A 72089-nucleotide genomic window follows, 5' to 3' on the forward strand; every position below is an offset into this window, starting at 1 on the left:
GATCTGGGGCTTTTTGTAGAAAACAAGTTGTCCAGGCAGTGTCATTCGGTGGCTACTAAAGCAAATAAAGTGCTGTCTTGTATAAAAAAGAACATTGACTCAAGGGATGAAAACATCATTTGCCTCTTTATAGGTCCCTGGTAAGGCCTCACTTTGAGTATGCAGTGCAATTTTGGGTTCTAGTCCTTAAGAAGGATATTAATGAGCTGGAGAGAGTGCAGAGACGTGCAACTAAACTGGTAAAAGGATGGAAGATTTAAACTATGAGGTTAGACTGTCAAGGTTGGGGTTGTTTTCGCTGGAAAAAAGGCACTTACAAGAGGACATGATTACTCTGTACAAGTACATTAGAAGTGATTTTAGGCAGATGGGGTTGTTCTTTTTTCCCATAAAAATAATCAGCGCACCAAAGGCCACCCCTATAGATTAGTTGAACAGAACTTTCATTTGAAGCAGTATAGGTGGTTTTTCATGGTGAGGGAAGTGAGGTTGTGGAATGCCCTTCCCAGTGATGGCAGATTCTGTTAATGCCTTTAAGGGGGCTTGGATGAGTTCTTGAATAAGCATAGTATCCAGGTTATTGCCAAGTAGTTATTTTTGAATTCCTGACTTGGTGGCAAGTTTTGGTTAGATAAAAACAAGATTTGCTTCCAAATAAAGCCTCCTGTAAGCTGATAGTGTGCATAGAGACTACAAATATCTTAACCCTTATTTGTCACCTATATGAACTTTTATAATGCTTGTGTTACTCTCCAAGTCTTTTTACATTTGTAGGAAAGAAAGTTTGGGGACCCCTGGCCTATAGTGTAAACCAGGGATCCCCAACCTTTTATAACCGTGAGTCACATTTAAAGGGAAAAAGTGTTGGGTAGCAACACAAGTATGAAAAAGGTTCCTGGGGTGCCAATAAGAGCTATAATTGGCTACTTAATAGCCCCTATGTGGACTGGCAGCCTACAGAAGGCTCAGTTTGGCATTATACTTGGTTTTTATACAACCAAAACTTGCCTCCTTACCAGAAATTCAAAAATGAGCACCTGCTTTAAGGCCATGGAGAGCAACATCCAAGGGGTTGGTGAGCAACATGTTGCTCACGAGCCACTGGTTGGGGACCACTGGTGTAAACCCATGTAAATAGGATTTTCTTGGAGCTCTTTGGGACTAATTCCTTATTTTTTTTTAGTCTCCTCTGAGACAAACAGGAAAGACAAAGATGAAGATGTTTTTTTTTTTACTTTTCTCTGAAACAGCTAGAAAACAAAGGATGAACTTGATGGAAGTTAGTCTTTTTTCAACCTTATCTACAATGTTTATGTTACTATGTAAATGTTTTTATTTTGGGGATTATGTTATTCTTGATTGGACAAGCCAAGCCAACAGTATCCACATATTCATTTCTTCAATCTCCTACAAAATGTGGAATTCATTTCCAGACATAAAACTTGCAAACTGTGTCTATGTAATCAATAATGTTGTCTTATATAAAACTTCAGCACTGTCAGCCTGTCCTGATAATCCCTAGTAAGAAGGTTAGGTAGAGCTCCAGCAAGGAATAAACCTGTCATGATGTCACACACATAATCTAGAAATGATCTCCTCCTGAACCTGTTAATGGTTTCTCAGTTTACAGCCTCTAATTGCTCATCTATGTCCTTGACTTTCATTTTCACCTGCAATATGTTGGACTATTTTGTAATTATCTCTTTAAAACTTCAATAGCACTGATGTTCTTCATTTTCAGTCATAAACAGCCCTGTCTCTGTATAAGAGTGTCTAACACAGCCTATAATAATTACCATCACCATAGAGAATATTAAACACACCATTTTAAAATATCTTGTTTAGAGCATCTGGAAAAAGCAAATTCTACTAGCTAAAGGTGGCCATACATACAGGGGCAGAGTTAAGCTACTGATTTTTCCCCTACAGACCAATTATCTGTCCATGTATAGGGCCCTCTGATGGGCCTATCCAACCAATATCTGGCCGAGATTGACCAGATGTCGATCGATCAGTATATTCCCCACCAATCCGCTCGTTTGAACCTCACCATAAAAGTGGATCTTATAATGTATGTATAATGGGCAGCTTTTTAGTGAATTGTTCTTGTGACATGACAAACCAGTGCTCAAGAGGGGAAATGGTTAGAAAGTTGTTACTGTTGAGGGCAATAGATTCAAGAAATGCAAAGTGAGCTATTATTCTCTGCTGTGAGATTAACTGCAATATGTGTAGCATTATGCAGAGTTCAAAGGCCAATGAGAAAGTGTGCTGTGAGGCAGATAACATTCTTCCTTACTCTTTTTTGCTCCTGTTTCTCTGTTTTATTGGCAGATAAAGGTGAGAAGCCTAAAGATTAAAGAAGATGATAATGTAAGTAGAAAGGTGACTATCTTATCTACAGAAAAAAAAATCATGCTGAATATTCTTTTCAGGTACACATTTTATGCTGTTGTCAGGAGTTCTTGTGGGAAAAATACAGCACGGAAAAGGGGAGTGAGCGTGCAGATTCTGAACTTTGTCCTTACTGCCCACTAGCCACTGAGAGTCACATAGGACGGCAGAACAGAACTGTGACAGAAACCGTCAGAATAGTGGAGGAAGAAAATAAAGCAAGAAAAAGAAAAGGAGGAAAAAATAATTTGCTTTTCCATGGAAAGTTCACTGATACCAACAGACAAACCTGTACCAGCTGAGTAAGTGATTTAATATTCATAACCGAGCAACCAAATGTGGAGGGTCCCATTGGAATCTGTATGGGGTCAATGCCTAGTAAGCATGGCTTCATAGGAGAAGTAGGATAAAAATTACATCTTTACATATTCCATGGATTATGCTTTGCGGGGTACTGAGCACATGCCAAGATAATAAAAAAAAAAGCAGAGAAAGTATTAGGAGACTTTTTATTGAAAACAATCTATGCTGGTTGCCATAAGGAGAGAATCCATAAAAAGGAATTGGTGTGGGATTTCAATTGTTAAGGTCTGTTTGGACCGTTCTACTTATAATTTATATGGAATGGTCCACAACATTTGGGTGCTCTACATTAGCTGTCACAATAAAAAGCTACCATGGCATTCTAAAAGTTGCAGTTCGGTAAGTGAGCTCATCACAATTGGAAAGTAACTACTGACTACTGGGGGAATCCTACTTTGCCCTGTAAAGATACTCATTATTTATAAAACTATTATTTCCACATTGTGTAAATATACAAGGGGTTATGCATACACAGACTATACAAACAGAGGTCTTGTGCTCGACAGTATTTGTAAATGATTTCTGCATCTAGTCAGTATTTGTAAATGATTTCTGCATAACAGTATTTTTTTAATCCAAAGTATTTTCCTTTTAGATGAAAAACCTTATACAAAATCATACAATGTGTATTTTCTGTAGTGTGTGGAATGAATAGAAAAAACTTCTCATATATTTAGTCATTTAACAAGAATGCTGCCGGGAGACTGTGATAGTGGGAGGGACAGGTAAACAGCAGACAATGTAGCAATGTGGCAAAGTTCAGCACCCAGAGAATAGTTTTTTAAAGGGCTAGTCTTAGAAACAAGCTTAGGTATTCAAAAGCAACAAATAGCATGTATTTTCCTCCATGAAAGTATGGCAGAACACTGCTGAATTTTTGTCATTTTAGCAGCTCATGGTAAGAATCCCTCTGCCAAATCAATTAGTACTTGGTTAATGCAGCCTCTGAGATACTGCATGTGGTGGTTCTGCTACATTTACAAAAAAGAATCATAAATGGAACACTAGCAGTGTATACAAAGGTCACTAAGCCTGTTTTTTTTTTTGTTACCTGAGTTGTTACCTCCCATGTCTCCCTGAGGGAAGGACAGACCCAGAGAGTTGAATCTAGTTTACTGTAGTCTAGAAACATTATTTTGGTCTTATACAATAGTTTAAGTAGTTTAAGCAAGTTAATGTGTCATTGTGATGAAGGAAAATATATAGATTGTCATATAAAATGGATATAGGCTTATGTCTTATTACAGGTATAGTATGCCTTATCTCAGAATGTTTTGAACATGGGTATTTTCTGAATGTGGAGCATCATGGCTTTAGGTTACTACAAATATTTTACCATTGCAAAAACTAAATTATTCTGTAAACAGCATGGATTATTGCTAACTTAGTTAAAATCAAGTACAAGGTACTAGGGGTCATTTAACACTAGTCCAGACACAATTGTATGAGCATTAATGGGCACAAAACTGGGCCCATTCATTTACCTTCTCCACTTGGGGCAACAGCTTCTCCAGTCTATGCAGAAGTCATAATGAAAATCTATTACAAGTCAGTCCCTGTACTTGCAATAAGCAGGCAGTAGGTATAGGGGTTTGTAGCTCCTTGATTCCTTTAATTTGATCTTGAATAGATCTTGTACCTGCTAAGGACCCCCCTGCATGAAATTGTGGATCAACTGCGATGCACACAAAATGCACACATGGATAAACACAGGCTGAGAATCCACCCCTACGTTTCAAAAAGCTGATTTACTGCATGTTAGCCTCAGTTTTAACACTTAAAAAAAAGTTTTTGTCCCCCCACATGAAATCTCCTTGAGCGAAGGCCACAAAAAGACTGAAAATACCTTCCCATGCAAAAGAATTGAAATTGCCATATTCCTTCCAGCATACATGCTTTATCACTCAAAAATAAGCGTGCAAGTGTGGGGTCTAGCAAAAATACATCTATCTAAATCTGACACTGCTCTTGCATTTCTTCATAAGGGAATACATTGAGAATAGTAATGATTTAATATTTGAAATGAAAATAAGGTAACAATGACATTTTTTTTCAAGGCTATTCAAAGTAGAAACAAATGTGAAAATTACACAAATACAATTTTGTTATAAATATGTCTCCATGTGCTGCACAGAGGCCCAGAAGTCCCAATTTGGCAGCTTATCTGCACATGTATTGGGACCCTCCATGGCCATACTCAAAAAAAAATCAGCCAGGTGTCGATTGGGCAGGTTTGATTTTTTTAATCAGGTGGGGGACCACATTGCTTTGACCACGCCCATTTCCACAAAAGATCCAATTAGCCCAATATGCCCACTTAGGTGGGCATAATGGTGAAAGATCTGCCCGTTTGGTGACATCGCCAAACAATTATAATGTATGGCCACCCTGTGTTTTTGCTGTAAAAGCATGAGTATGCTTGTGTAATCATGTCTGTGGATGTTGTAATAATGAATGAACACTAATCAATAAGTTTGTGTTGCAAATATGGATCTGCTTATCTAGGCACATGTCTCAAAATATTTGTCCAGTCATGATGTAAAAGTTTGTGTATTAATCCTAGGAATGGGAAAATACCTTACTATACCTTACTAATACCTTACTGTGACTGGCTTATTTATGGCCCAACAAAATGAAAGCTACCACTAAATGTGGATGAGATATATATACTGTATATATATATATATATATATATATATATATATATATATATTGCACATTTGTATATGTATTTGTTTGGTAAGCTAGTCTGATGTTTCTAGGGGCCAGAAGGTGTTTGATTTCCATTGGGACTAATTCATCAAAACACGCTCAGACAGGCCCATTTTTCACACACAGTAACCTGCTATCAGTCTTAACAATTCACACTGCAGAGCAACCAACGTGCACACACGAGATGTGAGATTACAATCCTGATAACACCACTCAGTCAAGTGCAATTTTTTATTCATATGTATATTTGTAAAAGATTTAAGCATCTTATAGGATAAGGGAGAGAGAAAACTTATTTAGATATTTTAACATTTATACATTTACCCTCAGCTTTTAGAAAGATTAATTCTTCAGTTACCTTGACTAGAAGGCAATGCAATGCATAATACTATGACCTTAAAGTGACAAAATAATAGGCATTAACCCTTTAAGTGCCAGCGGACTTTCACATTTCGGTTCCCCTCAGTGCCAGACCTTTTGTAAACATTCTATGTTTGCCCAGTTGTGGTGGCCCAGTCTGACCCTGTGAATGTGTGATCTGAGTTATAATGGCTAGAGCTGTAGCAGAAAGCTACTTAAAATGGCAGCTGCTGTCTTAACCCTTCTAGGGCTCTAGAAGCTACTGCGGGCATCTTTTGAGGCACAGATCTTCCCTGCTAAAGGGCTGCAATTGCCTTGGGTTGGTACAGAAACCCAAAATGCACAACATTTCCAGCCTACTTCCTTAAGTTAGGCTTTAGTTCTTCTTTAATAGCCATTAGGAGTTGTCATATGCCAGTGATTGCAGCGCTCAACAACCATGGGCACCTATTGGCAGGAAATAAGCTAATTGGTGCCTACAAACCAGGGGAAGTCTATTAAAGATTGCAAAACATTTCCAACTTGCAATTTTCACTGTCTATAAAATGTCATAAAAAAATGGCAGTCAAGGGGAACTATGGAAGTCAAGGCAAGAGAGAACTGCTTGTATACTACTAAAAAGTTAAAGTCAACCCCTCATATGATGTACAGGAAGGTTTGGCTGATACAGGAGTGATGTTGCCTGAATATCTTTCAAGTTCATAACCTTACATTTGTTGACTCTAAATTTCACCTGCAACTTAGCTATCCACATTGCCAGTTTCCAGATCCCACTGCAAGAATGACACATGCTTTATGGAGTCAATTGTTTTTTATAGTTTTGTGGCATTGGTAAACACATTTATATTGCTTTCAGTGCTCCCCTTAAAGTTCTTAATAAGCAGGTTAAATACAATTGGAATTAAAAGGAGTGGAGGGCACTCTGGGCTAAGGTAACCTTGCCCATACACAAAGATTTAAAGTTTGGCGCTATAACCACGTTTCGTGTATTCATGCACTTAATCATAGGCATATGACCAAGCAGTCCTCCTTAAATAAAGGAACTGATCACAGAATCAGAAAGCAGATACTCCAGGCACAAGAATCACCCTAACATTTTCGAGAAAAGGCCTTTGTCAAAATGCAAATGTGCTCTTTGCATTAGTAAAGCTGTAATCCCAATTTTAAAAAAACATGGATTATCAGATCTTAAAACTGTCAGGAGCAGTTTTTGCTGGCCAAGGTAACCTGCAGGGTGCTACTGCATGAGGGCAAGTTTATCAACTTGTCTCATAGTTGGAGCTCCCCTGTATTTACTAAATGCTTATATTGTATATTTATTGTCAAATTACATTGTTTGGACCATTAAGGGCTCTGGCACACGGGGAGATTAGTCGCCCGCGGCAAAACTCCCTGTTCACGGGCGACTAATCTCCCCGAGTTGCCTACCCCTGCCATCCCACCGGCGAACATGTAAGTCGCCGGTGGGATGGCAGACGCGGCGGGGCGATTTCAGGAAATCGGCGAAAAAGACTCGCGAGTCTTTTTCGGCGATTTGCGCGGGCAACTCGGGGAGATTAGTTGCCCGCAAACAGGGAGTTTTGCCGCGGGCGACTAATCTCCCCATGTGCCAGAGCCCTTAGGGCTCAAAATATGTAGTGTGGCCATAAATACACTTCAAGCAGCTAGTTCTGCTCAGTCTTTTTGGTTTTATATTTATTACTGTAGTTACTGGTATATCTTATGTGAATTCTTTTGCAAAAAAGGCTGACATTTTTGCTTCCATTGTGTTGGTCAACAGAAACCTTTGACTACTATATAGAGATGGTTATCCCTTTTTAAATGTCAGAATTTCATCAGTTGAGGTTGTTTTCTCTGGAAAAAAGGTGCTTGCGTGGGGACATGACTACTCTTTACAAGTACACTAGAGAAAGATAGGGGACATTCTTTTTTCCCCACAAAAAGGATCAGTGCACTATGCAGTGTCAGACTGGCCCACCAGGATACCAGGAAAACTCCCAGTGGGTCCAGGTGTCGGTGGGCCCTCCTGCTCCTGACCATTTGGACTGTTTCATGGTCATTCCCTAATCCTAAATGAGAACAAAGAGGAGAAATAGATGGGAAAATAGATGCTATCATGTAAATAAATGAGACTAGGAGAATAAAGAGGTTGGGCAAGAAAAGGAAAAAAAATAGTTTGGAGAGTGGGCCTATGGTCTAAAAGTTTTCTAGTGGGCCCCTGAGGTCCCAGTTCGACACTGGCACCATGTTATGTTATATCTAGTATAAATAAATCTAAAGCAACTGGACTTGTTAAGTAATCATTGAAGACGTTTCAGTACTCATCCGAGCAGCTTGTTCAGTTCAACATGTTATGTTATGTAACCACCATCTTCTACACTAGGTTAGTTGCCTTTATCTCTGCCTTACCAGCTTGACTTCTTAAAATGAGCAATTTATACTGAATACATGTCAAAAGTATTTGCAGAAGCTTATACAAACAACATACAATTAAACAAAAAGGTAATATAAAAAGAAACACTTTAAGAGGAGTTTCTAAAAGGTCATTAAATCATTAAACATTAAGGGAAAAGGTGAGCGCAGTTCATGGCAGCACTGGTTGCATAACTGAGATTTTCTAAGCGCGCCTTATTATGTATATCTGTTCTTAAAAGAAGGCAGCTCTTGAGATTGCTGCGAGGGTGTTCCACAAGCAAGAAGCAGATGGTGGTTGAATCATTTATTTTATTCCAATACAATTTACATGCAATGGAAAACAGAGAAGGCAGAATTTAAATAGGACATTTTTAAAACAACTTGAATTAAGTTAAATATATATGCAGCAACAAGTGTAAATTAGGTATGTCGTTGTCCTTAATGCCTGAATGTACAGATTATTGCGGATAAGCTCTTTAGACATCGCCTGCTGCTCCTGTCACCACAAAATCAACAAAAGCAGTCACTCCAGCCATTAAGAAGCAGGACTAGTTTACTGACGGAAGTTGCAAGGGTTGGTACGAAGCAGTTAACCCAGAATTGCCAGAATGACCTTTTGCTGTAGAGATTTCGTAGTGGAATCATTAGAAACGGCCTGATCATATTTATTAAGGCTAAAACAGAATTTACCTTTGAAGTATACTACACAGTATTCTACAATTACAACCGGCCCACTATCAACGGCTATGTCTGCTGGTATTTTGGCCACAGAAAGAAAGACATTTGCAAACAAGTAGAAAATACGTGGGTCAGCAAGAAAGGTGACCTATTTAACGTATGTATTTCCTTTCCACGCCCTCACAGGAAAACTAGACGGAGTGAAGCTCGGCAGGGCTATCTGAGCTGCTCTGTGTATGTATGTATATTAGCGTGACACGGTGTGTATGTACATTAGCGTGACATGGAAAGTGCTGGAACTACAGCGGCCGCATAGTCAAGGAAACAAGAAATTCCAAAAGAAAACGACGTGCGCGCAGTTATAACAATCGCAGGGGCCACTAGGGACTAGCTACTGAGTGCTTTCTCTTTTCCAACTTTTTACATTGCCGATCAGTCAGCTGACTTGTAGCGGGTGTGTTGTCTCTGTCTTTTCCCCACCCAGAAGTCGAGCTCTGCTAATACAGAACCAATAGAAGATTGAATACAGCAGCATCCTCCGCCCATTAAGTGCAGCCGTCAGAGTGGCGTGGGGAGGTGTGTTTGCCGGTTTTAGATGGGCGGTTAGAACATATGGACAGTCAGGGGTATCCAACAGTAGAACATGACAGGAGGGCACTAATTGGGCAGGACTGAAGGCTGCTTCTGCTGGGGACGGAGTGAAGGATCAAACTGTGCCAACCATGAAGCTCATTGGCAGGGCAGGTCGAGAGAGTGCCACGTTGGCTTTGAGGTAGGACAATATTTGCACTTACCGAGAAGGTCCTGTGTGTGCCATGAAGCTCTCCGTCGCTACAGTTAACATTAACATTGTTATGTTACCAAATAGGCACTTCGCATCCTCTTAATCACCCGGAATTGTGCCAGCGCAGTGCCTCCTTCTAATGTCTAGCTTTCGGCTCAAAACAGATTTCCCTGAATTGGGTTTATTATCAATTGACTTTTGATGAGTAAATTACATTGAATAATAACATGGAGCCTGTACACTCCCACCATTTAGATATATAACGTGGCATGGGGAGTTTGGCTAATTTACCTGTGTATTAACTTACCTGTATATGAGTGGTAAACCCAGACATGGATCAACAGAATGTTTCCATTTTCTTATAACCTGCTGTTCATGATGCGATGTCTCCTAGCAGAGCAGAATCAAGCTGAGACCTGCAGGACTTGTTATGCTTGAAAGATGACCATAGAAGTATTTTTCAAGAAAACTATTCCATTGACTTCGGGAGTGCAACCTTAATGTACTGTGTTTATCTGTATCTATTCAGATGATGTGTTTTAGTAATACAGAATAACAAACATGTATGGATAATGTGTTTAGCAAACAGCTTGTGTGAATATACCTGTAATGTTGACTATAGTGTTACATTTGTTGTTCTTATGACAGATTCAGGGCTGTATTTACCTTCTAGGCACTTGAGGGCTGTGCCTAGGGTGGTAGCTTTGGGGGGGTGCCTATATAGTAGGGATGCACCGTACCCACTTTTTTGGGTTTAGCCGAAACCCAGAACCCACCCTGAAGCATTCGGCAGAATCCCGAACCGAATCCGAATTAACATATGCTAATTAGGATTGGAATGGGTTAAAAATTGCAACACGCGCAGTGGAAATTGTTTTCCCTGACCATTTAACCCTTTCCGAGTTCTAATTAGCATATGCTAATTAATGCTAATTAGGATTCGGTTCGGCCGGGGCTGTGGATTTGGCCGAAACCGAATCCTTCAAAAAAATCTGGGATTCGGTGCATATTTACTATATGGTAAACAAAAAATGTGCAATAAATTTCAGGGGCCTCTCTGAACATGTAAAGGTCCAGTGCTTAGGCTGACATCAGAACCAAATACAGCCCTGATGTAATTTAAATAATATTTTTTTTTTTCCCTCAACCTTGCTTTTCTAAGTAAGTCCGCCTAGCTGCTAGGAGATCCAAATGTGCATTTAAGTCAGAGCTAGGACTAGGGTTAGGCAGAAGAGGCACATACCTAGGCTGCCATAGTTTGGGGGCACTTCATAAAATGTACCTGTGCTGCCTGAAATTTAGGCCATGTACTTAGTTTCAGGTTGGGAAGCATCAAAGGGGCTGCAGCAGTGCAAGGGTTGCAGGCAAAAGAAAGAAAAGTTGTCAAGCAGGTGGTGGGTGCGTTAATGGAGAGCCAGAGGAGAGAGTTGTGCTGCAGCGATGCAGGGGGTGGGTGGGAGTGGGCAGAGCATGCTGGTGGCTTGCCTTGTGCACCTTTCTGCATTGGCTTAGCTCTGGTTTAAATAACCATTCAGAGGTTCCCAATCTGTGGATCTGCCCCTTGAAAAGCACCCAAGACAGTTTGAAGGCAGACTACTGTGAGATTTGGGGCATAAATGCCTTTTTGCTTGCCTGGATATTTAGAGTTATAGGAGGGGTACTGAATATATGCACAGAAATGAGCACGAGCTACATTAGGGCTGCTTTGCCTATATCAGAAAATTTTTTGATATAGTTGTTTGCTTAGCCTAGTTTAGGCAATCGTTCATCCAGGGCCCCTTCTACCATGAAGCAAAGTAAATACTTGCCTAAGGTGGCAGTGAGCTGGCAGGGGCAGCAAAAAAAAGCCACCTCTGGTAACATCTTAATGTTATCAGAGGTGGCTTATTTTTGCTGCCCCTGGCAGTCAATTTTCCATTTTTTTATATAGCCATCTCTTTACTATCGAAGAGGCACCCCTTTGACCTCTTCTGAAGCCAAAGAGCTAACTGCAGAAAAGATTGGGGGCGCAGCATTGGCGCTGCTGGCTCAGACAACAACAGCCATAGAAATGGCATTGCTTTTTAGCTTTTCTTCATGTTTCTTGCTTAAAAGTATGCTTTGGATCATTATTATGTTGCATTACAGTGGATTGCCCAATAAGTCTCATACCAATTGGTATAGCAAGACACTGAAGAATACTGGGGTAGTTCCTTTGATTTAAAATTCCAGATCCTCTATACAAGTCCCCAACTCTAGAACCAACAAAACACTCCAACACCAAACCATAACTTTACATCTTCCATACTTAACTGTTGTTTTAAACACCGATTAGTCAATCTCTAACCAAGTCAAGCTTATTTTGATCACTTGGAACATTCAAACGTAGATTCCTAAGCCCACAATAACATTTTTCATTCTGGGGGATTCCAGTTCTTGTGTTGTTTAACCAAAGCAAGCCTCTTCAAGTATCTCCTGTCTCCAAATTCTATGTTCAAATCAGATCGGTTCTGTAACATTTACAGTACAATAATGTCTTTTTTAAAGAAATTCCAAGGCTTGGGTGTAAGCAGGTTCAGGGCTTATGATGATTGCACTACGTGTCCTTCTTAAAACACATTGGTACATGTATGGCCAGCTTAACTAAACTGACATTTATCTTTGTTGTCAGTTGAGTGCAACCTACTGTGGCTCTCAATAATTTGTCATTTCTACTTTAACTCTTAAAAGTGACATTGAAAAAAATGGTGTGTGTGATACAGTCCAAAATAAAAAATATACCTAGTTTAAAAGAAAGGACTGTTTCCTATAATACATTAGGTTGTAGTATATCTTATGGATCAAATATACTTGAAGCTACCATACTGTTTATCTCTATTGCATTCTTCATAGTCGTGTACAGGACTGCAATATGCCATTTAGGTAATAATCATCCACTCTGGGCATAGGCGGATTTTCAATAAGGCTAGGGGAGACTAAGCCTTCCCAAACCTGCTTGGCACCTTAAAAAAACAAAACAAAAAAAAACCTCACTCTGTTTCTGCACTGTCCTGCAAATCTTCTCCTGTTCCTGCAAGCTGTGGTTCTGCTGTAATCAGCTGTGCTCTGATTGGATCTTTCTTCTTGGATTCTACAATCAGAGGACAGCTTACTTGACAGACTGTAAAATTGACCAATCAAGGCACAGATGCAGATAGGGCTCAGGAGATATTACAAACTGAAGACAGTACAGAAATGTAGACTGAAAAAAAAGAATCTGAAGCTGTAACTTTACCTAAGAACCAACTCTCAACTTTTGCTGCAGATTTCATCCCACTCCCACAGGTACAGTTATAAAGGCTGAATCACTAGCTGAAATTAAATTGTTTTTGCCTGACTTGACATTTATAATATCCCTATCACCTATCCTAACAGATGGATGGTAAGTTAACTCTTTCCCCCTGAAAAATCTAATTGTGCTCTTTTTTTATATTTTTTGTTGTTGTCTCTTGCACTTACTATTTTTTTTTTTTTACTTTTGTCATTGTTTTGTTCATTTCTAGTTAGTTACAGTGGAGCCAATGTTGTGTATCAGTGCTAGTGTTACAGTGCCAGGGCCTGAATATCTGGCATCAGTGCCCACTGCGTCTCACTGCATATAATGTGCTGGTTTTGTAAATACAGACTGCGTCTCACTGTATATAATGTGCTGGTTTTGTAAATACAGACGCTGCCTCACTGTATATAATGTGCCTGGTATGTCAGTACCCGCTGCCTCTCTCTCTATAAAACTAAATTAAACACATCTAAAGGGGTGGGTCACTGTTAAGTTAACTTTTAGTATGTTATAGAATAGCCTATTCCTAGCAACTTTGCAATTGGTTTTCCTAATTAATTCTAATTATAGTTCTTGAATAATTTGCCCTTCTCTTCTGCCTCTTTTCAGCTTTCAAATGGGGGTCACTGACCCCGGCAGCCAAAAAGTATTCCTCTGCGAGGCTACAGTTTTATTATTGTAATTTTTTATTATATTTTTCCATGCAGGCCCCTTAACTATTCATATTCCCATTTCTTGTTTAAACCACTACCTGGTTGCTAGGGTTAATAAGACCCTAACAACCAGCTGCTAAAATACCAAATGGAGAGCTGCTGAACAAAAAGCTAAATAACTGAAAAACCATTAAAAATGGAAAAAAAGACCAATTGCAAATTGTCTCAGAAATCAATGTCTACATTATATTAAAAGTTAATTTAAAGGTGGGCTACTTTTATATGAAGACGTAGCAGTAATTAGCTATCAGACTAATGCCTTGGAGCCATGGCACACAGGAAGTTTTGTCGCCCATGATAAATCTGCATTACTGTGGGTGACAAATCTTTTGAAGATGCTTTATCACTGACAATAATGTAAATCACTGGTGGGAAAACATAATTTTGTTTTACTTAAGTCACCCAGTTTCCATGCTAGTCAACTTCGGGTGACTTTTGAAAATTGAAGTAATGTGTATGTTTTCCCACCAATTCATGATATTGCCAGTGGGGAAGCATTTGCAGGAGGGGAGATGTATTGCGGGTGAGTACGTTTCTAGTATGCCATGAGCCTTTTAGGTGAAATGATTTGTAATATCTGTATTTGCTGATATTAAACTATATAAACAATCTAATCCTTGTACAATGTAACTGGACAGACTAGTGATCTGGGTATTCCTTAGTTCAGTCTTTAAGTTCAGTCTTTTAATTAATAAGCCCCTCAGTGTAGATAAATGTATATAATATATATAGTATATATATAATACTCGAACAAAACGGGCCGCTCCACACAGGGCTTATATAGAACAAAAAGATTTATTTAAAGACTATAACAATGACTGACGTTTTGGCTGGTTCTCCAGCCTTTCTCAAAGTTACAAATCTCACTGTGGAACAAACCTAAATACGTAAAGTAGCGGGAAACAAAGAACAATGACGTAGGAGTTTGACACAGGCAGACAAAGGGGATCGAAGAAAAAAAACTAAAAACAATAAAACAAAATTATACAAATAGTACTGACTGAAGTGCAGAAGTCAAAATAGAGAAATATTGTGCATCCAAAGTAAATAAACATTCATTATAGAAATACAACGCAAAAAAGATAAAGATATATAGAAAATAATTAAATGTAAACAATACCTACTAGAGCTGCCACCAGAAAGGAAACATTATAGCAAAAACATAGGGGCCGATTCATTAAAACATGAGTTCGAATCCTGAATTGGAAAAATTTGGATTGGATACGATCATTTCTGAAGATCGCAAATATCACGAATATGCTTACGTCAAAATCGTTTTAGTCACAAAATTTTCATATCCGAATGATCGTAAAATGCAGGAAAACCTATCCGACTTTGATCCTTCTGTGCATGATTTTGGAAGCCTCCCATAGAAATCAATGGCACTCTGCAGCTCCAACCTGGCCCAAAGAAAGTCACGATACCGAAGCTTGAATAAATCCGAAACTTTCGTACTCGTTGTGACAATACGATTTTGTCGCGGTTTTTTTTACGCACAGTACAAAAAAGTTGTGTTAAATAACAAAAAAATCTCCAAAAATACTCAAGGTAAGAAAAGGTCGCAGAAAACACGAACGGTCCCATCAAACGAACAATCGGACCGTTCATGGATTGATAAATCTCCCCCATAGTGTAGACGGAGAATAGGCTACTGTGTCTAAACAGGGAATATAGAAACAAAGTATACAAGGTCATAGTATCAAAAAAGGAGCTGAGATTAACGCTTCACACCGACTCAGGAGACTATGAACCAGAATAAGAATAGTGTGCAGTTAAACCCATAGAAAAACATAAAAATACACAAATCAGTAATATAAAATAAAGCAGACAATAAAGTCCACGGACAGGGTCTTTCAAGGGCATCTTGTGTCTGTAAATCAGGACCTCGCATCGATCAGATCTGGTGTATCATAGAGGGTTAAACGAAAGTCATATTGGATGGGGGATTAAACCACAGTCATTGTCCTATCCATTTATGGTAAATAAAATGATGAGTATGACACAAGTTCATTCAGGCTCATAGGATTCAGGGTATTCAATTTATGGATCCAGCGTAATTCAAGTTGGAGTAGGGATTTTTCACAGTTGCCTCGGTGAATCGGCGGGGGAACATGGTCAATGATCATGCTGTGGAGGCTGGCCAAAGAATGTTGGTGGGTAAGGAAATGCAAAGCCAATGGGGTATCGGCCTTCCCACTATCCAAGGCTAATCTGATCGATGATTTGCCATCCTATCCCAGAACTTGGTAATTATTTTACCCACATAAAGTAAACCACATGGGCACTTAATGAAATAAATGATAAATTTGGACGTACATGTTAGTCTGTGTTTAATATATACGATCTTCCCATTGTGTGGGGGGTGATCAGATTGAGCCAAGTAGTTGGTTTTTCTGTTTGGTAGCAATGGATCGGACCCGTTTTTAAAATTGGAATGTTTTCCTCTACTGCTCATGCTCCTATAACCAATTCGAAGCATGGACAAATAGAAGATAAGTAAATGCCAACACAGCACTTTTTTCCAGTCTTTCCATGGGCCAGTGCAGTTTTCTCTGAAGAGGAGAACCAACCCAGGGAAAAAGCCTTGATTTATTTTACTGGGGAGTTCTTAACATTTTGGCACTCATCAATTGTCCTAGACAATTGTAAAATTCAGCGCATTTTTGTAGCAATTTGTTTAGCATATGATTTCATTTGATACAATGAAGTATGCGTTGTGAATATGTACTGACTAGTCCTTTCTGATCCTTTATATTTAAAAATTTTACTTTATGGTCTTTTGCTTGCTATACTGATGTTCATATTTATACCCCTTAGTGTTTCTCCAGATTCAACTTTGGGCTCTGTCCGACAGAAAAAGAGTAAAAAACGTCTTGCAGAGCTGAAGTCATTCAGTTTAGAGGAACCCCTACATGGTGATGTGGGAGAGAGAGGAACCTTGACCAGGTGAGCTTGTCGCATATTGTCACAGTTTGAAAGTTAAAAAGATTTTATTTAAAGTTACATTGAAACATCTCCATGAACCCTATGCGTTTCATGCCCTAGGGGCACTTACTGTAATAATGGGCTAAATGTGAGCCACATTTAGCCCATTATTTATAAAAAAAAAATGCAACCAATCAGAAAAAACTTATAGGATAGACTTTGTCTGCTCCCATTAAATAATATACAATATATACAAAAATAGTTAAAAGAAAAAAAAACAAGGCAAAGCAAACCTTTATTAAAAGACTTATAGAGTACAAACATATTAAGTATATGCATAAAATTATATAAAGGCATATTTATATCCATTACATATTCACATACAGGTATAAACATAAACAGTGCACATGGTTCACTCCAGAGTTCCAGACAGGTATTAGCCTAATAATAACACAAGACATCGAACTCTGCGTTCATACCTACCGGCATCCTGGTATTCAGGGACGGATTTCTCTTCTGGGCGCCCAGAGGCCGAGCGACGCCCCCAGTTTGCGCGACAACCCCCTCCCCGCAGCCGCGAGTGCGCATGCGCTCCTTTAAACTCCCATACGGAGCAGTGGGGAGAGGTCCTGACTGCTCCGTATGGGAGCCAAATTTTAACATTTTCTTGCGGCGGGGCGGCATGCCGCCCTTAAACTTCTGCCGCCCTAGGCCCGGGCCTTTGTGGCCTCTCGACAAATCCGGGCCTTCTGGTATTCAAAGTAAAAATCCAGAATACTTCACATTTCTGAACTAATTTTGCCACCTCTATGATTTAAACTCACTTTCTGAAATTCCTGGACAATGAAATATCTCAAATCGCCTTACAGACATTAGGGAAAATGTCTAGAAACATAAGTCTCTTTATGTGTGTTAATATCTGATAAATGTTCACAGATCCTCTCTCTAACTTTACGTGAAGTTTGGCCAACATATTGCTTTTTGCATCTAAGACAAGTACTGAGATAAATAACATGTCTAGTATTACAATTAATATATTGTTTAATATGATGCACCTTTTCAGTAGCATGTGCAAGAAGCAAATCACCCATAGATATATAGAGGCACGCAGCACATTGCTTATCTCGACATTTAAAAGTCCCTTTATTGCCTTACCAGGTAGGTATGGTTTTACATTGATTCAAAACTGTACTGGGATGTAATGTATTACCCAAAGTGCATCCTTCTCTGGAAACAAAAGTACATCTTTAATCCACTTTCTCATTTATGCGACGTATAGGAAAATGTTTCTTAATTATTTGCTTAATATGCGAAAACTGGGGACTATATCTCAATATACATTTGGGTGTATTATGCTTAAATGAAATTCTCCTCTGTTCACATAGAAGAGATGCACGTGTGGTAAAAAGAGCTTTTTTTAAAAGCCTGTGTTAACATATGCATTTTATAACCCCATAAAAGCAATGTGACCCTCAGCTGACAAGCTTCAGTGACAAAAGAAAAATACAGGGCTGCCTAGGGCCATGAGGTTATTTGCAAGGGCTGCAAAAAGCCAGCCCCGTTTAGTTTGAATGCAGCACAACCACAGGTTGGAGTTGCATTTGGGGCCTTCCACCTCAGGGGACAGAAGGGCCAAAAGCACCCTGGAAAGATGAATTGTTACACCTTAAAAACTATAAAAACCAGGTACAAGGCGACAAGGGAAGCAAGTTGCAAAGTCATAAGTATTTTAAAGACATTTAAAATGCCTTACCATAAAATTTGGAAAAAGCAAATATGTATCTACATAAAAGCATTAAGTAGATATTTGTATCATTTCCGTGAGGAAGGAAAAAAAATATAGTTGCAATGAACAGGGGCCAAAAGTCTTATTGCATGGTTTTTTTTTAAAAAACAAAAACAAAAACAAAAAAAATGCAGATATATAACTATAAGACATTATATAAAGTGTGTTGATGCAGAGATCAGCTAGGGAGAAAGGAAAAACAAACCTCAGTAGGGTACAAAAATAGGTTGTTATTGGATTAAAGTGATAAAAAACTAAAATTGGTAGACAAGAGGGATCATTGGTTTACCTTAAAACTAAGGATAAAGGTGGCCATACACGTGGCGATCTGACGATGTTTCGTACGACCATCGGTCACACGAAACATCGTAAGATCCGCCACACACCATTCAGGGCTGAATCGGCAGGTAAGGAGGTAGAAACAATAGGATTTCTACCTCCTTCTGCCGATTCAGCTCTGAAGGGAGAATCTTGGTCAGGCGCCTTCTATGGCGCCCGATCAAAATTTTCAAACTGGTCCGATCGGCGAGTCGTCCGATATCAGCAGCTTCCTGCGATATCGGTCGACTCGCCGACATGCCATACACGCACCGATTATCGTACGAAACGAGGTTTCGTACGATAATATCGGTGCGTGTATGGCCACCTTAATGTAGCCATTCTATCAGTCCTGTTGTAAAGGAAGGTGAAATCTTCAAAAGCAAATACATAGGGAGGGTGGATAAATCTGATAAAATAGAAAGCACAGGGATCCAGGGACTAGTCCAATTGCAATCTTGGAGTCAGAAAGGAATTTTCCCTCCTCCAGCGGCAAATTAGAGAGGTTTCAGAAGGATTTTTTTGCCTTCCTCTGGATCAACTAGCAGTTAGGCAGGTTATATATGGGCATTAAGGTTGAACTTGATGGACGTGTCTTTTTTCAACCTAAATTACTATGTTGTTATGTCACAGATATTATGGGATAGGTGTTCCTTGATGATCAGGGAAGATATGGACAGAGATATGAGGGTATGCAGAAGAGGGTGAAGGCGGCCATACACGGCAGTGATGTGCGGGCCATGCGATACACAGGGGACCTGCAGGTCGGGTGGGTTTGGCCCGACCTCTGCATATCAGTTGCGGGTCGTCGGCAGGTTCGGGTTGGCTCTTCCGCCTGCTCCCCCCAGCCTTACACTGATGGCTTCTGGATTTATAGGTGTGTGCAGGTCTATAAATATAGGGGAGAAAGCCACGTCAGGTAGGATTCAGGTTGGGAGTGGGCTGGTTAGGGTCAGATGCGGGTCAAGCTTTCACATTACTATTACATGGGCAGCTTTCAGCTGCTGATCCGGGTCCTTTAGACTGATTCAGCAGCTTATTTGCCCGTGTATGGTCCCTCCTGATGGGCCTACCCGACAGATATCTGGACTAAAATTAGCCAGATCTTGATTGGGCAGGTTCAGGGGCGCTTCTGCCATTAGGCGAGTTGAGAAACTCGCCTCAGGCGGCAGAAGCGCCCCAGTTACCAGGGGCGGCAAAAAGCCGCTCTTGGTAACTTTAAGAGCCGAATTTCCGGTTTTTAAACCGGAAATTTCGGCTCTTCTAGTGCAGAGAGCGCAATTGCGCTCTCTGCAATAGCGATCTCACCGCCCCCGGACCCGCTCCTGCGCTCAGAAGGTAAGCGCTGGGGAGCGGGGGGGCGGCGGCATCCAGGAGCCGCCTCAGGCGGCGATATGTTCAGAATTGCCCCTGGGCAGGTTTGATTATCCTGTTGGATCAGGGACTGCAGCAGCTCATTAATGCAATCCTTGATCCAACAGCCCATGTACCTGCCATTTTAATTCGATCGTTTGGCCCTAGGGCTCATCAAATTAGCCAGATATCGCCCACCATAGTAGGTCTTAATGTGTATGGCCACCTTTAGTTTTGGTCTGAGGGGGAAAGATTAGGAGGATGATAAAGCAATCCTCTGAATTGTAAAGAGAATAAAAGGATGTGTACCTAAAAATAGGAAAACAAAATTAGTTGAGTTTTTTGAAGTAATACAATTTTTATGCTTGCGCTAAAAAATTTGTGGTTTAGACTACATTTGGAGTTTGTCAAGAGTCTTATTAACCACCACAATGAAACAATGTAACCCCAAGGAGTGGGGATGGATAAATGTACATTTTCCCTGGTCCCCTGCTTTATTAGTAATTTAGTGTCTATGCATGTGCCTATTTTCCAGACAGGAGTTTTATTTACTAGGTCCACATCAAGGTAAACCCCATATGGTAGTCTTAACTATTTACCTTCGGTCATATTTTTCACAGGATGGCACCTCCCTGCATGGTTGCATTTCTTTGGAAATGTGTTTCATGTCCAAAAGAAGAGTGCTACAGTTTTAAAGATTAAGTCTGCAAAAGTTAAAGTGACAAATCTTTATTATAATCTATGAAAAATCATACCCCATGTATAAAGCCTAATGTGTTTCATGCTAATCCAACACTTAATCATAGCCTATGATCAAGTGCTGGATTAGCATGAAACGTGTTAGGCTTTATACAAGGGGTATGATTTTTAATGAATTATAATAAAGATTTGTCATTTTAACTTTTGATTTTTGGAGACTTAATCTATAAAACTGTAGTACTTCCCTCTTTTTGGCCACTAAAGGGCTGAGTCTGCAATACTTACAATTCTAATTTTAATCTTGATTGATTTTTTTCCTAGTTTGGCTATTTTTGCAAAAGAAGATTGCCACAATAAAGAAACTACCATAAATCTAATATCAGTATTTCAATAGTAATGCCAGACTATAAACAAACTCAAGTGTGTGCTATGAGTAGTATAAAATAAAGGTTATTTTTAGTTTAAAATAAAGGTTGTTTTAAAAGTATTGAAATTTTTAATCTAAAAGTACACTACTAGTATCTAAAATGATTTTAAGTCTAGCGATAACTTTTTAATTTACTATGAAATGCAGTTCTATAGTTGATATATTGTTTTAGTTTAGATGTAAGAATTTCTCTCATTCACATGTATCTTACCTCCCAACTATGTGAACTTTTTGTTTTGAACTTTGACTTACCTTCTGAAACCTTTATTTTACATCCGCTATAATTCTCCTTCCAGATCAAAAACGTATGACCCCCCCTCACCTCTGAGATCTGATCACAGCTCTTCAGTGGAGAGACGCAGATCCATTACTACGAATGTAAGATGGGGCTTTGGTGAACCTAGTAACATAGGAGGTGAAGTCTAGAGTATGGAAGTTCAGACAGATTGTAAAAAGAATGTGTAACTATGTCTATAAACACTATACTGTATATCCATTCATGCACATAAGTAGTCATGAGCGAATCTGTCCCATTATGCTTCACCAAAAAAAATCTGCAAATTGCGCGACCGCGTGAAATTTGCAGGCATTTCACAAAAAGATTCACCATGGCGAAACGCGGAATTTTGCTGCAAATCCATCCCTGGTTAAATAATTTGCAACCATTTAAAAAATTTCCTCCTTCCTCTGCTAAGAAAGTGCTTTTAAAAAAGGTTGTACTTTTGGAATAGGCAGTTAGCATTGAGTAGGTTTAAAATCTGACCCCATATTGCTTTCAATATTTAATTTTCATGTTTTCTTTCTTCTTCTATCAGAGGTTTTTAATCCTACTTCTTATTTCCATTTTTCCATAGTTACCAAAGCACAATATCACTTTCCACAGGATATTTCAAGATGTCAGCAAGGATGAGGAACTGATAGATAGTAAGATATGCTGAACATTGCATTGTTACTGTCCCACCTTACCATAAATTCCAGTTCCCTCACCCTGTTTAGCTGTAGTCTAATCTAGTCACTTTTTCTTGTGATTAGTTGTTAAAGGGGTTGTTCACCTTTGTACAGCATTTGCAAATCTACTAGTTCACATTAATAGAACAATCTTAAAAAAATAAATAATAGTTGCTTGTTTACTTCCTTATATGATGTCATTGCATAGTACTGGCAGCAGGCTAAACTCCTATCGGCTGCGTTAGTCTGATACTGCTACCTTTTGCCTGTGGCAGAGTGCTGCAAATCTAACATAACATTATATTAGATTTGTGATAAACTGAGTCTGTTTACTTATGCCATTGCAATAGAGAAATTAACCAATGACCTTTCAATTTATGCAACTGTTTAGAGTGTAACCAATGAATTCCTATTGGTCCAATAGGAAAAAAGTAAGGGCAAAATCTGGACACGATGATGTAAGGATATAGGAGGTTTTCAGTGGGTCAGGTTCAAAATAGGCCACTCCCATTCCTTCAGAAAACTGATCAGAGAGAGAGAAGATGGGCTGATTTAACAGGTATTAAAAGTTGCTTTTACAGTGGCTTTTTTGCCCCCCCCCCCTTTTTTTAATATGGAAAATGGATTTTCTTACACGCTGTGAGAATTGTAGGTGGTTTAATAAGATTTGGACATTAAAGGTGAACTACCCCTTTAAGATCCATGGATCTCAGCCTTCCTGCTCTCTATCTACAGGTTTTTCTTGTGCCCTTCAACGGGAAGTTCTGTACCAAGGTAGACTCTACATTTCCTCCAACCACTTAGCTTTCTACTGCAACATGTTGCGGAAGGATATTAAGGTAAGTAGTAAGTGCAGTGGGCATATTCGTAAATTTACTACTACTGAATTTTTATATTTTTAACTAGCAACTATCCACCACTCTGATTTTGCATTGGTACAGAAATCTTTGGGGTAGGAAAAGCATATCTTCTTTAATGGTGGTATGAAATGTATATTTGTCCCTTGCATGGTTTTGGTCCAGAACAGCAAATTGTAATTTAATAAACATTGTCATTTCCTCTCTTTTCTCTTACAATATTTCCAGGTATTAATTCCGGTCAGCTCAATCATAGTTCTGAAGAAGGCAAATACAGCTCTACTAGTGCCCAATGCTCTCAGTGTAAGAACTGTGGAAGGAGAAAAGGTGAGCGCTTGTGGGTGCCATTGAGAAGCTTAAAGAACATGTAAAGCCTACATTTGCCTACAATGTATATCAGTTGGGCAAGTCTCCCCCACCCAAATGGCATAATTTGTACTGCATATGTCCTCTCCGCTTGCACATTTTCCTAAACTGCAAACAGCATACACAGACCCTTATTCAGCATACAATTCATCAAAAATACAGGCTCACACAGGCATTGTCTCTTTAAAGGGGGCCTGGCCGTGATACGTTTTTGTTTTTTGTTTTTTTTAGCTTGGGCCCCCATTAAAGAACTACGGGCCCTGTCATTGGTGTCCAGTGGGAAATTTGATTGGTTGCGCCCGTGTGTGTCCATATGCATGGGGCGCAACCTATAAAATGTGCACATGCAGCAGGGAGCTGGGCACAGATCGAGAGGACACAGCCAGGTCAATCCACAGGGGAGCTGGAGGCAGGATGCTGGGGGGGGGAGCTGGAGGATGCCGGAGAAAGTCTCTGTCGGGGGGCAGCTGGAGAAAGTCTCTGTCGGGGGGCAGCTGGAGGAAGTCGCTGGGGGGGGAGCTGAAGGAAGCCGGAGAAAGTCATTGGGCGGGGGCTGGAGGTAGTCACTGTTGGGGGGCAGCTGGAGGATGTCGCTGGGGGGAGGGCCGGAGGATGCTCGGGGGGAGCTGGAGGAAGTCAGGGGGAGCTGGAGGAAGTTGCTGGGGGGAGGGATGGAGGATGCTGGGGGGGTGGGAGCTGGAGGGTGCTGGGAAGGATGCTGGTGGGGAGGTGGAGGAGGTGGAGGATGCCTGGGAGGAGGTGGAGGATGCCGGGGGGAGGAGCTGAAGGATGCTGTGGGTCTGGAGCTGGAGGACATATCAAGAGGGGGGAGCTGCAGGTAGTCGCTGGGGGGAGCTGGAGGATGCTGGGGGGGCTGGAGGATGCTTGGGGGTGGGAGCTGGAGGGTTCTTGGAAGGACGCTGGGGGGGAGGAGCTGAAGGATGCTGGGGGGGTGGGAGCTGGAGGACATGGGAGGGGGGTAACTGGAGGGTGCAGGCTACCAATGTTTTAGGGGGGCCCTGGCTACCAATGTTTTAGGGGGGCCCTGGCTACCAATGTTTTAGGGGGGCCCTGGCTACCAATGTTTTAGGGGGGCCCTGGCTACCAATGTTTTAGGGGGGCCCTGGCTACCAATGTTTTAGGGGGGCCCTGGCTACCAATGTTTTAGGGGGGCCCTGGCTACCAATGTTTTAGGGGGGCCCTGGCTACCAATGTTTTAGGGGGGCCCTGGCTACCAATGTTTTAGGGGGCCCTGGCTACCAATGTTTAGGGGGGCCCTGGCTACCAATGTTTTAGGGGGGCCCTGGCTACCAATGTTTTAGGGGGGCCCTGGCTACCAATGTTTTAGGGGGGCCCTGGCTACCAATGTTTTAGGGGGGCCCTGGCTACCAATGTTTTAGGGGGGCCCTGGCTACCAATGTTTTAGGGGGGCCCTGGCTACCAATGTTTCAGGGGGGCCCTGGCTACCAATAGGAATCAAGTTAGTGAGATAGGCAGGCACTCTGGAATTCCAAAAAGTTAGAATTAGAGCTCAGGTATAAAGTAAAATCAAAGTAATTTTATTAGATGGTACACATAAATGCTATGAAGCCTTACGCGTTTTGTACCATACTAGGTACTTAATCATAGGCTAGATAACATCCTATAGACACAAAGGGCCCGATTCACTAAAGTCCGAAATAAGGAGTGCTATTTATAGCATGCGTTAAAAATCTTATCACTTCTTATTTTTCGCTCGATTCACTAAAAGGACACTTGTCATAATTAAGAAGCGATGTTCTTGGCGTTATTTATCTTGCGACGACATATTTTCAAGCAACGTGCTGCGTAATATGTTGTGTGCTGCGTAATATATTGCTTGAAAATATGTCGTCGCAAGATAAATAACGCCAAGAACATCGCTTCTTAATTATGACAAGTGTCCTTTTAGTGAATCGAGCGAAAAATAAGAAGTGATAAGATTTTTAACGCATGCTATAAATAGCACTCCTTATTTCGGACTTTAGTGAATCGGGCCCAAAGTATTTAAAGTCAGACTGACCAATCAGATAATAGTAGTACTGACCAATCATAAAAAGGCATGTAATTAGAATCAGCAGTACTGACCAATCATAAAAGGCATGTAATTAGAAGGTAATTACAGGAGTTGTGGTAGAAGATAAAAATACCCTGGCTACCAATGTCTGTGTGTCCTTTGTACTGATAGGAAGGGCCCATTGGGGGGCAGGGCGTGGGAGGAGAGGGGCCCCGTGATTTATGATGGCGGGCCTGCACACAGGCAGAACTGTCTTTAATAAAAGTTCTGCTGTGCTTGAGCTGAGCTCAGGAGGTTAGGAAAAAAAAAATTGAAGCAGACAGCTAGAGCTGAGTTTCTATGGAAACCAGCAATGCCATCTCTTTACTGGCTGCTAGACTGGGGGGCGTGTTTAGTAATCTGAGCTTAGAACAACTGAGCATGCCCACAAGCCAACAGCCAAAGCAAATTCCTGAGGGAGGGGGCCGAGTGGGTTACAGGAGGAATAGGAAATCTAAGTGATTAAGGGGATGCTGCAGCCTTACTATTAATCTCTGGACAACCAGTGTGACAGGTATTGAACAGCCTCTTTGAAATCTTTCACTGATTAAATTTTTGTGTGTGGGGTTTACATATCCTTTAAGGATGGTTTAACATTTTGTTTTAGACAGTGAGGAAGATTTGCGAGTGTGGAAAATAATTTAAGGAGAAAGTATAACTTGTGTTAAACAGTTTTAATATGTTGTCTTGTGTTCTAAATCAGCAATATTGTTTAAAAGGCTATAGATTTGTTAGAAAAGAGAATTGTTCCCCTGTACAAAGCACAAATAAGGCCCCAGTGCTACAGCTTGTGAACCACTGGGGTAAAAGATAAGGAATTAGTTGTTGCCGACAATTTAAACTAAGGGTTAGACTAGAATAGGGTGATATTTTAGATAAAAAAATGTCACGTAAAAATGACTGTAAATATATTTTAAATACCAAAGAATGAGGTACAGTTACCAAGCATGATATGCAAATCTTAGTGTCAATATGAGTTTATATATACATTTCTCTCCCTTATTTGTACTCAGTATCTGTTTGGATCTCTACGGAACAGGGAGCTTTGTTATCAAGCTGTTCGTGCAGTATGCAACAATTTGCAGGTATGTGGTTTCTACATTTGTCTTTGCCTAGCAATTGGCCTTAATTTTTCCTGCTTCCTATTTATATGATAAATATTTTCATATTAATCATCTTATAAAAAAAAAAAAAAAGCAAATTACTAAAATATGCCTTGATCCATCAGACATGTTATTCACATAATATTTTTCACTTCCTACCTTAAGGATGGCAGTGCTTGCAGCACCCCGTTGTCATACTCAGCAGAGGCAGGATTTGAGCAAAGCAAGATTATGGTAAGTTTATTGCAAGTCTTACTTGGATTTACTTTACATTGCAGTCTACTTACTGCGAATACCCCAGTTAGAAGCCCCAGCCATTAAAAAGGCCAGTAACAGCAAAAATATATAATGGGGTTTTTAGATATCCTCGTGAGAAAATTTCAGATGACTTTGACAAGTTGAAGTGACGCACATGTTTTGCCACCAGCGATTTACATTTAAGGGGTTGTTAAATGTACAACATTCGTACAACATTCACAAATCTACCGTAACAGTTCACATTAATAGAACAATCTTTGTCATATATATGCAAAAAATGTGCATCTGAAGAGATATTCACCTCAAACTCATCCCTCTGCTGAAGCTTCGCTTCTGCACAGACCCTGTGCTAGAGGGGGGTCAGTGACCCCTATAAACACTATAGTTGCTTTTTTTATATAACTAATGTTACGCATAGTACTGGCAGCAGACTATTGGCTGTGTCTCGTGTCAGTCTGACACTGCTTCCTGTGCCTGTGACAGAGTGCTGCAAATATAATGCTATTGCAAGGGAGAAATTAACAAATTGGCTTTGAATTTATGTAACTGGTTAGAGTGCACAAGCAACCACAGAACTGGTCGAAAAGGAAAAAAGTAAGGGCAAAGCCTGGACATGATGATGTAAGCATACAGGAAGTTCTCAGTATCAAAATAGGCCACTCCTTTCCCTTCAGAAAACTGATCAGAGACTGAAGAAGGATTTAACAGGTATAAAAAGTATCTTTTACAGTGGCAAATGAAAAATGCATTGTTGGTGCTTTAATAAGATTTGGACATTAAAGGTGAACAACCCCTTTAAAGGCAATTGGAGTAGATTAGTCACCTGTGAATTATATTGCGGATAATCTCCTTTTGTCAGGGTCCTAAAACAAGATAATTATCCATTGATTAAATTATTTCTCTTTTATATAAATAATATGCAGGATGCATTTTCAGTATAAGTTCTCTTAACTGAAAAAGGTTGTAAATAGGTGTAGACTGACCTTTAAAGACTTTCAGTACATTTATATAAAATAAGGCTTTTGCTGGTAATTAATATATTTGCAGGTGCTGCGCAAGCAGATATAATTTTTAAATATAAATAAAATATATATGCTTTTTGTTGTTACAAGCAATGTAACTGCAAAATGGGTAATATGTGTACTACTTGTGTGCTGAAATCACCCCTTGAAGTTAATGACTTAGTTAATGAGTTAGTTTGGCTATAGCATGTAACAGAAAAGTGCAAGATATAAGTCGTTTTGCTGTTATTTAAACATGACAGGGTTGTTTATGCACATTGTGTAAACATGGATTGGTATCACTAACTTGAAAAAGAGAGCACACTTAATTCATGATTTTGGCTAGATTTCTGGTGCCAGTCTTATGGCATTCTATTCTAAATAGTATCATACATTTTCTCATAGAATTCTAGCCACTCTGATATTGAACAGAACCAACAGGAATCTGACAGCACCTATATTTGCACTACTGGTACAGGTGAGTGTGGGATATGGGGTACACACACTCACATACAGTAAGTAGTTTACAGACAAGCTTTCTGATACAGATCTATCAAAATTAAGTGTTTTTTTTTTTTTTAATATTTTGCAGATGTTCATTTTGAGACTCAGAGCCTGGTGAGATCTGGTTCTAGTGAAGTGGATGCCGTAACCTTGAGCCCCTGGATTAAAAGTAATTTGACACCATTTCCCTTACATACCTTATAAACCAACCCTAAGGCTTATGCCACATAAGGCTGTTTTTCTGCTTCGATATAAATGCAGGCAGAAAACAGCTGATCTGCTCTCATCCATTCAGACCTGCATCGTCCTGTGTGCACACACTAAAGAGATTTCGGTGAGAACACATGAGATTATTCATTTTTGTGCAGAAGTCCACTCTGTCTGAACAAAGGATGATGTGCAGATACAGGTCAGAATGGATGAGAGTGGATCGGCTGTTTCCCTGCCTTAATTTATACTGCCTAAGTGTGGGATGAGCCTAATACCTTTTACTCCTAAATAAATTAACATAATAGTTAAGGCCAAAAAAACACAACTTTTAATTAAATTATATATGAGCATATATCATGTCTATTTAGAAGATGTGCCTTACATTTAAACTTGTTAGTGCAGAGAATTTGGAAAAAAATGAAGCTGTTAGTCCTTCAGTTTTATATAAAAATGATATTATTAAAAATTTTTCTTTTCAGGAAACGGTGCAAAGAGAATTTATTTATTTATGCCTTCTGTACTGCACTGATGCTGCAGTGTTAGTATGCGTTCCATTTTTATTTCTTCTGTTTTATCTCAGGTGAAGCTTGCCAAGAAAAAGTAAATTTAGTTAACACTAACCATACTCAGTGGGTGGAACCCAGCGCTGTGAATATTCTCCTTATTATCTATATGCTGCTGTAAGTAATTTTCCTTTGTCTTTGTCAAGATGACTTTAATAAAAGTACTTTTCGAAACTAAAGTATGGGATCTCTTATCTCCCACAGCCCATTTTAAGCACATAATTCAATTTTTTTTGTATTTCCTTTTTCTCTTTGTAATAAAACAGTACTTGATAGTAACTGAGCTAGAATAAATCCATAGTAGTGGCAAAACAATCCTATAGTCTTTATGTAAAGTTTACATGTTTATTTAGTAGACTAAAGGTATGGTGATCCAAATTAGAGAAAAACTTCTTATCCCGAAAACTCCAGGCATCAAGCATTACAGATAATAGTGTTATATAATCAAGTTTAAATCGCACTATGAACTACGATTATGAACTACAATAGAAACTCTAACTGACATGTTGAGAAGAGACAGTCAGGTTGGCAAAACAGTCAGGTAAAGGAACTTCAAGTAACAATTACTTACAAAAGCAGCCCTATCAGTAAGAAATAATCAATATGATAGATATGTAATGTAGGGGATCAGAGAGCCCTGTCCCCTGTTTCTCAGTCTGTGATCTCATCCAGCCTAGCTACAGCCTGGGGAGGGATCCGGTTGGCTGGCTGCCCCAGTGCACGTCTGGGAGAGGTGTGCCTAAGCTTTGGAGCCAAAAATCTAGGGGCGGGCCCAGCAGTTTATAAAGGGAGCCCCTGCTGTTTGCCAGAGTTGAAAGAGATACAGTGTGAGCAGCCATATTGTGTGTTAGACTTGAAAGGAAAAAGTCTGCTGGGCTGCCAGGAAGGAATCAGTCCTCTGTGGTATCTCTTGTGTGTGTCCCCTGCTGTGAACAGGTATTGCTCGTTTGCCTGCTACGTGGGAGCAGCCACCTTTATACAGGGAAGGTACTCTGGGCAGGTAGCGCTACCTGGGGGGACTAAAGAGCTCTTGGGGAAGGGACTGAACTAACCTAAGGGTTGTGGTTTATCCGGATCCAAGTGGGGATTGGGCATCTATAGAGACTGTCTGTGCCAGCTGTGGATAAACTACATGGGTTCCTCAGAGCAGGAAAATCAGTTATACATAAAGTGTTAACTTCCAACTCCAACAGTTATATAAAGTTTAACATTTCTGCAAAAGCTGTGTGTGATTATTTCCTAGTGGAAATCCCCTAGAGGTGTGTTCCTCAGTGTCCACTAGGTGGAGGCACTGCGCTGTTCCCAGTTCCCAGTATCAATATTCTTTGAAGAACACACATCTCCTGAAAATACAGCCCATATATAAGTGAATGTGCCAAGAAAGGGTTACAGTAACTTTATATGTACATTAATATTTTGAAAGGTAGTTTTTTCATGACAGTATCACTTTAAGGCCCATGGCACACAGGGAGATTTGTCACCCTTGATAAATCTGTGCATTTGCAGGCAACAAATCTCTTGAAAATACTTTCCCACTGGCAATAATGTCAACAAAAGTTTTCTTGTGAAAAACTAAGCAACATGTATGTTTTACAACAGGCGATTTTATTATTCCCAATGGGAAAGCATTACAATTAAAATGGTGGCTCAAGGTAAACGATGGAAAAGGACAATATTTCCAATATATAAATATATATCACAGTTTGGTAAGATTCTTTAATAGGTCACTTGTTAGTATATAAATTATCTGTAAAGTATTCATTCTGGGAGTATAGTTTTCCATTAAATGTAATTTTTTCCTTAACTTGATTTTCTCCTTTTTTATAATTAGGGTTTTTCTTTTACTGGTCTCATCAGGATACATTGGTTTGCGAATTATGGAGCTGGAAAATCAGCTAAGCATTATGGGAGCCTTGCCAAAAGGAGAGGAGATTCAAGGGTCAGTGCATACTAGTGTCTCTATATATAGACAATTACATTTCTATAAAAAGATCATTACATTGGAAGGCTGATCTTTTAATTTTCGAGATAAAATATTGTGATTGGGAAAAAAAGCTAACAAAACTAACAACCTAACAAGTAATTAAACAACTTGCTTAAATGTTTCTGATACAACCCACTCTGGCTTTTATAGAATCTACACATTTTAGGTGGAAACATGTTTCATTATTTTCATGATTTTTTTTATTTGATAAATCTCAAAAATGAAAAACTTATAAAACTAAACTGAAATTATTTTAATTGCATTGAACTGCATTCTGCACATGTTCAACCCAGTTTTTGACATTCTAGAAATTGCACTTCGAGTTTAACGCTAAAACTCACACAATTCAAATTATGATTTCAAAACTGGAAAAAAACGTGAATGTAAAACTACATCTAAAAGTTTGCAAGTTCATGTAGAAGTCAATGGGAGTTGTCCTAGGCAATGTCAGGCCATATTTTCAATTCAAGTTTTTCGAGTTCTTTTTTGAGTCTGTAAACTCACAAATTTGAGATACCAGTTTTTTTATTCAAACAAGTTTTCCTTATTAATAAATAATCAAGAATTTGAAATGGTTCATTCGAATTAGAAAAACAATTTTGAATTTACAAACTTGAATATTGATAAAGAAGCCCATTACTAAGTGATAGGCAGGGACATAATAAATGCACAAAAGTAGTTGCTCAGATACATGCCCTATTAATCATAAACCGGTGAAATATATATTGCTTATTGCATTTATGAAGTTGTGCTATTACCAAGGTTAGAAAAGCTTCTCTGGGAAGAAAAAGCATCTAGTGTTCAGCTGTGAAGCATTTTTGAGTAGGGTACCTTCCAAAATCTAACATTATGTTCGATTTGTGTGAGCTGAGTGTTTTTGACTATGCCATTGCAAGAGAGTAAGTAACCAATGACCTTTACATTTATGCAACTGGTTAGAGTGCAGAAGCAACAAATGAATTGGTCCAATAGGAAAAAGTAAGGGAAAAGCCTGGATGTGAAGAATATACATAGTAACATAGTAATATAGTAACATTGTAAGTTAGGTTGAAAAAAGACGTACGTCCATCACGTTCAACCATAATGCATATATATAACCTGCCTAACTGCTAGTTGATCCAGGGGAAGGCAAAAAAATTTGAAGCCTCTCTAATTTGCCGCAGAGGGGAAAAAATTCCTTCCTGACTCCAAGATGGCAATCGGACCAGTCCCTGGATCAACTTGTACTAAGAGGTATCGCCCATAACTCTGTATTCGCTCACTTGATAAAAAGCCATCCAGCCCATTCTTAAACCTATATAATGTATCAGCCATTATGACTGATTCGGGGAGGGAATTCCTCAACTTCACGACTCTCACAGTAAAAATTCCTTTCCGAGAGGTTATTCTATGATCCCCTTATATATTTATAAATAGTTATCATGACATTCTATACTCTTTACCAGCTTAGTTGCCCTTCTCTGGACCCTCTCTAATTCAATAATGTCCCGTTTGAATACTGGAGGTCAAAAACGAGCGGCATATTCTAGATGGGGCCTTACCAGCGCTCTGTAAAGGGGAAGAATAACACCCTCCTCTCGTGAATCTATGCCCCTTTTAATATAGCTCCAAACCTTGTTTGCCCTTGCAGCTGCTGCCTGGCATTGCTTGCTACAGCCAAGTTTATTATCCACAAGGATTCCGAGGTCCTTCTCCATTATGGATTTGCCTAGTGCAGTCCCATTAAGGGTATACGTGGCTTGACTATTTTTACATCCCAGGTACATGACCTTACATTTATCCACATTAAATCTCATCTGCCACTTAGCTGCCCAGATTGCCAGTTTGTCAAGATCTTGCTGCAAGGATGCCACATCCTGAATAGAATTGACTTGGCGGCAGAGTTTTGTGTCATCTCTGCATTACTTATAATACCCTCCCCTAAGTCATTTATGAACAAGTTAAAAAAAAGTGGACCCAGTACAGAACCCTAAGGGACCCCACTGAGAACCTTACTCCAAGCAGAAAATGTACCATTAACAACCACCCTGTGTACCCGATCCTGTAGCCAGTTTTCTATCCATGTGCAAACGACTTTACCAATAGACCTTAGTTTAGAAAGCAGTCGTTTGTAGGGAACAGTATCAAATGTTTTGTCAAAATCCAAATAGATCACTTCTACTGCATCCCCACTGTCCAGCTTCTTATTAACCTCATCATAAAAAGCAATTAAATTGCTCCTACCCTACCCCCCTATCCTCCCTTCCCCACCCACTCTTCCCTCCCCTAAAGAATGACACGCAAGAGTCATACTTGATTGACAACTGTATCATTTATTGATGTAACCATAAACAACAATATGTACCATTGAATATACTGTTATCATTATTATTATTAACATTTATTTATAAAGCGCCAACATATTCCGCAGCGCTGTACAAGATTAGGGTAAGCTTCTCTAAATGAATGCATTTTTAGAGATCTCTTGAAGGCAGAGAGATTGGGAGAAAGTCAGTCAGTTTGTGGGAGCGATTTCCAGAGAAGGGGGGCAGCCCTTGCAAAATCTTGAATGCGAGTGTGTGAGGAGGGAATGAGAGAGGAGTTGAGGAGCAGGTCAGTAGAGGAGCGTAACAAGCTGGTTTGATGGTACCTAGAGATAAGTTCAGAGATGTTGGGTGGGGCAGAGTTATGAACTGCTTTGTATGTGAAAGTCATTAGTTTGAATTTTATCCTGGATGGTAGGGGAAGCCAGTGTAGGCATTGGCAGTGTGGCATGGCAGAGGAGGAGTGGTTGGAGAAGTGTATGAGCCTGGCAGCAGTATTCATTATGGACTGGAGATTTAATCCCAATTAATAGGGAGTTACAGTAGTCCAGGCGAGATATTATAAGAGAGAGAATAAGAATTTTGGCAGCATCTTGGGTGATAAATGATCATATTTTGGAAAAATTTCTTAGGTGAAAGTGACATGATTTGATAAGTGACTTGATATGAGGAGTGAATGACAGGGCAGAGTCAAGGATAACCCCAAGGCACCGAGTCTGGGAAGATGGGGTGATGGTGGAATTGTTAACCTTTTATAGATACCTCGGGAACAATGTGGGCATTGGATGGGGGAAAGAGAACCAATTCGATTAGAGAGGTTTAATTTAAGGTATCGTTGGGACATCCAAGTGGAGATAGCAGACAGGCAGGAAGAGAAACGAGTTAGAAGCTCTGGGTTGAGATTAGGAGAGGAAAGATAGATCTTAGTATCATCAGCATAGAGGTGGTACTGAAAGCCAAAATAATTGATTCATTTGCCAAGTGAGGAGGTATAGAGAGAAAATAGTAAGGGGCCCAGGACAGAGCCTTGAGGAACCCCTACAGAAAGAGGCAAGGGAGAAGACGATTCCCCATTGTAAGAGACACTGAAGGATCGATCTGAGAGATAAGATGAAAACCAGGATAAGGCAGTGTCACGAAGGCCAAGAGAGCAGAGAGACTGGAGGAGAAGATGGTGATCCACAGTGTCAAAAGCAGCAGAGAGATCAAGAAGCATTAGTAGCGAGTAGTGTTTTTTGGCTTTAGCTGATAGGAGGTCATTTGTTAGTCAGGTTAGAGCAGTTTCGGTGGAGTGTTGTTGTCTAAAACCAGATTGTAGGGGATCCAGGAGGTTGTTGTCAGAGAGGAATAGCGTCAGTCATTGTAAACTAGGCGCTCGAGCAGTTTGGAGATGAATGGGAGCAGAGAGAGAGGTTGGAGGTTACTAGGATCGGAGGGATCAAGGGAGGGTTTTTTCAGAATAGGGGTTACAAGTGCATGTTTCAGTTGGGAGGGAAAGATTCCAGTAGAGAGATTGAATAGATGAGTTAAGGCTTTGATAAGACAGGGGTTGGCATTGCGTAAAAGTTTGGTAGGAATGGGATCAAGTGGGCAGGTAGTAAGGTGAGAGGAAGCCAAAAGTTTTGAGACTTCCTCTTCAGTCACTGGGGAGAAGGAGCCAAGAAGAGACTGGGTAGCATGTAGGCAGGGAGGTGAAGGGTTATGGGGATTAAGTTGTGCAATGTCACTACGGATGGTGTCAATTTTATTTTAAAGTGCTCTGGAATGGCTTGAGCAGTGACCGTAGCACACGGAGGGGGTGGAGAAGGGGACAGCAAAGAGTTAAAGGTAGAGAAGAGTTGTGCAGGTTTTTTAGAGAGGGAGTTAATGAGTGCAGTGAAGTAGGTTTGTTTAGCTTGGCAGAGGGTGGTATTATAGGAGAGCAGAGCAGATTTGTAGCTGCAGAAATTAGATTCTGATCTTGATTTGCGCCAGCGGCGCTCAAGTGTACGTGACATGTTTTTGGAGTGATTTGGTATGAGCATTGTGCCAGGGTTGGAGTGGTTTGGGCCTCATGCGTTTTGTCTTGGCAGGAGCAAGCTCATTAAGGGCAGTGTTGAGTGTGCTGTAGTAGACAGAGGTAGCCTGATTAGGACAAGAGACAGTTAGGATGTTAGAATGAAGAGAGTCAAAGGAAGAAAAGAGATGTGACGTGTTTAGGGATTGCAGGTCTCGGTATATGCATGTTTGGGGGACAGCAAAGGGTGAAGAGGGAGTATTTATTTTGTAAATATAAGATCCAGGGAGTTTCCATTGGAGTGAGAGGGGGAGTCAGAGCACAGAGGTAACCCAATGTTACATGTCATTCTCAATAAAAAAGTTAAAACTAAAAAAAAAAAAAATGCTATTCTCCAGTACAAAATTTTGTATGTGATCCCTTAACAAGCCTTCAAATAACTTGCCCACCACTGATGTCAAACTTCCAGGCCTATAATTGCCTGGTTGATATCTTAAGCTGGCCATACACGCACCGATACTATCGTATGAAACCGCGTTTCGTACGATATTCGGTGCGTGTATGTCATGTCGGCGAGTCGACTGATATCGCAGGAAGCTGCTGATATTGGACGACTCGCCGATTGGCCATAGAAGGCGCCTGACCAAAATCTGCTGTTAGGGCTGAATCGGCAGAAGGAGGTAGAAATCCTATTGTTTCTACCTCCTTATCTGCTGTTTCAGCCCTGACTGTGTGTGGCAGATCTGACGTTTTGTGCAACCGATGGTCGCACGAAACATCGTCAGATCACCACGTGTATGGCCAGCTTAACTCACTTTTTATAGGAATGGCATTAGCCTTCTTCCAATTCATACACAGAAGAAAAGAACTGGTTTAGCACATCTGCCTTTTCTGTATCCGCTGTAACCCTATTGTTACTATAGATCAATGGGGCCACACTATCAACCTGCATCTTTTTATTTTTAATATGCTTAAAAAACATTTTGGGGTTAGTTTTGGCCTCTGCCGCAATGCTCTCCTCATTTTCTATCTTCCGGATTGCTGTTTTACAACACTTGTTATAGTGTTTATATTCATTAAACGCAGCTTCTGTCCCCTCTGACTTATATTTCTTAAAACCTTTTTTTTTCCCTGTTGACTTCTTTACCACAGAATTAAGCCACATACGGTGATTTTTAACACTTCTACATTTTCTTATTAATGGAATAAATTGAGAACAGTAATGATTTAATATAATTTTAAGTAACAAACATTTCTGCTCTGTTTTTTAGCAGAAAACATAGTGCCCCAATCTATGCCCTGAAGCACTGCCCTTAAGGAGCTAAAATTTGCTTTTCTAAAATTCAGTGTCTTTGTTGCCCCAGCATACATTTGTTTCCTACACCAAACATCAAATTAAATAACATTATGGTCACTATTACCCAGGGGTTCAACTACTTGCACATTTGCTATACGTTCTGGGTCATTAGAGATCACTAGATCCAATATAGCATGGTTCCTGGTTAGCTCCTCAACAACCTGTGACATTAAGTTGTCAGGCAAGTTTATAAACTTGTTCCCATTTACTGTCCCAGCAGTACTATTGCCCCAGTCAATATCAGGATAATTAAAATCACCCATTAAGTGACCCCTGTACTGTAAACACTACAGTCACTTTTTTACTTTCTTATATGACGTCACACAATGTACTGGCAACACACTTACCATCTAATGGCTGTGTCTCCTGTCAGTCTGACACTGCTTCCCGTGACAGAGTGCTGCAAATATAACATTTCCAATAGGAAAAAAGTATGGGCAAAGCCTGGACGTAATGATCAGAGAGACAGAAAAATTAATGATTTAAACAGGTATAAAAGGTAGCTTTTACAGTGGTCTCTTTTTATTGATTTTGCATATAAACAGGGGGGAAAAGGGGGGGGGGGATGGGGGAGTTACAGCCATAGTTGAGTTTTACATTGCATATTTGCTGTTTACAATTACTTTACATACATGCAGATTGTATATCCTTAATCATGGTAATCTTATCAGGTGTGTTTCTAACCAACCACCCCAAACTTTGTCAAACTTATTCGGTTTGGCCTCTGGCTTCATACGTGACTTTTTACTCTTTTTATGGAAAATTGATTTTTCTAACACACTGAGAGCATTGTTGGTGGTTTAATAAGATTTGGACATTAAAGTGAACACCCACTTTAAGATCCAATACATTACATTCCTACATTCCTGCATCAGTATTCGCAATATACTCCTAAGTTGCTAGTAGTTCCTTTACTTACTTTACTAGTTACTTTCATGCATGAGGTGAATAATGTTATTACATTCCAGTACAAATAAAGCCTGGTCAAAAATGTTTTTTGGTATACAGAAGTTAAGTATATGGGTGCCTCTGAATGTTGTATATGGGTGCCATTTGAATCACACACACACACACACACACACCCACCCACAGTTAAGGAGTGTTTCATGTCTCACCTTTGTTCTTAAGGTGCAAGTTACACCCCATTGCACACAATTTACTGACTAGTGTAAATCTGTAAATCTTAGCATATTCAATGACGCTAGAATTATGGGAAAATAATGTGGGTAAACAACATGATGAACAGTGCATTATGTTCTTTGGTACTTTTTTAGTACATAAATCCTCAGATGTTTAATTTACATGTGTATTTGTTTTTGCAGGCTACAGGATAGCTGAACTGACAGTGTTTTTAAAATATAATTCACAATCTCTGCCGGCCAGAGGTCAAGAACAGGCTCCATCAAGATGAGCTCATCGTGACTTCAGATGCTATTATGAAAAAGGAGAGATCATCTTATTAAAGGGTCAGGTCGAAATGATGACCCCCAAAAAGATGTGAATGGGTTCTTAGCACTTTATTACTGCAGCACCAACAGGCTTAATGGGAATTACCAAAAGAGGACCCAATGGTAAAGTGATGTGAAAGGAGGAAAGGGAAAGGGGGTGCAATGCACATTTTGCACACCATGCCTTCTCTATTCATTGAACTAGATTGTACATCTGATTTTAATGCAGAGGATTCATAATTTTGTGACAAAGTGAGTATATGGGAGATAAGTTGAATACATCTGTTCCCTGTATTCGGATTTCTCTGTGCGTTATGCCTTTTGAAGGAAAGACCTCTGTGAAAGGGGAAAGTAGGAGAAGAAAAATATTCACCAGTTATTGTTGAAATTCTAACAGGATAGTAAAGATTTAATTTGTGCTTGGTTTTATGGGGATCTGAACAAATTGTTATACAAAGTCTATACAGTATGTGCAATAATGAAAGTCATTAGAATGTTGACCTCTTGCCAACTTCCAAAATACCAGTGACCAGGCCTGGATTTGTGGCGAGGTGGGGGGAAAGGAGGCGGCCTTGGGTCGCCGTGTTATCAAATCTGGCCCTGCCAAGTGACAGAGGATATGCATACTTTATATTTTTAACTCCGTTCTAATGGAGATCACTTATAATAATAATGTCTAGATTCTATAAAAGATGGATCTTGGTGCAGGGACTCCATCAAGGGGTTATGCAAAACAAAATGTAGTACTATTCATTATGTTACAGAGGCCCCTAAATTTCCTATTAGTACTAAAACACTACATGAATTTCTGATTATGTTCTAGTGTGTATCCTTAACCTTTTGTAACTGCTCCCCTACTTGCCCCTAATAATCTAAACTAATGTCAGTTTCAAAAAAACATACTCATAATTTGTTTTTCACAGAACAGACTAAATGTACATAAAAACATTCTAATGTAACATTAACACCAATACAGTTAAATTGACACTAATGTTAAACTGTAACATGCTAAAAATGAATCTGCATGTTACAGGATAATTGTATTTTTCCAAGAGTAGATTATTATGATTTATTTATATAGCACTGACTCATGAATGCAGGCAGACCTTCACAGAGATTTCCATTCACATTCATTTCATTCGCATCCATTTCCATTTACATCAGTTCCTACCCTAGAGCCCAATCTAAGGTCTCTCTCATATTCATACACTATGATATGTATCAGTGGCATAACTATAGAGGGAGCAGACCCTGTGGCTGCAGGGGGGCCTAGGGGACAGGGGGGCCCAGACCATGGGATCTGCTTCCTCTATAGCCACTCTAGTCCTGTAAAATTTGCACACTTGTTGCAAACTGTCACCAGTGGACTTGCACACAGGTGGGGAGAGGGGCAGTGGGTAGGTAGCTGTGCGAACCAGAGTTCTCTTAAGATTTTTTTTGGGAGGGGGAGGGCGGCACAATGTTGTTACGCAGCTTATGCAGTATGTTGTGATTCATGGTTATGACCAAAATGAGAGGTGCACATTGTTTCTTTATTACTGAAGATAGTAATAGTATCATGTCAGGGTTGGGACTAGCTCTTAAAGGTTTGCACTTATATTTTGGCCTCTGCTGCCTTGCAGCTAGTTAAAGGAGGGTACAGCATCCTAAGCAGTAAGACACTCTTTTATAGGCTATACAAATATCTTTATGCCACTAGATCAAAATACCATTCTAGTTTTCTTTAGTATAGTCAAAAGTCAGTTTAAATGTCTTTTTTAATTTGTATATGGTATACCTACAAAAGAACAAAGCAAATATGTATATATATTTCCCATGTATAAAAAAACTCAAGAGAGTGGGTAAATACTGCTGTTGAGTTCTAATGTCACCTAAGATTTTCTTTTAATGCCAGACTCACATTTTTGTCTGTCTGCAAAGGGAATCAAGGAATTATATGTCACTTGCAAATGATTGTTATGGTACCCTATGTTACATCTGCATGTAATTTGCCATAATGTGCAAATACACTACATTTATAAGCATGGGTTATCCAGAAACAGACAGACATTATTTCTTCCTAGTCCCCTGAAAAACGGAAAACAGGGGTTCTACTGAATTTTCATACTGTACTGAGAAAATCTGAGAAAATGTAAAATCAGGGAATACTCAAAGGATATAAGTCCAGGAGTCCGTTTTACTTAGAAATACAATATTTACTGTGCTAATGACATGGGTTAAGCAGTGCAGTATTAGTGTTACACTATGGGGGAAGATGAGCAAGACCTCCAAGGACGAAATATAATTGACTATTTACAGACAGAACCATGGCAAAGTATACATCCTGGTAATATTTTAAACCTCTTTATTTCTGACTAATAATAACATTTGTAGAGGCCATTTTTGGGAACATTAGGACAAAATGTTTATGTAAAGTCAGGGAAAAACACCTACTGAAAATATATTATAAATTGGTAGGGTATGTAAAACAGAGGTTACATTGTATGTTTTTGTGAACATAGAACATACCCAAACTAATTTTATCAACATATATGCTAAATTGCATCAGAAATGTTTTTCATTTGAAATTTATCAGGACAATCTGTGTTCTTTTGAAGGCTATGAAGAATACTTAAAAAGAAAGTATTCCCCCCTTTTTGACACAAGCTCATTTAGTTGAGCTTATGTAGAAAAGGTCTGTAAACGCTACCTGAACTTTTTTACACAAACAAACCTGATTCCACAGATTGAAAGAATGTAGTGATATTCCAATTAGTAAGTTCCCAAGATCCCTTATGCGGAGAGTGTAATGAAGTCTCTCTGCTTTCCATAGTCGATGATGTACAGATTCTGTGCAAAGGAGTGGGACTTTTGGGGGCAGATTTACTAAAACGGACATTTCTCACTTTTTTTTATTTTAAAATTTGAATAAACTTATTTCCACGAATGGCTGGCATTTACTAAAAAATCTGAAATGAAAAAATCAGTGCAAGAAAAGTCACAAAAATTCTGAATTTTTCGACTTGTTGCATGAAAACGGAGACTTTTTCAAAACTGTAAGACAAAAAACCAGTGGGTCAAACATCCGAAACATTTCGAAGCAAAAGAAAGATCCTTCAGGGAAGGGCATGGACATCTGCCATTGACTTCTACATGATTTTGGAATTTTAGCTGTTTCAATGCATAGTACATTTTGGAAAAGGCACTCCTTTTTTTGTGTGACTTTTAGCCCTAAAAATTTGACAGTAAATGGCTCCCTTAGTCCCAGAATCCATCACTTTTCAATAGAGCAAGCTAAGGGTGGGGTTGCAATACAGCGAGAACTGGCAAACACATAGACAGGCTTTTATGGTTTCCTTTCAATCTCTGGAATCGGGTATATGTTTGTTAACATATATCTATATTTCTAGACGTTATAGGAGAAGGAAGGTCACAACTGCTGGGGGATGCTAAATGTTAGGCACTCCCCAGCAGAACTGGGCTGGCATTCAGAATAGGCCTACTAGCACACAAAGTCAAGAGCACCCCACAGACCCACTAAATAGTGACTGTCTGTGGCATCTTACAGCAGCCCCTCTGGCAGTTGCCAGAACCCAGTCTGGGTCTGCCCCCCTGTGATTGTATTCACTTACCTTACACACCAGACTCAGCTCCTGTTAGCAGAAAACTGCCCTGGCCTGGGGTTCTTTCCGCTTTACTGCGCATGCACACCAGCACTCTGTGTTTTCTGATTACAGGAGCATCAGCACAGGGTATCGGGTAAATTAATACAATCACTGGGAGTGCCTTATTTTTGAACTTCCAGCAATTGTGACTTTCCTTTTCCTTTAAGATGTTTATGCACTTTTCTATATAAGCCCAACTGAATGCACTCTGAATAAGGGTATATTATCAAGAGAAATGGGCTTATATCTTTACCTCCAGATTTTACTGTCAGTTTAAAGGAAAACTTAGCCATACCTAATTTTGTAAAATTTCCAATGTTTATATATGGGGTGTGTTTTTAAGGTCAAGTAACATGACCCAATAAGTTGTTTCTATGACAGACCTGAGATATTTTATTCTTTGCAGTATGATTAAAAAATCCTTATATGTCTAACAATTATCGGTAAGCTTGTTCAGGTGCCAGTGCCCTTTAAATAAGCAGGAAAAATGTTCTTTTATTATATGGAGAGAGTTGTTTTTGTCTTCTTGGTATATAAATACTTAATGTATTATGAACATTAACTTTTCAAGAACAGCTCAGGAACATACAGATCATTATGATCTTAGAATACAGAGAATCACATTTGATGTTTATGACCAACGAAATGCTTTTCTTGTATTTATCTTATGAAGAGAGAGATTTTTGTAATATAATTTAATACATGTATCAAAAAGATTTTTATTCAGCTTATTTATGTATGTTGTTGTAAGTCTTTTTTACCTGATAAAATGATTTTCCTATAATAAATGGAATTTTATGTTTGATGGGGTGTATGAGTTTTGTGATGAGGAAAAGGCAGAAGAAGAAAAATAATTCAAAAACTATAAAAAATGAAGACCAATTAAAAAGTTTCTAAGAGTTACCCATTCTGTAGCGCACAAAAATGAGTTTAAAATGAGGTAGACAACATCATGTGGAAAACCCTATTCTGAACTTTATTTAAACAATCTAATCTTTGCTATTTTAAAGTGAGCGCAGTGAAGTTGTGAATTCTGTTCCTGATTTTAAATTGGCAGATAGATTAGTTTCTAGAGAAGGTTGGATGTCTTTTTAGAAAGTAAAAGTTGTTCCTTGGACTGTTCCGACTGCCAATTAGGAGTCAAACATTCCCCCCCCCCCCCCTCAGCGGCTTCATTTGAAGTTGAAGACTTTTTCTTCTGTGTCCCTCCATGTCAGTACACATGGGGCAGTATTGCCCCTCTCTAACAGAAGGTAGGACACTTGCCAATTAAAATGAATCCTGCCCTATAAGAACACCTGACTTCCTCCTTACCACTGTTATTTTTTGACCTGCCAGACAGGTAGTCAGGTTTTTTCATTTTTATGGGATGTTTCCCGGGTAATGGAGAAGAATTTACATGATGCTCCAATACGCAAAATGTTAAAACTGACGCCTATTGGGAAGAAACGCAGGTGTGGACATACCTATTGTCCTAGCCTTGTGCTAAAATGTGCTTAAAGTTATCTTCAACCACTGCTGCCGCCTTGATACTAAACTAGGAATAGACTCACAAATCTCACCAAGCTGAATATGCAGCTTTGGAGCCCCAAAGAAAAGTCTGATTGCAAAAGAAAAGAGGGGTTGGGTTACTTTTTGCCAAACAAGTTACATGCCCTCTGAAATACAGGCTGGAAGCTGGAATCTCATTAGCAGCTAGCTCAATTGACCTGTATAGAGAATAGGGATGCACCAAATCCACTTTTGTGGGATTTGGCTGAAACCCGATACCTTTGTGAAAGATTTGTCCGAATACGGAATCATAATTTGCATATGCAAATTAGGATAAGGAAGGGTTAGAGAACCATGCATGGGAAAAAATGTTAAACTTCCATGTTTATGTGACAAGTCACTTTGTTTTAAGAATATGGATCCGGTTCGGTTGAATCAGAATCCTGCTGGAAAAAAAGGCTGAAGCAGTAAAGAAAAAAACTAGAAGTAGTGGTCCAGGTGCACCAGCACCAGACCGTCAGCATAGGATGCATAAAGCAAGAAACAACAACCACAGTGCCCATATAGGCTCTCGGGAATCTCCACAGGGGTCACAAAATGTAAATGTAAAAAAGACTTTATTCAAAGTTACATTTAAACATCTTCATAAACCCTACGTGTTTCATGCCCTATGGGCACTTAATCATGGGCTAAATGTAAACCACAGGAAGTAGATATTTATAGAAGATACAACCAATCAGAAAAAACATATAGGACAAACTCTTAAAGAGACAGTGTCTGTCCCTATTATATAATATACAATATATACAAAAGTGGTTAAAAAAGGAACAAAGGCAATCCAAACCTTTATAAAAGACTCATAGAACATGTATAAAGTTATATAAGGGCATATATTTATCCATTACTTATTCACATACAGGTTTAAACATACACAATGCACATGGTTCATCCCAGAGTTCCAGATAAGTATTAACCCAATAATTACACAAACCAACAAACTCTGCGTTCATACCCAATGGCATCCTGGTATTTAAAGCAAAGATCCAGCATAACTTACATTTCTGAATTCATTTTGCCACCTCTATTATTTAAACTCACTTTCTCAAATATCTGGACACTGAAATATCTCAAATCACTTGACACACATAAAGAAAAATGTCTAGAAACATTAGTATCTTTATGTGTGTTAATATCTGATAAATGTTCACAGATCCTCCCTCTAAGTTTACGTGAAGTTTGGCCAACATATTGCCTTTTGCATCTAAGACAAGTGATGAAATAAATAACATCTAGTATTACAGTTAATATATTAATATGATACACCTTTTCAGCAGCATGTGCAACAAACGAATTACCCATAAAATACATAGTGACACATGGCACATCGCTTGTCTCCACACCTAAAAGTACCTTTATGTTCTAACCACACATTTTACATTGATTCAAAACCATACTAGGAGATAATGTATTACCCAAAGTACATCCTTTTCTGGAGACAAAAGTACATCCTGACTCCAAAATAGCTTCCAATTTCTCATCTGTACAAAGTATAGGAAAATGTTTCTTAATTATTTGCTTAAAGGAGAAGGAAAGGTAAAAACTAAGTAAGCTTTATCAGAAAGGTCTATGTAAATACAGCCATAAGTACTTACAGTAATGCTTACAGTAATGAGTCCTTTACAAAAAAGAAGACAAGAAATCCTGTGTTTATTTTGATAAACATGTTCTTAGGGTATCTGACTTCCTCTCAGAAAACGCCTTCATTCTTGGGGCCAGAGTCTGTGCAGTTCTCTCCTCTCTCCCCTTTCCCATAAAAATTCATAACTTTCCTTCTCCTTTAGTATGTGGAAACTGGGGACTATATCTCAATATACATTTGGGTGTTTTAAGCTTAGATTAAATTCAAAATTTTTAAATCCTGTGTTAACAAATGCATTTTATAACCCCTCAAAAGTAATCTGTCCCTCAGCTGGCAAACAAAGTATCAAAATTAGCTAAAAACATATGTGTCTAAGACACAAGACTTGACAAAATTGAATATTTTGTATCATGTGAAGAGGTTGCATGTAAAATAGTATTGGCAGCATGGCTTTTTCTATAAAGATATATATATATATGTTCCCACTATGCCATATACAAGTTGGCATAATATGGTTCGAATTTGGCCCCCACAGCGGTCCCCTGTTCTGAAGATATTTATCAAAAAGTAAAAAAATCGTGTGTCAATAAGAAATATGACATTAAGTAGGAAATCTTTCAGTGGGCGCTCATAGTTGCTATACTGTCCAAGATTAATTAAAATTCTATTGCTTTAATACCCAAATGATGTGGTATACAAGAATAAAGAGCACAAACATCTACAGTAGCCCATATATACGTGGGATGCCATTCACAACTTGTCCACTAATTGATTAGATTAGAAAGGAGTTTGTCAAGGGAACCAATACCCGCAACTATCTGTCTACTCAAAGAAGGTCTCTCCAATTTGTGTACCTTAGGAAAATAATAAAAAATAGCTATTGTAGGGTGCACAACTTTAAAAAATTCACCTGTTGATTGATCCCTGGTCCATATATTTACAAATTTAAAAAGAAGGCCGTGAGGGCAGTGACAGACTGGGAGATTAGTCACCCCGCAACAAATCTTAGTTGCCTCTCAAGGCAACTTCTCAGAAATCGTAGTGACCCGTATGCCATCCCACCAGTGATTTACATTCTTGCTGGTGGGATACACCTGCAATGCATTACAGTGCAGATCCCTAGCCAGGCTGCATGTCTCCCATCAGAAACCCAGGTTTTTCTCTGGGGTACTGTATGTGGGTAATCTTTGGGCCCGCATGTGACATAGACCACTGTATTTTTATGTTTCATATAGTTGTACTGCCACTTATATTGCTGAGACAGATGTGCAAGGTCTCCTTGTCTCAGAGATCAGTTATAGTCCGTTCTATAACACTACTGGGCTGCTCACCAAAATTATTTTAGGTGAGTCATAATTTTATGAAACATCTTAAAATACACAAACCAATATTGCCATTAATCCTCTAGACAAGCAGTTTTAGGGTCATCTTTACCTTACCTGTTGTTTTAAAGTAACTGGATATTTGTGTGAGGCCCTAAACTACATTCCAGAAGATGATGCAAGTAGGCACGAAAATGTTTGCGCAGTGGCAAAACTCTCCCCCAGCCCATAGTCATCTTCCACAGCACATGATTTTTATTGTAACTCCATGATTCCCTTTGTGTGTTATGCCTATAGTCACTTCCAATAGTCTAATTGAAAGCTCATGACTTTCCTTACTCTCAAAATAATAGAAATAATTACTTTTGCATTATCTTTTATCAAATTACACCAGATCTTTATAAATATATTTAAATTAAGCCAAATACTTTGACCCAACTATTCATCAATGAAAGTACAGTATTAAACTCTCTTCCAAAATACACAGGAAATTTTGTCTACTTTAAATACATCCATGTCTCCCACTAGAGAGATCCTGGACAAACCTTTGTAACAATGCACTATTTATTGAATCCTTCTCCACATGCTTGCTCCACTTAAATTCAAGTAAACCTAATTATAGGTGGTAATACAGATTTTTTGCCAAAAATTACTTCCATGCCCTGTCCTTATGCTGGAGAGGTTGTAACACCATTAGTAACTTTATTTGCTGGACTAGAAAATCCATTTGGCTAGAAATATTCCATATCTACTGTGGTGCTTGAAAGTTTGTGAACAAATGAAACAAAATTATATTAGGTATTTATTGAAAAAAAAAAATACAGTAACATCAGTGTGTGACAAAAGTATGTGAATTGTGCTCTCAGTATTTGGTGTAACCCCCTTGTTCAGCAGTAATTGCAGCAGTAACTGTTGATCAGTCCTGCACATCGACTCAGATACATTTTAGCTAATTCCTGCATACAGGATAGCTTCAGCTCTTGCATGTTGGCGGGTTTCTACACATGAAACTTGCTTTAGGTCTTTCCTTAACATCTCATGTTATATTTTGGCATCATCTGTCTACAAAACATTCTTCCAGTATCCTTTTTGTTTGTCCACATGATCATTAGCAAACTGTAGACCGTCAGCAATATTTTAGAGGGAGAGCAGTGGCTTTCTCCTTGCTACCCTGCCATATACACAATTGCTGTTCAGTGTTCTCCTGATGGTGGACTCATGAACATCAACATTCAGAAATGTAAGACAGGCCTTCAGTTGCTTAGAAGTTACCCTTGGGTTACTTTGTAACCTCTTTGACTATTAACATGCCTTGCAGTTAGAGTTATCTTTGATGGTCAACCACTTCTGGATAGGGTAACAACAGTCTTGAATTTCCTTAATTTGTACACAATCTGTGTGACTGTTGATTGGCGAGTCCAAACTCTTTAGAGATAGTCTTGTAACCTTTTCCAGCTTTATGGGCATCAACAAATTTTTTTTGAGGTTCTCATCCACCTCCTTTGTTCAAGCCATGATACATATCCACAAATGTGTTGTATGTGTGATCAAGATTTGCTAGATCCCCGATCTTTAAATAACACAGGGTCTCTCACTTATACTCCCATTGACTGAAAACACTAGACTCTGATTTAACCTTCAAATTATATGGTAATCCTAAGGATTCACTTTTTCCACACGCATGTGTGTTATCGTTTTTTTTTTTTTTTAAAAACACAATCAAATAATTTTTAACTAGGTTTTCTTTATCTACTTTTAGGACTTGTTTTAGGTCACATTTATATAAAAATACAGAACATGTTAAAGGGTTCACAAACTTTCTAGAACCACTGTAAACTAATAGACCAGAAGGTTTTGCTCAGACAGGAACTTGCTCATCTAGGATGCTATTCTATCTGAATCACAGTGGGCCTAATTTATGAACACTGAGCAAATTTGCCTGTGGGCAGTAACCCATAGCAACCATGTAGATGTAGATTTAAGCAGGAGGCATGTGCAGTGGACAGCAATTTTACCACCTTCTTATTCAAATGAGAAGGAAGGCTCAGTATACTTAAGGGGCAAAGCTTCACAATAGCTAAGGAAGTAACTGATTTCTGCAGTATGGTTTACAATGCATATACACTGGATATAAAAACCGTCTGTCTACACACCTACTACACTACTAAATGTGGCCATACACATTAAGATTTTCTCTCCCTAATGACCAATTTTACAGCGATCTGACAAATCCATGAAATTATCATAAGGATAGTGGGCAACCAACGATCTGACAGCTATAGATTTTTTGACATTTGCCCATTGTCCAAATGTTTCAGGACCAAGCAGGTAGTTTTCCTGGCTTAAGCTTGAAATAGTCGTTTTTGTTGATGAATAAATTGTTATTTTAAACAATTGTTTCAGGATAAGCTTGGTCCTACGAGAATATGAAGATTAAACATCTTAATGTGTATGGCCAACTTAATACTTTGTTGAAGCACCTGTTTATTTTATTACAGCAGTCTTTTTGGGCAAGAGTCTATCAGCTTGGCACATCTGGACAGCTCTCTTTAGTTCACCCCACAGATTTTCAATCTGATTAAGGTGTGGGCTCTGGCTGGGCCATTCCAGAACACTGATCCTCCTTCTCTGAAACCATTGCTTTGTTCCATTTAGATCTATGCTTTGGGTTGCTGTCATTCTGAATGGTAAAGTTCCTCTTCCTAGCAAATGCTGATGGTTTTGTGACAAAATAGACTGATACTTGGAGCTATTCATAATCCAATCCACCTTGACTAAAGCACCAGTTCCAGCTGATAAAAGCAGCCCCAAACCATGCTTCACTCTGGGTATGGTGTTCTTGTGGTGTTATTCTTGCGCCGAACATACCTTTTCTGACAGGATGTCTGTTTTTTTTTAAACTTAAAACACCTGCGATTTTGCAGGGGGGGGGGTAGACTTTTTATATAGTGTATCTTAAAAATGACAAATTGTTTTAGGGAATTTAAAAATAAATCTTATTTTTGAAAGCATGTATTTTATTTGAATTCCACCCTCTAAAGCTATTGTTAATTGGCTATTCATTTGTCAGTCTAGTATTTAAGCAACCCCCCCCCCCCCCATGCTCTATGGCAGTGCTGTCCAACTGGCGGCCCGCGACCCCCCTCTGTGTGGCCCCCCACCTATCTGGCTGCTTTGATGGCTTACCTTTGAGTAAGCATTAAATGGTATCAGTACTGAGATTAACTGGCCCCCTGCATGGTTCTCACCTCAGATTCAGGCTGTAATCCTTCTGTATTGTTTAAATATGTAATCCCCTGTGTTTTTCACACCTTCAAATACCTGCATTGTTCAACCCCTGCAGTGTTCACACCTCAGGCTCAGACTGTAATCACTCCCATTGTTCACTTCTTCACACCTCAGACATAGGTACTGTAGGAAGAGTATGGCACATACAGCCAGCATAGGGCAGGGAGGGTATGGCACACACAGGAAGGGTAGGGCAGGCAGAGTATGGCACACACAGGAAGGGTAGGGCAGGCAGAGTGTGGCACACACAGTCAGGGTAGGGCAGGCAGAGTATGGCACACACAGTCAGGGTAGGGCAGGCAGAGTATGGCACACACAGGAAGGGTAGGGCAGGCAGAGTATGGCACACACAGGAAGGGTAGGGCAGGCAGAGTATGGCACACAGAGGCAGCATAGGGAAGGCAGAGTATGGCACACACAGGCAGGGTAGGACAGGCAGAGTATGGCACACACAGGCAGGGTAGGACAGGCAGAGTATGGCACGCACAGACAGCTTAGGACAGGCAGAGTGCTTCCTGTGTATGCCATACTCTGCTTGCCCTATGCTGCTTGTGGGAGGTGAACCTGGCAGGGGTTTGTTGTGGGAGTTTGTTAGCAGTTGGAAATAGCCATTAAATGGTCCCGAAGGTGTGTAATTATGTACTGGGGGTTGCTCTGCTATCCACAGGGGAGGAGGAGGCATATGGAATTTAAGGGTATGTCTTAATATGACATAATTCTTTCACATATGAATGACGGTTGATATCCCCACAGTAAGGACCAAGCATTTGGGATTTTGCTGTGCTACCACCATTGTGATAAAATAGGTGTGGTTTGAAGTGGGTGTGGTTTCAAAAAGGGGAGTGGTCAAAACTGGCTTCCATTAGCGGCCCTCCACCATGTATGCTAGAGAAATTCCGGCCCTCGGCACCGTAGAAGTTGGACAGCACTGCTCTATGGTTATTACAATATAAATGAATCTTAGTAACCAAATATGCAGCATTAGAACATAAATACACACAGAATAGCACATATGTAATTGTAAATCTTTTTATTGTAACAAACACTATCTTTTCCGTGTTTTTTGTTTTTCTTTTATTTAACTCAGGGGGATGTAATCGATGAGACGAAAAAAAAAACCTACAGGATTTTTTTTTTTTTTTGCAAAGCCTTTTCATTTCATACAAAAAAAAAAAAAAAAAACAGGAAAGGAATAAAAACAGAAACAAACGTCCACATAAACAAAAATAAAATGTTCACAGATTAGAGAATGATCAGAAAGCTTTAAAACAATTAAATTAGAACAAGGAAAAAAATAAAAAAAAATTGTGAATGTGCCACAACAGCGGCTGATCCTGAACCAACTGTGTCAAGATGCAATCTTTATAATGTCAAGAGACCTGAAAAAAGGGAAATAATAGACCGTTAAAACAGTGTGTGGTTCCTTGGGATATAGCAAGATAAGTTGGAGAGGCTGCAGGCTCTACATATTAAAACATTATATTATTCTCTGCTTGTAGATGAACCCAAGACATAAAGCCAAAATACGCAGTGCTGATGCTGGATGTTTCATTAAAGGGGGTATTATACAGCTATATTTTACATAAGTCACAAACAAAGGTGTTCTGCCTATTCTTTTAATTTTAAAAAGAAAATCCTCTTTAAAAAAATTATGGAGCAGTAACTTGATTGTTTTGTTTTTTAGTCTTAGCACCTCACCTGAAATCAGGAGAATCTTACTCCAATAGTAGCTGTTTTTCTCCAGTTAAAAGGAGGAGTTTACTAAAGAGTTTAAACTGGAAAATTTAAACTGCCATTTGCTTTAAAGAACCAAAAACCTGAGAAATCAAAGTACTCTCAGTTTTAAGGTTTGCTCTGTTTAGTGCAAGAAACAACCAAAACCATCGATTTTTAAATTAAACAATAGGCAAAAAATATAGTCAGCACGAACCATATACATTGAATGCATGTTTATCAAATGTGTATAGTACCCCTTTTAAACACCAGTAGGCTCTCAACAGCAGGAAAGACCAACTTCGGTATGGTATATTATGGTGCAGGGTACATTCATGATAAAGAAATATTTGATGATTCTCTTGTAAGTGCATTAATAACTATGGAAGGAGAAAGGGCATCTCTTGCATGTGAAGTTAGCAATTTTAATGAATAATTAATTCACGGTGGAAAAGAAGAAATACGATTATTGTGAGGGGAAGCAGCTTTTAGAATCTTGTATTAAGGGAAAGAAGCTGATGAGTAATACAAAAGCAGAGGATGGAGAGGAGGAAGATAGTGTCCAGAGCAGCATTAACCCCATTCCACTTATCTAGCAGAGAAACAAAACCTGAATAGCATAGAGGTAGTTGGATTGAAAGCGTGGCATAAACCCTCCCCGCCCCCACATAGCCCCTAAAGATTATAAACACACCCCGCTTTTTGCATATCACTAAAAAGAATACGGGATAAAAGAGGAACCATTACTGCTCTCCTGCAAAAGAGAGACTATATTAACTGCTTCTGAACTTCCTAGTCTTAATGAAGATGTCATCACTCCTCCTATTTATGTGTAAATATTTACAACTCAATACATTTCTACGACCCCACTTTCCCAAAAACAATCACCTCATCCAATGCTCTCTCCATTGGTCAGGCATTTCGGACAGTTAAAACCCCAGAACCAGATTGCACCAAGGAGCTAACAAAAGTAAAAGTAATTATGATCTACTCATCAGTAGCAGCAAAAAGGAGGAAAGTTGCCAGTAAATGGCCAAATATTTCTTCTGTTTGCCTCCTTGTCCACCTACCAAAACCAAACCTAAGAAAGTTAAGAAAACAAGAAGGCTAAGTTAATCCCTTTGCAGCTGCACAGAGTGTCACTACTACTCTTCTGGGGTTCGACATATGGGGAGGCATGGTGAAAGTAGTGATGCATAAAGCTTTTGGTAAGAAAGGACTCTGCCGCATCTGACTCATGTCTCTGCTGTTCATAGATGTAAGTCTGACTGAAGACAGCTAAAAGTCAACAAGCTGATAAGAGTCCTTTCTCAAAGCAGCGTCTTTTCTGTGGTGGCCGTTCCTCCTCCTCCTCTTCTTCGTCTTCGTCAGAGGAGGAGGATGAAGACGAACTGCTGTCCAAAGTCAGATCCACCACATCAGGGCCAGGCTTTCCATTCTCACTTGACACTGTGCTGCTTGGAGGAGGAAGTTTTGCCATCATGTCTTGAGAGCCTGTTGTCAAATGTTACAAGTCAGAAGATAACAGCTACTTTCCATACATTTTAAATTGAGAGAAAAAAAAGTTGACTCCTGCATTATATTGAAGCAAAGAAAAAAAGTAAATATCCACTTACCCAGCACAAGGATTGGACATACAGGACTACTACTTCTTTCCTTCTCTGCTTTAATTGGACACCAGGATCCATCTGCAAGGAACTCAATCTCATCTGCATCTTTGCACTCACTGAGAATTTTGGACAAAAGCCTGCCATAAAAGCATAATTATAACCACTCTAAAGAGACAAATACCCTTAACTCCTGAAACATATACTTACCCATCAATGATAAGCTGATCATAAAGGGCAGGTTTGTCACACACAGGGCATGTCCAGGTTGGTTTCTTTTCATTCATTTGCAAGTAAAAAACTGCATCAAAACACTGAAGATGAGCACAAGTCTCAGCTCGGCACGGCACAGTTAAACGCATCTTTACCAGCTGCAGGACAACAATTAGATTGTGATTTAAGCAAAACACCTCCAATAAGTTTTGGAACAAATTAGCCACGGAACTACAGGGAACACTGGCATGCTTGTCTATGCTGGGACTAAACACAGATGTTTGAAATGCAAGTGTTTTGAAATGAAACCACCCAGAAGTCAGGCTGCTTGCTTTAATTGTATGTATGTATGTATAACTTTATTTATAAAGCGCCAAAAGGGTACGCAGCGCTGTGGTATGAGACACAGTAGGAAGGAGGTCCCTGCCCCGTAGAGCTTACAATCTGAGTGGTTGGGTAACATACAGGTGACATACATACAGTGGTTGGGTAACATACATACATACATACATACATACATACATAATTAATTAATTGGAAGAGCCCAAACATAGGTCCTTAAATAAAAAAAGTAAATATATAGGACTCCCTTCCACCAACATCTGAACATATTAGTCATTTTTATGCCAGCACCTGCTATAGGCAAAGTACTTCCTATTATTCTTTATGGGAAATGGTGACCGGATAATTTCCACTGCCACAGTAATCCCTTACCATCACCCTAGTCAAAACAGCATATACACAAATTATGACCAGATTCTGGGAATTTCAGTTTAAAGACTACACTACAAGAACAAGCAGATAAAGTGGTCTTACCGGACAGATAAGAGACACTCTGACCCCTGTTGTTGCAATTTCACTATCAGGATCAAGGCGTAACTTCTCTCTCACTGGAGGGATAATATTACAAAAATAAGTGTCATTGTAAATAAGTCATAATAAAAGTATATTAACAGGTTGAGCAATGATGATACAGCATTACATCAACTTTCATGGACTTACCAAGGGTTTTGCAGAGCTCTGGGTGTTTCACACCAATGGTTTTCAATCTCTGTAATAGCTCGGAAGAAGTTCTTTGTCTCACTAAGTATAAACCCACAGAATAACTCTAAGGACAGGAAAAAAAAAACAAAAAAAACTGAAAAGTATATTGCAGGGTTGGGCCAGTACATAAAACAAGAGGTGAGGATGGATTAGGGTAAAGACCATAGATGCTTTGAAAGAACTTAAGATAAAGTGACAAAAGGACATTGTTTGGGGTTATTATGTAAAAATTAGGGATGCACCAAATTCAGAATTTGATTCAGTATTTGGATTCAGCTGAATCCATGTGCCTGGCCAAGCCGAAACCTTTAAAATCAGGTGAATTTTTGACGCAAACATGATTCTCTTTAGCCTTTACACAACTTTATTTGCATATGCAAACGCTCATGGACCTGTGGTTTTCCAGATAAGGGGCCTTTCCGTAATTTTACACACTATACATTAAGCCAACTAAAAAAAACATTTAAACATTAAACAGGATTGTTTTACCTCTAATAAAGACTGAATTATAGCTTAGATCAAGTACAAGGTATTGTTTTATTATTACACACACAAAAAAAATCCTTTTAAAATTTTCAATTATTTGATTAAAGGAGAAGGAAAGTCATTTTGGCATTTTACTGCCAATAGATTTGCCACATAGAACCTAGAACACTATATTTATTCTGCAGAAAGCATTACTATACCTGAATAAACAGCTTTAGAAGCTTTCTCCCTTTGCTTAAGACAGCAGCTGCCATTTAAAGTAGCTTCCTTCCTGCAGTCTAGCCATTATAGTTCAGAACACACATTCCTAATGGAGGGGGGAGGGAGTGCTAGAGCATTCTGGTGGGAGGGGGGAGGAGAGTGAAGAAAGAAGAGAGCTGCTCAGACTATGGCCCTGGGAATTAAGGATGTTTCTGAGAGAGGAAGTCAGACACTGGAACATCATGTTTACAAAAAGAGAGACAAGAAATCCTGTGTTCCTTTTGATGCAGCATTATTGTAAGTTCTTAAGACTGTATTAACATAGACCTTTCTGATAAAGCTCACTTAGTTTTTACCTTTCCTTCTCCTTTAAAATGTGTATTGGAAATGGGCTTTCTGTATTTTGGAACTTTTTGGATAAAGGGTGTCCAGATAAAATATTGTAATGACAAGTTTCAAAAATTCAGTTATCTGGACACCCTTTATCCAAAGTGGGCTTGCAAACAGTTGAGGCAGGTGCCTAGTGCTTTTTTTTTTAAAGAAAATATTGTAATGACAAGTTTCAAAAATTCAGTTTAAAAAAAAAAAAAAAAAAAAGCACTAGGCACCTGCCTCAACTGTTTGCAAGCCCACTGGTTTGGGTAGACCAAGGTAGTCATGCTAGACAGAGAAGTTCTGGGTAGCCATGCAAGATGCTAAGACACATAAGGTGGCCAGGCAACAAGTAGTGCTGGGTGGGGTTGACCACTCAAGGCAACAAGAGGACTGGGATAAGGTGAGGCGAGGGGGATGAGCAGGGACAGCAGTCATCACTAAAAGGACTAGTAATTTGTCAAAAAGTGAATAAAAAATGTTTTTACATTCAAAAAGTTTGCATCTTTTGATCCAGAACCTACAAATTTCTTACATTTTTTTCTATAAGAAAGCTTTTTTCAGTCTTGAATAGCATCTGAACCACTTATCTTCCTGTGTAAGAACTAAATCTATTCTTCTTGTCCTTATCCTTGTATTCTACAGAGCTGATCAGGTATGCAAACTGTGCCTTTTCTCCTTTTTCAGCATTTAAATGGCTGTCCCTTTGGCTAGCTACACAGCAGTTTTTATATAAACTAAGGTACTCTTTCTGAAACATCTTTACCAGTGTATGGCAACAGTACATTATATTTTAATTGCTTTAAAACACTTTAGTGTTCCATTAACAGGATACAGGACAACAGAGAAAATTAGTTTTTACATTTGCCACATTAAACCAGAGATTCCCAGTGGAATCACTATGGCCATTATATTGTAGATTCAGTAGGTTCATTGCTTTCACACCCACAACTGTATTTTACCAAAAAAAGGTCACACATGCCTTTGAGGGGAATGTAGCATCTTCCCCTGCCAACACTATTGCTAAAGCAACCCTGACTGTAAGGTGGCCTTGGTCATCGGCAACTGCAGTCTCTGTAAATACCAACTTCAAGTAGATAGAAGTTCACTGGTTAAATAAGATCCCAATATCTTTAGGGTTTTTAGAAACGTCATTTTTTTGAAAATTAAATGTAGAAAAGAGAGGTATGTGTAGGTTATTATAAGAAAGATGCAGTATGAGTACAGTGCAATGTAAAGAAGAAAAATAAAAATCTAAGTAGTCAAAAGTGGTTCCAGACCCATAAATACTCACCTTGCCATAATTACCCCAAGTGACTGTGACTCGGTTGCTAGCAGATGAGAGATACATGAGGTTTGTTAGGTTAATGGGACGACATGGTCTTTTAGGTTCCACACCAGGTTTATTTGAAGGGTAGTATCCCTAAGATTTATAAAAAAAAAAAAAAGGGGGGGGGGCATAGCATCACTAATTGCACTTATTAGGATGGATGGATGTAATAAAAATTCAACAAAATTTACAGTTCTTAACTTACCGGAACAGAGCAGTAATTATGATTAACCTTCACAGCAACATTGGGAGGATATTGATCTTCCTGTGGACAGCTCGTGTCTGTGTAACAAATCCTGGTGTAGAAAAATAATTTACAATACGTTACCATTTATTTATCATAACTAAAAAACAAGTCTGAAGAAGGGCATCGTCAAGATGTGGTAAATACACCTTCTAGCAAAATATGAAAATACAGCACTGAACCTGAATGAGACCTTAATCCTCATGGTTTATGATAGAGATATTATACATATAGAAATAGCCAAGAGCCATGCATTTCCTGCTGTAAATTATATCCTTATAAACAGTGCTTAGTGATGTAATTTCGGTCACATGACTCACTAACTCTTGCTTTTATATGGTGATATTTTACAGTAGAGGGGACATTATTCACTATATAAAACCATCTAGACCGTGATCCCCAACCAGTGGCTCATGAGCAACATGTTACTCACCAACCCCCTGGATGTTGCTCTCAGTGCCCCCAAACCAAGAAGTTATTTTTGAATTCCTGGCTTGGTGGCAAGTTTTCGTTGAATAAAAACGATTTACTACTAAAAAGATTTACTACCAAATAAAGCCTCCTGTAAGCCAAGTGACTTTGCCTTTCCTTCTCCTTCAAGTCTAAAATTTAGTTTTTAGGTATATGCTCCGGTGCCTTACCTTAGAACAACTTGAACAGATTTGGTTCCAGGGTGCAAATCCCTAGAAGGGAGAAACGCAGACAATGTCAGATGCAAAATAAATAATATAATGGTTAGACAGATTTGTATGATTTTTGATAAGGTGGAAAAACAATATACTGAAGTGTAGTCATACACAATTATTTACAGATATCACTGCTCACTGGACATCTACTTGGATGAATGTATGCAGTGTTGCTATAACTTCTCTTCGTTAAAAACATTTAACATTCTAAAAAAAACTGTTTACATTAATATTTTACATTTCAGAAACAATGTATATGGGGTGCAATTTATTAGATAGCGCCTTAGTGGGTAGCCTGCTAGGCCTGGCAGGCACTCTTAAAAACAAAAAAAAAAAAAAGTTTTCCGATTTTGAATGCACGTTGTCCTACCGGCGATTTACAGGAGATTAGTTGCCACTGCTAGAGCAGATTAATAGTGGGGTGACGACTTATCTCCTTGTGCGTCCCTGGCCTTAAGAATTTTAACTTAACCGGTTGGTGAGGCTTAACTAACTAACCCTAGTCACTACTGCAGCGTGACTAATTTTCTCGTGTTTCACTGGTCTAAGGAAAAAAAAAAATGTAAAAAAAAAAAGGTGGACTACATCTTTATAAAGAATGCCATTACCTGGAGTTCTTGATCAAGTCCACTTGCCTTGGGGACAGGACGAAAACACATGGACTGTCTTGCAACTTTTCATTGTTCTGAGCAACTGAATAAAAACAATAAAAACAAAAAAAACAAGAAAAAAATCCATGTGTTTATTTTATATACAGGATTAAGAAAATGATTAAACAATAAAAAGATACAACATCGCCTACATTTACAAGAGGCATCACCTCTTTTATCTGTTATTGGTTGCTTTGTAGGTAATTCTTTATGTCCAATGTATAAAACTACTTATTTGTACAGCTCTGTGGATTATGTTGGCGCTTTTACACACATAATAACCCATCATTACAACCTACACTCACTTAGGCATTAATTGAATTGCTTTCCATTGTACAGCAACGCAGGAGTTATTGGTGACCATTCAGTTTTTAGCTTGTCTTAGGACATTTATTAAATCTAGGCTAATATCACCCCTGAAGCAAATTTATTAATTTATATTACGAATACCAAACCCCAACAACAAGAATTTCATATTTAAATTTCTTGATATTTTTTAAGGACAACTGCACACATTTTCTCAAGTGCAGCGACCCTTAAGCTGGCCATTGATGTAAAGATTTGCTCATCTGGCAAGGTAGACAAACAATTGGATCTTTTTCCAATACGCCCACTGTAATAACTCAATTAAACAGGTCAATTAAAACAGAGTGCTACAAAATATTTCGAACATTTGAAATAAAACAAAATAGCACACAGAGACCAAAATAGCACAGAGACCAAAATAGCACACAGAGACATTGTAGAATGTTTAGAACACCTTTGAGCTGAAAACTCTCCTTTACCCCCATAACAGTAATATTCATAAACCCTCTCAGAGTACAGTCATGGCAGCACTGAGAGAAGCGTTAATACACTTCCTTTAGGAGCCATGATAACAACCAAATTTAAAAACATAAAATGTGAGTGCTTTCCCCTCACTCTTCCTGTTCCCTGAATTATTCCTTCAGCAGTTCACATTAAGAGATTTAAGAATGAAGGGAAAAAAAGAGAGGGTGTGGCTTAAGCTTGCTTTCGTGATAGAAAGAAAGCTTAGCCCCAAACAGAAGAAACTCCTGTCCAAAGATTGCTTTAGCTGAGGAAATATATTGAAGCTTTGTAAGTGATGAGACTATGTGGCTGCTCTGCCACAACACTTACATTGTGCCCATGAAGCACTAGGTCAACTGGTCAAATGGGTTGTGATTTAGAAAGATTGTAAGGACTCAATTCTGTTTATGGCATAGCTATAAGTTTTATTCATAATGTAACTGAGGCCCTTGATGCCTTTGTGGGTGACCATGAATAGGACAAATAGAGACAGTTTTTGAAGCTTACAGGTTATGTATATTTTAAAGGACAAGGAAAGTCAAAATCTATTAAGCACACTATTAAATAGTACTACTATTGCTGTGTAAAAACGCTATATTTCTGGCTTGCCTAACGAAAGATTTACAGAGATACACATACTAGAACCTACATACTTGTTTCAGTTAACGGCGCCGCCATCTTGTCCAGCATGTCTGTATGGGCTATTGCCGAAAAGCACAAGCTCCAATCCATGCTCCTGCCACAAACCCTCCGCCGCTCCCGCCACAAACCTCCCCCCCCCCGGCTCCCCGCACCTGCCACAAACCTCCCCCCCGGCTCCCCGCACCTGCCACAAACCTCCCCCCCCCGGCTGCCCGCACCTGCCACAAACCTCCCCCCCCCCGCACCTGCCACAAACCTTCACTCCTCACTACATTTCTTAACTGGTCTCTCTGCACGTTCCTGGTCGTCTCCTCCGCCCCTCTCAGAGCCTCCGTCTTTTTACACCATCCACTCACTGCGTTTTCTTGTCTTAAACCTTTCTATCTTGCTGCTCCTTACCTCTAGAACTCTATCCCTTCTTACCTTCCAATTTGTGCCTGTATGTTACCCAACCACTTAGTCTGTAAGCTCTACAGGGCAGGGGCCTCCTTCTTACGGTGTCTCTTACCACATGGCACTTTTTCCCTTTGTATTTATACTTATTTATTGTATTTATTATAACACTTGTCCTCAATGTGTGTAATTCTGTATATTGTAAGATTGTACAGTGCTGTGTACCCTTGTGGTGCTTTATAAATAAAGTTATACATACATACTATCCTGACTAAAGAAATTGCCCCTTGAACAGAAATTGCCTACTAGACCTAATAAATGGGATGCTGAAAAGGAGGTGGAATGTACACTATGACCTGTAGGAATGTATTGAAATCCTGATGAAAAGCAAACTGCCACTGGGATAAAGTGAACCCTGCAACTTTATAGAATGGTCTTTGCCATTCTCTAGCTTATCCTGAAGAAACTCTAGTATGGCAAGTATTAGGCAATACAGAAACTCAAGAGATTTATTTTAGCACCACGAAGAAAAGTCAGAAACCCTCTTTGCAGCAGTCCCCACAGAGGTGCTTTGATCAACCTCTGAAATTTTAACAACCACGCACTATTGGGACAGTAAGGGGCAGTGATTATGGCTGATGCATTCAATTGTTGTAGTCTGCAAAGAGCTGGATGTATCCTGGGGATTAAAGGGAAAATGAACGGGATGTTGAATTGCATTTACCAGAAACAGCTCAGGGCCTTAATATCTAGTGCTGAATATGGGTAGTTTATTAACACCTAGATGCAATTATGTTGCACTAGAGAATTAGTGCGAGATTGAGCCAGCCTTTGTCCCTTCATGGTCGTGGCAAGATGCCTGTTTCAATAAGGTATCATATCTGAAAATGTTAAACGGAACACTGAAGATGCAATGGACTGCTGCCATTTGCTGAGAAATTCAAACTGCCCTGATTAATGTGGTCATTTGTTGCATTAGCTGCATGCAAGTGCTTATGTTGATAGAAGTGGATAGTGGCTTTAAAGGAAAAAGTAAGTTAAAAACTAAGTAAGCTTAATCTGAACAGTCTCTGTAGTGCCATAAGCACTCAGAGAGGCCTCTATCAAAAGAAACAGGATTTCCTTGTCTTTTTTGTAACCATGTTCTTAGGGTATCTTACTTCCTCTTAGTTCTCTCCTGCTCCCCTCTCCCATAAGAATTCATAACATTCACTCCCCCCACCCTTAAGAATGTGTGATCTGAGCAATAAGGGCTAAGCTGCAAGCAGGAAGCTATGAAGGCCAAGCTAAAATGGCAGCTGCAATCTTAAACAGAGAAAGATTAGGAGGCTGTTTACTCATGTATGGTAATGCTTTCTGCAGAATAAATATAGCATTCTAGGTGGTGCTAATGTGGTGAATCTACTGGAAGTAAAATACCAAAATTACTTTCTCTCTCCTTTAAGAGCTGCCTTCCTTAGCTTGGTTTAGCCTCTGAAGTGAGGACAAATTGTGAGCAGAGGAGTCAACCCTTACCATTAGTAAATTGATTAGGAGGAGTGGCATGACAAATTTTCCAGTTGTGTGATGTTTGTACTAGTCCTGGACCTGGTAGTGGGCATCCCAGTGTTGTAAATCAATGGACATGCTGATCTTTGAGTATGGGCATATGTAGAAGCACTGCTTCGGCCCTGGCGCAGGCACATGCAGCATATTAGAACCCAAAACCACATACTCAAGCAGCTTATGGCTATACAATATATTAGTATTTTTATTTGGGGGTTTCCACTGCTTCATTGTTCAACTGTTTTATGCACTGGAAAACATCTTTTCTTTCATTTGAACTGAACCAAAAAGATTATGAAAAGTCTTACATTACTTATGTTCCTTTTGAAAACCCTGGAACATGTCTGATGAAGCATTTACTGCTTCAGACATATTTCTAATATAAGTTAAATATTCAATGTTTTTTGTCATGCAACAGCAGTAATGCTCTAGCATTGAATGGGTTAACTTTGATACCCTATTTCTTCGAAGACAGAAAGCATGAGCAATACAAGCAGGGTGCTTTGTAAACACATTGCGTATATGTCTCTCTACATGATATTGGGCAATGGCACATGGAATAATTTTTGGTGATTTGCAGCCCACATTATTTTCAATGTAGTAAACACTACCTATTGACCTTGCACTGAGCTCTATCATGTGGGCCATGCAAATATAATTAGCAATATCTTACACAACCTTTTTTTAAAATAGGTTCTAAAAAGGGTAAGCCAGTTACTTATACACAACATGGAAACAGGCAGTTTTATCAGTTGTGAGACATATAGCTAATGTGCAGACAAAAACACCTGATCAAGTAAAACGCATTATAGACATCAAGTTTTCTTGTTTAGGAGACCCTTGAAACCCTAGAAATTCAAACAAAATGCTATTATTAGAAATCAGGGCTGTGGAGTCGGAGTCGAGGAGTCGGAGGCAATTTTGGGTACCTGGAGTCGGAGTCGGCAAAAGATGAACCGACTCCTACTAAATGTAAATGGAAATAAAAAAAAATAAAGCAAGTTTAAATGTCCCAATTTACAAACAGTCATAATTAATTACTTCTCTGCTATAAGAATAAAGCCCAATGCACGCAGTGCATAAACGAACACGTTGAGTGACCATGAAGCTTTTCATTGACTGTATGCTTCACTAAATGGGATGTAACGCACAGTTACGGTGCGGCAGCTCCACTGCGTCGTGTTCCTCTGTTACTGGGAACCCAATGCCCACTGGGAACCTAGCCTAACTCTCACTGATAACTAATTAAGTCAAAAAAATTTGCAAGACTAGAAATACTTGTATACGTGAAGGGTATGGATAGTCAATAGTTTAAAGGAACAGTAACACCAAAAAATGAAAGTGTATAAAAGTAACTAAAATATAATGTGCTGCTGCCCTGCACTGTGTGTTTACTTCAGAAAATCTACTATAATTTATATAAATAAGCTGCTGTGTAGTATGGGGGCAGCCATTCCTGCACTGGTACAGCTGGGGTGTTTGCTACAGAAACCCTACTATAGTTTATATAAATACCCCGCTGTGTAGCCCCGGGGGCAGCCATTCCTGCACTGGTACAGCTGGGGTGTTTGCTACAGAAACCCTACTATAATTTATATAAATAAACTGCTGTGTAGCCATGGGGGCAGCCATTCAAAGGAGAAAAGGCACAGGCACATAGCAGATAACAGATAAAACACCATTGTATTCTACAGTACTTGTCTGTTATCTGCTATGTAACCTGTGCCTTTTCTCCTTTTTTCCAGCTTGAATGGCTGCCCCCGTGGCTACACAGCAGCTTATTATATAAATTATAGTAGTTTTACTGTAGCAAACACACCAGTTTTACCAGTGCAGGGCAACAGTGCATTATATTTTTATTACTTTAAAGCTTTTATTTTTTGGTGTTACTGTTCCTTTAAGACTGAAGCTTTAAAACATTTGAAAAACTGCTGTAATTCAGCTGTAATGTTAGCTTAAACTTTAAACAGGACTATGGGATTCTAGGGAAATCATTAGGAGTAGGAGTATAGATAAAATTGTCTATCAGTTTATTATCAGTTCAGTTGTGTTTTAAGTGCCCCTTCCTGGATGTATAAAATAAATTAGCATATTAAAAACAGAGGAGTCGGAGTCGTAGGTATCAGAAACTGAGGAGTTGGAGAATTTATCTACCAACTCCACAGCCCTGTTAGAAATGTAAGGAAAATGTAGTCCTGTACTGTAGGCACATTTGAGAGATTCCCCCACCACAGAAGCTTTGAACGTTCAGTCAGCTACAACCATTTGGCCAATTGTGTATGCTGTTCTGGTTTCTGATGCCTGAAATGTTGTGACTGAGATACCCTGCTATGTTTACAAGGAACAAATGCACAAAACTGCAACCCAGAATGAAGGGTGTCAGAGAAGCAATACACATTAGATAAATCTGCCTCTCCAACAATGCTAATCTGGTTTTGTTACAAAATGAATGTATGGGTGCAATTTCAAATATATATCGTCATTTCCAGCAGTTAAGCCATCCAACAACTCAATACTATAAAGCTGGCCATACACGCACCGATACTATCGTACGAAACCTCGTTTCATACGATATTCGGTGCGTGTATGGCATGTCGGCGAGTCGACCGATATCGCAGGAAGCTGCTGATATCGGACGACTCGCCGATCGGCCAGGTTAGAAAATTTTGATCGGGCGCCATAGAAGGCGCCTGACCAAAATCTGCCATCAGGGCTGAATCGGCAGAAGGAGGTAGAAATCCTATTGTTTCTACCTCCTTATCTGCTGTTTCAGCCCTGACGGTGTGTGGCGGATCTGACGATGTTCGTGCGACCGATGGCCACGTGTATGGCCAGCTTAAGACTTATTTGGAGCAGGGTGTCACTCCATAAAAGAGATTCCATGTCATCTTTAAGAGAGCAGAATATGCAAATTTCCATGGAAACAGGTTCATAGATGGGCTTCAAGCTGTACAGACAACCACAAATCTACAGAAATTTCCCAAGGTAAAAAGATTTAGAACGGATGTTAAAGGATTCTTTAATGTCTTGCACTTGTTCCACATGTCTTGGACTCATTTATAAAGAAACAAAATTAAATTCTTGGGGACCAGGGAGAGGTACATTGAGACTTAAAAATATCCCCAAAAACAGACACAATAGGAGTGTAGCTTATATTGTTAAAGAGGAACTCCACGTAAACACAACTTAAGCTTTGAAAAATAATTTCAAGCAAATTTTCAATATACCATTAAAAAATAGCCTTTTCCAGTGTAGGGCAGCAGAATATTATATGTTGTCTGTAAGTTGTGGCGAAGTAGTTACAATTTGTAACATCAATGTTTTAGCCTCTCCTCCCCTGCCAGGACTTCAAATGATGCAAAAAGAGAAGAGCTGTTTTGCAGCTGGATTTCAGCATACTGAAATGGTATTGAACTTTAAGTCACCCTTATGTGGGCTTTCACTCCCCCCACATGGCATGGCTCTCTTCGGCCAGGGCATCGCAGGTTGTGAGACCTTTACACATGGATGGTTCCAGACCCTAGAGAACAGAGGCCTGTTAAATATCTGTTACTGGTACATGCAGGGAGATTTTTTGGATACCTTGGCCTGCTTTATTAACTCTTACAGGCCTGTATAACATTCATTTATTCATACTTTTTGAAGGAACAGATTACAGTGAGATATATTAGGGGTTTCTGCCTCGTGTTTGGGTAACAAATTTTGGTTCAGAAGCTGGAGTTCCCCTAAAGAAATAATTGAACTGCATCTTTATGACTGCTATAATTGATTGTAACCAGTCAATTAAGGCATATTTTTTCCCAAAAGTGAACATTTTTATCCAATCAAGCCATGTTTATTTTTTTTTTCTTTGAAATACAGTTTTTATATATCAGCAATAAATGTATGGCTTTGAAGCTACTCCTTCTTTGAGAGGCTAATGATACCCCAGCATATCCTTTTATACCCCAGATATCCTTTGAGAGGCTGATGATACCCCAGCATAATGGACTTCTGTTTCTGTGCACTGGTAATTGAATAACTCGCAAGGAAGTAGCTTCAGTTTACGTTTTTAGATCAAGAAACAAAAACCTATGAATCAATAGTTTGTTGACCCCACTATCAAATTCCACTCCTAGTCAAGTGCAGAATAATATATAATACATAAGGTATAATACATTGGTGTTTTTTTTTTTTTTTACTATGGTAGTCAGCTTGTATATAGAAGTCTCATTTAAGATAGTTACTTTAAAGGTTTAACTAATACAAAAATATGTATCACTTACCCAGCTCAGTTGGCTTTAAGAGTTCATCCACCACATCATAGAAAGGCAACTTGACCAATCGCACCTCAGGCTTGGTAATAACTTTTGGAGGCAACCTTGAGAGCCCATTAACATGTTTCCCATACAAAGATGGGTAGTCTATATTAGGTGTAGAAAGAGAAGTCCTGGGTCCAGAGACTCCGTGGTCATAGGATGGGTGAATAGACAAAGACTCAGGTGCACGATGTGATGTGATAGGCTGGGGTGGAGCTTGGGAGATTGCCTCTGTGCCTTTCTTTGCGTAGCGAGTTTCATAAAGCTCTTTAATTTTCTTGAAAACCTCTGGGCTGCAATCAAACTGTACCAGCTGTAGAGCCCGTGTGACCAGTTCATGTTTCAAGCCACTTTTACTGCGCCCAACAAATCCCAGGAGCATTTGCAAATCTGACACTCGAAAACTCATTACCATGTTCTGAAAAAGAGAAAGCAATTTCAAATTGGTACCCACACTAAAAGCGTTATACCAAATAATCACCGATAACATAATTTTGGTGGTAAATTAAATGGGCAGTACGCAAAACAAAGCAAAGCATGGCAAACAGGGAAAATGCAGCTACTCTGATACTTGGGAGGTAAATAATTAGATTACCAGTATAACCCGCCTCCTTTTAGTACAAATACAGGCAGGGAGATTTAGTCACCTAGATCAGTGCTGTCCAACTTCTGTGGTACCGAGGGCCGGAATTTTTCCGACCTACGTGGTAGAGGGCCGATAATGGAAGCCAGTTTTGACCACTCCCCTTTTTGAAACCGCACCCACTTGAAACCACACCTATGTTATCACATGACCATACCCATATTAATGGTTGTAGTACAGCAAATACCTGCCATACTCTGCCTTCCCTACCCTGCCTGTGTGTGCCATACTCTGCCTTCCCTACCCTGCCTGTGTCTGCCATACTCTGCCTTCCCTACCCTGCCTGTGTGTGCCATACTCTGCCTGCCCTACCCTGCCTGCGCCATACTCTGCCTTCCCTACCCTGCCTGTGTGTGCCATACTCTGCCTTCCCTACCCTGCCTGCGTGTGCCATACTCTGCCTTCCCTACCCTGCCTGTGTGTGCCATACTCTGCCTTCCCTACCCTGCCTGTGTGTGCCATACTCTGCCTTCCCTACCCTGCATGTGTGTGCCATACTCTCTCTGCCCTGTATGGCACACACAGGCAGCATACAGTGACACAATGTTGGCACTGCTCCTACAGTCTGCACAATAACTATATATTAAAAAAAAACAAAAAAACTTTTTAATTGCAGTACCACCTCAGTTCTTTTTCTAGTGTGCAGGGTTTATTTGTGGGTTTCTACTGTTGTCTGAGGTGTGAACAGGTAAACAATGTGGGTGATTACAGCCTGAGCCTGAGGTGTGAACACTGCAGGTATTAAAAGGTGTGAACAACACAGTGGATTACATTTTTAAACAATACAGAGGGATTACAGCCTGAATCTGAGGTGTGAGCCATACAGGGGGGGGGGGCAGTTAATCACAGTACTGATACCATTTAAAGCTTACATAAGAGTAAGCCATCAAAGCAGCCAGGCAGGTGGGGGGCCACACAGAGGGGGGTCGCGGGCCGCCAGTTGGACAGCACTGACCTAGATAATAAAAATCCAGTTGCGGCAACTAATCGCCACTGCGACTTGTACTGTTAGTGAATTACGGATGCACCAACTTGTGTATATTTTAAAGGAAATATTGTCACCATGACTGTATTTTTAGACATAGCAACTGCAGGTTTTAAAAGAAACGCAAACTAATCGCCTTGTCTGTTTTCACCCTCCGTGTTGTTCACCCTCCGTTGTTTGTTAGCAGGCATTCATCTAATTATATACTTTTCAAGGACCAAACAAGTAGCTTCGATCTGACTGTTTAGCTCAAGAAAAACCATAATTTTTTCCACATAAAATCAAAAGCATATGGTACAGCCACCCCTTTTCATAAGTTAAAAACACAAAACCAAGCTAGAGCCACACTGCCTACTTGTAGGTGGCTATGGTCCCCTTCATGGAGCACAAAAAGCAAGTTTCTAGTTATAAGAAACAGTTACATTTGATCAGCGCATTCCAAGAAGATACTTTTATTGATATATTTATAATCTGTACAGTGCTAAAATAGATATGATTCTATATCAAGTCAGCTTAGATACATTTTGGAATTTAGTGTCACAGAAACAACAAATATTAACAGTGCTTGGTGCTTCTCAGGCAACTAATACTACACACAGCATTTTTAGAATGAAAAAGACCAGTAATTGTACTGCTGGCATTTTAGATAAGAGTGACTCTGCGCCTTCAGCCCAATAGAGAGAAAATCTTAGGGCTAAGACACACAGAGCAATTAGTCACCACGACTTTTTAATAAGTCAAGCAATTAGTCGCAGTGGCTGCAATAATACTCTACAACAAGCAGTCGCTGTGACCATGTTTTTAAAAAGTTGCGGCGACTAATCGCTGCATGTCTGCGCCCTTAAAGACCACCACCAGAAACAATCAGGGATGCAGCCAAAAAACTTCACTCTAATGCCTACTGCAGGAGGTAGTTAATGACTCACTATAGCCAATAAAAGTAACTGACTTGATGGCAAAGCTGGTATACTGCCTCCATTAGGGGAAGGAAGGAATCTGCCAAATTAAACAAAATTTTACACATGTTCCACCATTTATTTCAAATAATTTATGCAAAACTAGTTCAGCGATACCTAAGATATGGTACAATGCTAGAATACACAAAAGGCAGTTTATATCTGCTGTCTTCATATATTTAGTGTACTTGTAAAAAAATGTTTAGATTTCCGTATTCAATGAAAAAACAAACCAATTACATTATATTAAATACAATATAACACACTGAAAGAGAGATTAGTCACCCGAGATAGAGTCCCCACAAGGCCACTGCCATCAGGCACACCTCCTCACCCCTTCTTGATAAAGCTTCTGAACTACAGGAACAGAGACGCAGCCATCCAGATGGCCTGACGGAAAGGCAACCTTCTGTAGCAAGGAACGAGAATCTCACCATACCCAAACTACTCAGCTGCACTGCAACGCCAACGGAGCTCATTTGTGGGAGTTAAGAGGTGCCTCTGAGACATGGGCATTATCTACAGCAGTGTTTTTCAACCTTTTTTGGGCAAAGGCACACTTGTTTCATGAAAAAAATCACGAGGCACACCACCATTAGAAAATGTTAAAAAATTTAACTCTGTGCCCAGCAGCAGTGCCCCCCTAGTACACTGGTGCCCAGCAGCAGTGCCCCCCTAGTACACCTAGTACACTGGTGCCCAGCAGCAGTGCCCCCCTAGTACACTGGTGCCCAGCAGCAGTGCCCCCCTAGTACACTGGTGCCAAGAGCAGTGCCCCCCTAGTACATTGGTGCCCAGCAGCAGTGCCCCCCTAGTACATTGGTGCCAAGAGCAGTGCCCCCCTAGTACATTGGTGCCCAGCAGCAGTGCCCCCCAGTACATTGGTGCCAAGAGCCAGCCCCCCTAGTACATTGGTGCCCAGCAGCAGTGCCCCCATAAGTCAGTGTGCCCCGTGGCCCCCCCTAATACATTGGTGCCCAGCAGCATTTTACTTCTGCTCTTCGGCGCCTTCAGCAGCATCTTCCCCTCACGCGCGCCGCCTCTGCACTTCTGCCTACACGCGACCGCACACAGGCCCTTTTATAACGTTGCGCCCCGTGCGTACTGACGTCACCCATACACACGGGGCGCAACCAATGACAGGGCCTGGATTTTATTAAAGGGGGCCCGAGCTACTAAGAAAAACTGTAGCATCGCCGGGCCCCTTTGAAAGTAAAAATTGCGGCCCTGCCTACGGCACACCAGGCAACATCTCGCGGCACACTGCGGTTGAAAAACGCTGATCTACAGCATGATCTTCCCTGCCAGTTGACAGAGGCAAGGCCCAGATTTTTGAGCACCCGGACGGGGCAATCCAATGGTTGGAAACACGGCCCAGGTCACTGAATCAACAGCCAGCACAGGTGAGCCCACAGCGTTCTCCACCTAGATCCCCACGCAATTGAGCAAAGGGAACGCAGCCATAAGTACAAGGTCCCCCTAGCCCCCAGGAGACTGAGTCACTATACGGACTGGGTAGGTAGCACCCAAGCGGGTTAAGGGTCCGGAGCCCACACTAAGGCTATCCATATAGTGAATAACAACTAAAGCAAGCTATCTTTCTACATCTACCAAAGGCAAAGGTGGCACTGTTACACCATGTGCATATGTGGGCATGATACCCAGAGCGGATAAGTCTGCTTACAGAGGCCAGTTTAAAGTAATAAGCTTTCTAAAAAGAAAGAGGGTGTCTCTACAGCAGGACTGAGACGAGACACCGGCTCATAGTTAACTGTTTATTGAACCTACGAGAACTGACTCGGTAGGACTTTCTACAAGCTTCACACCCAACAAGAGTTATAGTTTGGGAATAATGTATCTCCATGTTTGGGAGGGGATACCGGGAGGTGGGAATTTTGGGGGTTTTATGTTGTTTACTTACCTCTGTTTTTGCTCTTTCCTTTCTGTCTCTCCTCCATCCCTATGGGCTTCCCATACAACAGTACCATGGATCTGCGGCCAGCCTGTGAGCACCCAACAGGTACTCCACAACCTCACTACACCAACACATACACACCATGGCAGGGACCAAGATTAGATTAATTTCATGGAACGTCAGAGGCCTTAATGACAAAAATCAAACGTTCAATAGTCCTTGACCACTTTAAAAAACTAGGAGCAGACATTATGCTGCTGCAAGAGACGCATCTAATAGGCCAGAGGGTCAGGGCTCTCAAGAGGCACTGGATCCACCCTACATTCCATGCCGAATACTCCACTTACTCGAGGGGAGTTGCAATCCTCTTCAGGAAAACCAGTCTCCCCTGGCACTAGCCTCCCCCCTAATCCTGCAACTGGTACACTCAATCTCCTATACTACCAGAGTCTGTTCAGACCACGCACCACTACAGATGGACCTAAGTGTCCCGGGCGGGGTGGGAGAGAGCCAGTGGAGACTACCACCTAGATGGATCTAGCACAAATTTGTTCAGGAGGAGTTTGGAAGGCAATTCAAAAGTTACTGGGAAACCAACCTAGGCTCAGCAGTGGATCCAGTAGTATGGGATGCGGGAAAGGCCTTTGCGTGGGGAACATATATCTCCCTGATCAAAGAGGCTAGACGCAAGTTAGATACTTCACTCAGAGGCCTTAGAAGTAGCAGAAAGGGAGTGCACAAGGGACCCCCACTGAACACCTGGGGGAGGCCTACTCATTAGCACAGAGGAATGTTAACCTAGTCTATACAGAAAAGTATTCGCAAGGGGAAGTCAAACAAGTAGCCACCTGGTATGAAAAAGGCAACAAATGTGGCCGCCTCCTCTCTATACTCTCTAGAGAGCCCTCCCAGTTAACCGCTATCCCCAGAATCCTGAACTCGGAGGGAAGTGAGGTACATGAGCTGGACCAAATCCAGGACGAATTCACTGCATTTTACGCCGAACTGTATAGGTCTAAAACACACCACCCCCAGGAAACCCTGGCCAAATACTTAGATAGCATCTCAATCCACAAACTTTCCAGAGAAAGAACAGAGTTTCTAAATAAAAACATTACCTCAGATGAGGTCCCAGAGGCCATAAAATCCTTCCCCTCGGGCAAGGCGCCAGGCCCGGGCGGCTTGCCCATAGAGTGGTATAAGACACATTACCTCAGATCACAATACTTTTATTAAGCTAACACATGATACAGAGAGCCTAACGCGTTTCGTACCCTACGGTACTTAATTTACTTATTTTCATTCAGCCTATGATTAAGTACCGTAGGGTACGAAACGCGTTAGGCTCTCTGTATCATGTGTTAGCTTAATAAAAGTATTGTGATTTTACTTCAATCCTCTCGTGAACAATCGCTTTCCTTCACTTAATAATACCGGAGTGCCTGCCTTCTTTCTATGTTTGCGACTTATCCATGATGGCTCCCTCTAGCTGAAGGTCTGGGGCATGGGCCCATCTATACTACGGGTGAGATTTTTTTGAAATACTTATGAGCATATGTTTTATCTTAGTTTCAATCATCTATAAATACTTGTAAAGGACAAGAAAAATTTAAATCAATGGAGGGTGCCAAATGTTAGGCACGCCTCAATGAGCTGCTGCTCATTTGGTAAAATGCTATGTCAATCTTCTTCATTCCTGACTGTGAACTGTTAGTCTTGCTTTCTTAAAGCTTTTAGTACAAGTTGATTCAGGGTCCGGTCAAACTGCCATCTTAGAG

The 72089-nt window shown here is 39.8% G+C and overlaps 2 protein-coding genes across 3 annotated transcripts in view; one reads left to right on the plus strand and one right to left on the minus strand.

The window, feature by feature from the left end:
• The first annotated feature begins 2536 nt into the window (after positions 1-2536).
• On the plus strand, positions 2537-40257 carry gramd2a (GRAM domain containing 2A). 2 transcript variants are annotated; one of them, XM_012955153.3, is made up of 13 exons: positions 2537-2696; positions 16532-16660; positions 21519-21600; positions 22077-22146; positions 22906-23009; positions 23256-23354; positions 26481-26552; positions 26736-26804; positions 28235-28307; positions 28422-28502; positions 29124-29223; positions 30938-31045; positions 38069-40257. In XM_012955153.3, exons 1-13 carry the CDS (start codon positions 2653-2655, stop codon positions 38082-38084), a joined length of 1047 nt encoding a protein of 348 aa, XP_012810607.1. In that variant the 5' UTR covers positions 2537-2652; the 3' UTR covers positions 38085-40257. The 2 variants fall into 2 exon arrangements, with proteins under 2 accessions (XP_012810607.1, XP_002941434.3); XM_002941388.5 differs by lacking the exon at positions 2537-2696 and adding an exon at positions 8788-9694.
• An 11434-nt stretch (positions 40258-51691) lies between these two features.
• The window catches only part of pias4 (protein inhibitor of activated STAT 4), a 23353-nt gene continuing 2955 nt past the window's right edge, over positions 51692-72089 (minus strand). Inside the window, exons 2-11 of the mRNA NM_001011455.1 lie at positions 65780-66230; positions 58083-58167; positions 57430-57471; positions 56750-56840; positions 56509-56637; positions 54114-54219; positions 53928-54001; positions 53109-53269; positions 52908-53038; positions 51692-52785 (exon numbers count right to left, since the gene is read on the minus strand). Of these exons, the coding sequence (NP_001011455.1) occupies positions 52577-52785; positions 52908-53038; positions 53109-53269; positions 53928-54001; positions 54114-54219; positions 56509-56637; positions 56750-56840; positions 57430-57471; positions 58083-58167; positions 65780-66230 (1479 nt within the window). The 3' untranslated portion in view covers positions 51692-52576. The remainder of the gene's footprint in view (positions 52786-52907; positions 53039-53108; positions 53270-53927; positions 54002-54113; positions 54220-56508; positions 56638-56749; positions 56841-57429; positions 57472-58082; positions 58168-65779; positions 66231-72089) is intronic.

Source organism: Xenopus tropicalis, chromosome 1 (assembly GCF_000004195.4).
Source record: "Xenopus tropicalis strain Nigerian chromosome 1, UCB_Xtro_10.0, whole genome shotgun sequence".
Taxonomy (NCBI): Eukaryota; Metazoa; Chordata; class Amphibia; order Anura; family Pipidae; genus Xenopus; species Xenopus tropicalis.

Excerpts from the sequence above, each read along its gene's own strand:
- gramd2a (XM_002941388.5), top strand. The coding sequence starts at position 9,645 with ATGAAGCTCATTGGCAGGGCAGGTCGAGAGAGTGCCACGTTGGCTTTG. Across the intron at positions 16,661-21,518 it reads GAGAGAGGAACCTTGACCAG|ATCAAAAACGTATGACCCCC; the intron begins GTGAGCTTGTCG and ends TTCTCCTTCCAG. Across the intron at positions 26,805-28,234 it reads TTGAGCAAAGCAAGATTATG|AATTCTAGCCACTCTGATAT; the intron begins GTAAGTTTATTG and ends ATTTTCTCATAG.